Here is a 71,606-nt window from a genome sequence, read left to right as displayed (position 1 = left end):
AGTTGAAATAAGGAATAAAAACAATAAACTGTGACTTGTCTTTGTCAAATACATGAATCATGAACACATGAGGTACATATAACATAGTTTTAATGACAGCAGATTATTTATTGGTATTTATCCATTTGAGTGGTTAATCAATATTGCATGCATATAATATTAACACAGTAAATATGTAATATATATATATATATATATCTTCTTCAAAGGGGAAAGATTTACTAGTAGTCTCTTATTCCAGAGTACATGCTGTGTCATCCGGTAGCTCCCTGTTATTCTTTCATCTTTTAGCTGTTCTTGAGGGAAAATCAAGTGCCGCATAGTTTACTCCCACTTCTTCACCCTCCTGCAAGTAAGAGCAAACTGTAATTGAACAATCAATTTCAAGCCTGGTTACGATTTACATTATACGGTTAAAAACACACAGAACATAGTCACAGTTAACTGCAAATACCTCACAAACTCTGCTTCCTATAAGAATAACCATATAAATTAATAACCATAACCAAAGTACTTTTTTAGTGTTAAATTTTAAAAAATGGAAAATGAAAAAAAAAACAAACAGTACAGTTGAAAATTGAACATTAACGAGTGTCTCTCTGTGTCAAAGTTCAATTCTTGTTGACTCATCAGTCCAATCCAACCCCCTCTCTTACAGCTTTTGTTGGGATGCCAGTGGTGATCGATGACTACACTGTAATTTTACACTTCAGCTTCAGATTCATTTGACAATTTTCATGTATTTCACATGATAAAAGTGTTTTTCTTAACGAAATTTTTAAGCTTGCTGGTTCTGTGTTTGTCTGAAAATCTAATATTTTATATACCACATTATTCAGCTGATCCACAGTCGATCTCTCCTGTTGACTGACTGGAGATTGATTGGAGGCTGTAACTTTTCCTGTTAATAAAAAGAAGACATTACCATTGGCAGAAGACCTAAAATGGAGATGTTAACAGTGTTAAAAATATATGCTATTTGATGTAAATGTTTCCCAGGTCAGAACCAAGAATCTAATCATCAAGACTAAATTAATACTGCATAGGGACTCAGTTAGCTGTCATGTTAGCTTCAGTTCTTTTTACTATAAATATTATGATGGATACATTCAGTTCATAGTTTGATCTACTCTAGCTGTCACCAGAAGATTCATACTCTGAACACCCTGTTCTTTTACATCAAGAAATAAAGTCTGTCTACCACAATGGCTGCATTAGTCTATGGAGTCACTATCATGGTCATAGAACGAAACGTGATACGACTTCTGCTTCGCTTTCTGTATCCGTGACTCATCCAGGAAGTGGGCTTCTGAGGTTTGGTGTTTGAAAATGCGCAAGACAGATTTGATAGATCTCTAGTGTTTATGTCTAATTCTGACTGAAATCTATCACATCATGCATTATTAGTGAGGATTTCCCCAATGTCACCTCAATTTTTTGTCATTGCTATAAAAGGCTCAGCAGAAGCTCTTCTGTTTATGTACTCTATGGGAAGTTGGGACATAGTTCATTTCTGACATTCATAATTCGTAAAAAACTATGGTGGTGAAAGTACAAACAACATGTTTGGGATATACTGCCGAGAAAACTTGAACTAATATTACCTGATATGACATTTGAATTTCTACTAGTTCAGAAACTTTGCAGTTCATGAACTGGAAACTTTGTTCCCCTTCTTTTTTTTCCCTCAGAGGACCATCCACTAAATAAACCAAAGCTGGAACCTTTCACGCAAAGTGCTGAAAGATGTAATTTTGTAGACATGGCCAATCACGAGCATGACAGTAAACAGTAACTCAAAAAAACACTCATTATAATCAAGGGATCCGGAAGAGAATCTCTGAATTTTGAGCAGAACCTTGAAGCAGATGAGCAACAGCAGCAGAAGGCGACACCCGATGTTACTCGCGCGCTTGTGTGTGTGTGCACATGCGTACATATGTGTATGCACTAGGGGTGCAACGATACACAAAATTCACGGTTCGGTTCGGTTCGATACTTTGGTGTCACGGTTCGATATTTTTTCGATACAAAAAAAATGTTCATGCATTTTTTATTTGTCATTTATTAAAATTATAAATATATATTTTAACTCAAAAGTACAGTTTTTAAATTTAACTCTAACCCTTGTGCGTGTTTTTTATTTTGACAGCGAATGCGCACCTGCGGACCACTTATGTGTAGCCCTGGTTATTTAGCTCGTCATATTGCAGCCACAGAAATTCTTTTGTCCATGAAACCATAAAGCTGCACTTTCTTTTTGCCTTATAGTCTGATTTGTCATAACTTCTCCGTTTTGTGGTAAGCTTTTCTTTGGCTGTCACTTCTTCACCCTGACCTGTCTTATTTGGCTCAGCAGAACTGAAATGCTTTTACACACGCACTCACATAAGCTCAGCGATTCTCTGCGCGATCAACCTCTCACATGTTTAAGCTGCGGGAGATTTCACTTGTCATGTTTGCATAGTAAGCTAACGATTAATAAGACGATGTCAGAGGAATTGGTGCACAAATTATCATCACTCACAGATCAGTGCTGTCGCTCTCTATACACAGTTCGCACGATTGCAAAGTGAAAGCAAAAAAACAAGCGGAAATTCAAACGCGACTTCAATATGTCACATATTGACAGTGGCTCACCGATGCCAATGACATAATTACCCAGCTACATTTCTGAAAGAATGCAAAAGCATTGACATATATTTTTCCTACAATAGCCCGACGGGCAGGGCAGAGATAGATTTTGGTAGCCCGACTGAAAAAATCGCTAGCCCCGGGACGTCGGGCAGGCGATATTGCAAGCCCTGTATCTGATTGAGGAATCACTCATCTTTGGAAAAGAGAGTTTATTACAGAGAAATGGCTCTTTCCAAAATAAAAGCTATACTATCCGCTTCTTCTGGGCTATATTCTCAGCAGCATAAGGAGAATCATGTGCTAACAGCTGTCTAAATGACTCGGCTAAAGTTAGTAACATGCTTGTTGTTTTTGTCTTTGCACTAGGATGATGTCGGCGTAAATGTGCAGTCATATTCGTTGTGTTCCCACTAGTGCTTTCAGGTTAATCTCGTTGAAATGACCTTAACGCCACAACACGGCAAATCTCCGTTAACGAGCTACCGCCGATCACTCCGTGCATGGGGCTAGACGGCCAACACGTTAACGAGCTAACTGCGCTAACACACTAGTTCACACCAATGTAATTGAGCATTGCATGGCACATCCAACATACTGTTTTACTTTAGTCCATGACTCGCTTACCTTCAGGGTCATACGTCACATGAAAACCAAAATAATTCCAAACGCCAGATCTGAATGAGGTTCAATTTGCCTGTTGCAAGGAGAGCTTAACTTCTGTCTCGCTAGCTTGCCCTGCGCTCTTCCTTCTGACTATGCTGTCTGTGTTGAGCGCTCAGTGAATCTGCATTCGACTACTCCGCCTAGGCTGCACTGTCGAGCCTAGGCGGAGTAGTCGAATGCAGATTCACTGAGCGCTCAACACAGACAGCATCGTCAGAAGGAAAGTTGATAAAATAAATTACAAATGTTGTATTGTTCGATACATATGCGTACCGAACCGAAAGCACTGTATCGAACGGTTCAATATCGATACGAATATCGTTGCACCCCTAGTATGCATGTGTCAGTAACCTACCTCTGCTGTGTTTCCAATCTGGTTTTTGTTTTTGTTTTCTGGTGAGAATCAGTGCAATATTCACAACCACAGAGCAGGTCAGCAGTATCACAAGCACAGTAACCAGCGGGAACCCCTCTGGAATGAGAAAACATCCCAGACATTTAACATCTCATTTACAAGTCTGTGTAACAGTGCACGTCTACATACAGATCAGTTCTATGTTAAGTACGTATAATGATTGTTTTCATATTTAGGACTTTAAGACTCTTTTCACAAAAGCTAGAAACAAAAAACATTCTGGACTCCAACCACTTCATTGACTCATTTTCCTACATGTGCAGTAATAAATTATCATAAAAGTTCAGACATTCATTCATGATTTTTTATGTATACGTTCAACTTTTACTAAGCACTACTTCAGAACAATTATATTAAAAAGAACTTGGCCCACCCTGAAAATCATGACATGCCTGCAGACAACCTTTTTCTCCTCAACCTCAATAGCACTTTTTCTTCCCTACATTACACAGTAGCAGCTGTACAACAAAGCCAGATTAATGGGCTAGTGAACTATGTGTAGCTTAGTTCAATTTCCACTTTCACAAAGGTGACGCTCTTTGAATCTGGCAAAATGAATGTTGTACCTCGTGTTGAATGCATTCATTTACTCACCCATTGCATTTACTCACCATTGGATTGTACAATATAAATAAAAAATAATACAGATAAATTACTATTTCATGGAAATTTGTCAATATACGGGAAATAAAAGAGAGTGGTGCAGAAAGAGTTCCCAAATACAGTTGTAGCCTTTTTTAATATGAATAACCGTTTCCCTTAATTTCTTTGTACAGATATATTTATCTTACTCATCAGTGGGTTTGTCATGATCAAATCACAAGATTAATGATTTTCTGCAGCGAAAGATGATAATGAGACCAATCATCTCTTACTGCATTTTAGATTTTGTCACAAAGAGCCCAGCTATGTTGAACATGTGTCATAGTGCACCCCTCTGCTAAACATCAGCACGTTCATATTTGGGAGAGTTTAAACACAGTTGAAAAAATAAAACAAAACTAATTTATTAACATGCTTGTAAACTTCATGTGACATATTCTTATTATACAATTTTCCTATTGGATTGTGGTGTATTTTAAGTGTTCATATGAACAACACTGTCACAACAAAAATCATCATGTGAAGTACACAAGACAACATGAGCAGCTGAAACAGAGGGGCCTTTACGTGAACAATGCAGGAAATGGGGATAAAACACATACACAGAAAAGTACAGAGAAAAAAGAAGCAAAGGTCACAGAGGCAGCTAAATGCCACCTGTGAATTTATCAACTCATGTGGGCTGCAAACTGAAAAAATACTTCATAGGGCAAAGAAACCAGTGATGCTTAAGAACATTATAATGTTTATATAAGATCGATCAAACTTAAATTGCTCTCTTACATGCTCACAAAATCAACTAGTACAGATAAGCAAATATTAAAATAATACTTTAAAAACATACCTATCTCCACTTCAGTTCCTTCACCAAACAGGATCTGTCCACATGTCACCACGGCACAGTAGTACGTCCCAGCATCAGATGAGTTTGTTACAGTTTTGGACAGACTGTAGTCACATCTCCCGTCCTCTTTATTTCTGAGACTGCCGTGGTAAATGCTGCCTGGATGGGATTCTGATGCACCTTTAAACCAGTGCACTTTGTCTTCATCTGGACACTGATCTGTGTCATCTTTGTTCTCAGAGAGGAGCGAACACTGCAGAGTCATTGTATCACCCAGATGTACTGACTCCACGTCTGAAGTTTGTTTCACGGTGAAAGATTTCTGCAGCGTTTTTGTATCTGTGTGAATCATAAAAAGTCATGAAATAGCATTAACTGTAATTATTTGGGCTTAGAAGCAGATATGACAAAAACAGTCAAATTAAAATACGTTACCATCCACGACCAAAAGTGTGCTATTAAAAAATTCCATTATGTATGCCGTTCCTCCTTGGCATAAGTAAGTTGCTTCATCTTCTTTGGTTGCATTTGTTATGGTAAGAGAATAAATATCACCCACTTTTGTGGCATTGAATCTTGAGTTGTTAAATGGTCCCTTTAGTGATATTTTGTCAAAACTTCCTGAGGCAATTGTTTCAATCATGTTTCCAAAATTCAGCTTATACCAGTAAGACAACCCAACATCATCCCTAGGGATTTTACATGTCAGAGTCACATTATCTCCAAGTTTAGTCACAGTTATAGAGCTCTGGAAAGGATCCTCATCCCCTTCGGTCAAAGCTAAAATCAAAACAAAAATTGGTTAGAACATGACAGGACAAAGCACTTAAAAAGGTATCATCTATATATAAACATTACTCAACCTTACAGATTTTTGTTTTATATTGTTTACAATGTCAGATGTTTCAGTGAAGTCAACTTACACAATGTACTTAGAAGAATCAAAGGAACCAGTCTTCCGATCATTGTGGTACCTCAACCTTCTCTTGCACAACTGATGTCTTCCCACTCAAAGGAAGATTTAGTCACAAGCTGATCAAGGTTTACCAAGTGGAAATCACTGTGATTGGCTGAAGCACAGAAAATGTACTTCCTGTAAAATTCAAACCATTTACAGTGAATCTACACAGGTTGTTGTCGCTGCTGATTCTGCAGGAATAACTTTCATTGGTCATTGCTTTTATTAATCTTGTATAACTGAAGAATAACAATAACAACTAATTTCTACACTTATAACCAGGCAGCATAGGTCAAAGTATGAATTAAAAGAATAAAGTTTTCAGTGTTCACAGACTGCACACTTATTTATGTGATGGCCAGTATAATCTAGTGGCGCAAGACTCAAGTGCTGCAGTTTTGTTTTGACTGCACACAAACTGATTTGTGTCTTGTTTTTTCCAGTCAAAGTCATAATCAAGCTAGCAAGGAATCTGGAAGAAAAACATTCCGATATTTAGAAGAAAATCTTACAAACGTAGATGTATAGACAGTGTTGGGGAGTAACGGAATACATGTACCGCCGTTACGTATTTAAAATACAAAATATGAGTAACTGTATTCCGTTACAGTTACCGTTTAAAAAGGTGGTATTCAGAATACAGTTACTTTGTTGAAATAAATGGATTACACTGCGGTACTTTCCTGTTTCATATTGTCGCGGGTCAGGACTGTTTGGGTTTTGTTTGACAGCTACGTTCTGTTGTTCCAGGCGGCAGCGTTACGGTTGCCATGGTTACAGGGTGACGCTCTCGCTCTGCGTGTTTCCTGGGTGAGAGAGCGCCTTTTTGTTGTTGTCGTTGTTGTTGTTGTGCTAAGCTAATAGACAGAATGCTACTGCTTTAAAGAATGTAGCCTCATGGCCAGTGTAGTCCGTGTTGCAGGGAGAATGGACTGCCATACACGTTATGTGTCTGTGAGCGCGAGGAGGGAGAAAAAGGGGAGTGGAAAGGTACGAGTTGTCATCGAGGAAAAACGGGAGCTGGAAGCATGTAAATATAATAATAACCACTGCAGCCAAGAAGAGTGCCTGACGAGCCCAGTTGTAAGTAAGCTATTAAGACTCTACTCTACACCGTGTTCCTGTTTTCCTCTGAAACAACAAGTTCCCTTGGAGCAGCCTTTCAACGCCTCTCTCTGTCTCTCGCAAGAAAAGTTGACCCAGACAACAAAGTAAAGCTAGTTTTCAGCCCGACACGGAACCCGACATATTAGCCAGAGCCCCTTTACTACGGTTCGGACCTTCAGTAAAAGTAATAGATCACAGCAATAGTACATTCACGTAGTTGTAAAAAGCATGATAATATATTAAGTAATCCAAAGTATTCAGAATACGTTACTGTCATTGAGTAACGTAACGGAATACGTTACAGAATACATTTTGGGGCATGTAATCTGTAATCTGTACTGGAATACATTTTAAAAGTAACCTTCCCAACACTGTAGATAGATCAAAGTACATTTTAATACAACAGGGATCAGCTCTTAGCCCTTTCTTGTTTTTAATGGTGATTGACTGGTGGACAGATAAAACCAGGCAGGAGTCTCCATAGACTGTGATATTTAAACATTATTTACCGTGAAGGTAGGGAGGCAGTGGAAGACAGCCTGGAGAGTAAAGGTACTGGAGAGAAAAAAATGAAAGTCAAAAGAAGCAAAACAGAATTTCTTGGGATTGTACTTGTATCAGGATTTTACCGATTTACAAGTTACAGAACAATACTTTATGCATCTACATCCCAACATTTTGGTAAAAGGTTTCAAATAATTATTTTAAATGCAATGCATAGATCAATGCATGTTTAATCTGTTGGGTTTTTCTGGTTATCTTCAGTTATTAAAGAATGTGTGAGTTTAAAAAAAAACAATCATACTTTTACAGTGTGGTAAAATTTCAAATGTGATCAGAAAACTTTCAACATTGCTAAAAGCATGAAAATATTCTGATCACTGTTAAAAGTCTTGCTCATGATTCTAAAAACAAAACAGCAGCAACAACAAAAACCTGTATTCTGATTCTATTTCTGGTCAAAGTGAAAGTGTGAAAGTAAAACTATACAGCAAATTATATCAATACGGTGAACAGTTGTTTCAGAGGCTGATACCCTTAAACATCAGTGACCAAAAATGTTTTTTGTTAATCTGATATGATATAATAAGAAACTACTTACAGTTGAAGAAGCCACAGCACATTGAGCAATTCTCTGAGAGGTGAGAAATGATTGTGGGGGGGGGGGGAGTTTAAATGAGGTCACTACACAAGTACTTGACTGCAGCAAGTGCATGGTGCAACTCATATTTTCCATAATACAAGCAAAGCAATCCCCATTTCACATAGCTACAATGTATGTACTTAAAATTTGGTGTTGTGACTTTAAAACGATAATCTGAAGAACGTCACAGAAAACAAATAGATAATAAGTAAAAGTATTTTCAAACAAAGTTAATAATAATATGTTCATTGGTCATTGCCCAAAAAAGCAGAAAAAAGCAGAGTCTTATTTTTCTGTCTGTAAATAGTCTGCAAACTAACAAACCCTCTGTAACCTGTAAATCTGTGGTTCTTTGAATTCACTATACAAGCAGCTATCCACTCATCTGGATAGCTGCTTTCTGAGGCATCCAAAATACTACACAAAGTTGAACAAAACATTAAAGTAGCTCTTTATTAGGCAGTTTCTTCCCCCACTGAAGAATAAATTTGGTTTTAGTCTTTTTTTTAAATTTAATTTATTTTACATGCATACTTGAAACAGCCAAACAAGAGCTGAAACAGAAGGATATCAGTACTCCTTTTATACAATAATGCAATAAGAGGGCTTTTTAATGGTTACTTTTGTTTCTTTTGGGATCAAAAATGTATGTAAGCACTTTCTCAACTTATCTCTGTAGATCTACTGGATGCTTCCTGCAACTATGCGTCTCATTCACATGGTCCAGCCTAGTTTAGTGTGTCCCCTATATGTGTGAATTATTAATCTTTCTATCAACTGGACAGGAAAAATTTTATGTTCTAGCAAACCCTGATTTTATTTCCCTCCATGCTGCCTTAGTCTATTGGCAAACCATGAAATAGTAATTTATCTGTATATTTACATGGGCATAAATTGTCCTTTTGTTTCGCTCAAGTTAGAATGACTTTTACTTAGCTTAAGTCTCAAGAACACACATGACTTCTCATATATCACAAGTTATGATCTTTCTATAACACTAGCAAGTTATAGGGTTAGGTTATTCTTGCATAAACCCACCCAAACACTCGCCAAAAAAATAAGTATAAAAGTAGTATAAAAAGGCATTGCATGGTGTCTCCATAGTTAAGTTTAACTGCTGTTTCTGAATGAATTACATCTCTACCACCCCTCCAACCTATGGAATTTTTCTCTTTTAAAAACTGGAAGCACATGTATCACTGGATTCAAATTTGTTTACAATAACTATCTTGAGACTGTTGTCAGTGCAGATGCACTAAATTAGCTGCCTTGTGTCTGTGAAGGTTCTCAGTCATCCAGGTCATCGTAGTCAAAGGAGCTTGCAAAGAAAAGCGTCTGGACTTCTTTAAGTTGCTTGAAGACGTTTCACCTCTCATCCGAGAAGCTTCTTCAGTTCTAAGGTCAAATGGTGGAGAGTCATCAGGGGGTCCTTTTGTCCCTCTGTGGGGGGTCACTCCCACTAGGTTTATATCTGGGACTCTCCACCATTTGACCTTAGAACTGAAGAAGCTTCTCGGATGAAGGTGAAACGTCTTCAAGCAACTTAAAGAAGTCCAGACGCTTTTCTTTGCAAGCTCCTTTGACTAGCTGCCTTGTGCAACCAAAGTTTACTGGACTCCCACTAACAAATATGTAGTGAACTGAAACCTACTGAACAGGAGTCTTTGTTGTGGTGAGGGGTTCTGTTATGACATACTTTCAGTATTTTCAAGGCTTCTGTTTTAACTTAGTTGCAATTATGTACACTGTAAAGATTGAATTGAAATTGGTTTTTAAATATATTGGTTATTTTCTGCCATCACATTATTTGTTTTACACACATATCTCTGAAGGGTAAATGGTAAAATCCAATTGGTGGTTAAAAGACAGAAAGATATCCTTAAAACAGTGGCTGTATTTCTAAAGCTTATATTTTACAGTGTATGTATAATGACTGAATTTTGTTCTTTTGGTCAAAAACAAATAAATAAACAAACAAACAAACAAATAAGAATTGCTTCTACAAGCGTTTATAAAAGAACAGCTTGCTTTGAACAGCTCAGTGAACTCCAGCGTGGTATCCTGATAGGCAATGTTCCCTCTAAGCTGCGCACGTGCGCAATTGCGCACTGCTGGCACGGTGTCTGCGCAGAAAAAAAATATCTAACCTGAATTGAAATTAAAATTAATACTTTAACAATTCTGTTTTGCAGTGTGAGTCAGTCAGTGACTGGCTGATTACAACGAGGCCACCTTATCCCACAGTCCAGCCAATGATGCGATTCACATTCGTATATACGCAGCTGATCAGCGTCGGTGACAGGCTATGACAGCGTCCTTATGTGCGACACCGGTGTTTTAGCGAGCAAAGCGGCTGATGTGGAGTGAAGCCACGTTAATGACAACCTGTACAACCACTGGAGATGTGAGCAGGACAGACGGAACAACTGACGGACAAAGTGTGGACTTTATACCAGTTTTTAAATTGTGTTGATCGGCCACGTAAAACCAGAGTTATGATAAAATATCTGCAATGTTTGTTTTTCTTCCTGAATAATGTCGTTGTTTATATTTACTGCAGGAAGAAACGTTTTATAAGAAAAAAAGGCTCGAAAGCCTGTGAGAAAAAACAAAATTAAAAGAACCCACCCTTTCCTATTGGTCGAAAAATGTACCATGTCGACCAATCAAAACATGGCATTTGTTGTTTAGGGAGGGAGGAAGTTTTAGTAGTGGCATGTTTGAGATGTGAGAGATTTGCGACGTTTAGCGCAAATCTTGTGTAGTTAGTGTTTAGTTAGTGTGCAGTGTAGTCATAGAAGTAATAGTTTTGTTGTTGTGTGTCAGAACAATGAGGCGCCTGCTGAGTGTTACAGGTGTTACAGCAGTGACACATCTGCTGCTGTCAGGCCTGCAGGTATCAGGCTGTTGTTCTCCTTCATCTCATAGTGGACAGAAATTATTTTTGGAGCGACACAAATAATTTGTGTGGCATCAGATTTGATGCAGAACAGCTGATTGTTCTGTAAATAGTTTGAAATAGTTTGAAACGCCTTGGCTGCATTTTTAGGTAAACAGCTGCAAAATACTTTGTTTGCAAAACTCAGTTACTTTTTTGAAGAAGTAACTATATAATTAATTGCCCAACATTGGTCATTATATCCTGTATTTTGCAGACAGAGAGTTACAGACTCTCTCCCAGACCACAGACTCATAATACAAGTCAGAGCTTCATTTAAAAAAAAGAAAAAAAATAAAGTTGTGTTTTCAAAATTGGAGTTCAAGTTATTTTTACTTCCAATAGTGTTAACATGCTACACAGGTCAGGAACTAGATTTTTTTTTTCATTGTAAGTGGGCTAATTAAAAGTAGTCTAACATAGATGTAAATGCTGTAATTTGATTATTTTAATAAACATGTAACTTGGATGGATCCGATGCTGGCGTGACCACAGTGCACACGTCTGCTGTCGCTCACAGTGGTCCAAGGGAGTTTGTGCGTTCGCTCAGACACATGAAACATTAGAGGGAACATTGGTGATAGGACGTCACATTTGTTACTAAATGGTTCACAGTCAACTGTGAGTGGTATTATAACAAAGCGGAAGCAAATAGGAATGACAGCAACTCCACCATGAAGTGGTACGCCATGTAAGGGGGAGTTATGGTATGGCATTATTTTTCAGGAAGTGAGCCCGGCCCTTTAGTTCCAGTGGAAGAAATTCTTAATACTTCAGCATAAAAAGACATTTTGGGCAATTTCATGCTGCCAACTTTGTGAGAACAGTTTGGGGATGGCCCCTTTCCTGTTGCTATATGACAGAGCAAGGTCCATAAAGATAGATGAGTGAGTTTGGTGTGAAAGACGTTGACTGGCCTGCAAAGAGTCATGACTTCAACATCATGGAGTAACTTTAGCATGCAGGGCGGAGTCTAACGTAACATATGGAAGAATGGTCAAAAATTCCCATGAACACATTCCTAAACCTTGTGAAAACCCTTCCTGGAAGACCTGAAGCTGTGACAGAATTCATTTGGCTGCTTCTGCCCTGTGTCTCATCATCAATCCTGGGAGCCATGCACGCTCAAGCCATGTTTTATAAATGATGTGCTATGCTTTGGAACATTCTTCTGGATCAGCCCTATTCATACTTTTTCCTTACCAACATTCTGGTAGCTGATTGTGGTTTCAACTGTCCAAAGAATGTTTTTACAGAAGTAACTATCTTGAGACTATTGTCAGTGCAGATGCACCAAATTAGCTGTCCCGTGCAAAGTTTACTGGACTCCCACTCACAAATAACTATGTAGTGAACTGAAACCTACTGAACAAGAGTCTTTGTTGTGGTGCATAGACTTCTGTTTTAACTTAGATGCTTTTTTTAACACTAAAAATATAATTAAAAAATTAAAATAGGAAAAAGGAGATTAGTGGTCATTTTCTCCCATTAAATTAACTTTTTGTTTTGTTTGTTTTGTTTTTTGCACCTAAATTTCAGGAAATGGTAAGACTTTAAATTGTGTGGTAAAGTGTGGTTAAATATTTTTGTTTGTATTTTTGTTTGGGGGGTTTTCACCATATATATATAAAATATTTCAAATTCTTTTCTCTTTTGCAAGTGTGTTAATCTTTTTGTAGCCTGTAATTTGTAATCTGATCATTCAAAAGCTGCACCACATAGTGACTAAATACAAAATCAACAGATCAACACAATTACCATATGATACAGTAGTTCTTCCTTGGTGCAAAAAGCAGATCAGGTGCTTTGATGATTAAAGGTCACTGTACGTTTGCTGGTTGGTGAGCCTTGCCACTTCAGAGCAGATTGTAATCCTCTTATCTCATGAACTGTGATATGACACTTTCCCTGTGTGCTATGCAAACAGAGCTGGGCTAAACACTTTATTTGTTGTTGTATGTATTGTTATGTAAACCAAAACAAAATATACGACAAAATTATTCCCCCTGACTCTTTTACATTATCAAAGCAACATAATGTAAAATAAGATAAATATTAGGATTCCCTAATCCTAATATTAATATATTAGGATAATACTGCACAATTAGTGAGATAACTCCATTACATTTCAGAAATCCTGTTTTTCGTGGATGCCTGGATGTTAAACTTAATTGTAGAGCAGCCACACTGATCATGAAATAATTTAGACAGTTTTTAAACTCTCACTGACGCCGCAATGTGTCTTTGACTTTGCGACCTGAAGCGGAGTTTGGACCCGGACACAGCTAATGACGTATGGCAATAGCGCCAGGCGGCCCATGATGTAATTAGTATGCTACAAAAACCCCACAAAAAAGGAGGATGTGAAGTCAGTGATATACCTGCTGCTTGGTCTGTGGCTTTTTCTCAAGCTTGCAGTTGTTTGTAGCCTTTCTCCTCGTTGCCAAGTTTAAAATAAATAGCGGCTGATTGTCACAACTCATTGAGTGACATTGGGTGATCTGCCAGTCAGCTGCATGAAGTCTGTGGACGTTACATTATCGAATTGCTTGAAACCCCAGTGGGGTAGATACTAAAAAAAGTACCTGTTATAGCCACAATTGCCTTATGGACTGGGCAATACTAATGCTAATGCCGCTGCACTTTAACTGATGTTAAAACTAGCTATTTGCTGATTAGGAAAGCATGCTAGGTTAAAGACTATTACAGTTCAAAAGCAAATTAACACTACACTCTGCCAGATAACTAAATTATCTTTACTGTCTCTATGTCTGTCTCATTTCCCTCCCTGGGCATCAGACAGTTTTGGTTTTAATGTTTTTTGGGTTTTTTTTTTTGTTGTTTCTTTTTCCTGTCCTGCAGTATCACGGTCTGAAAGCTTTGTTGTGCCAAACACATTTTCTTTCCTAAGAGGAGCACCTTGGACTCTCTGTAGGATCAACTTTATATCTTTGATTGTATTATTCATATTATTATCTGTGTGGCTATTATGATGACGCAGACAGGGAGTGAACAGCATGAGAACAAAGCAGAGGACAAGAAAAGAAAGGGGGTGCGATGAAACAGGGAGGTATGCTGGGTCTCCAACTGATGCAGCAACTGTAACAGCTGTAACAAACTCAAACAATACACAGCACCTGAAAGACAAGACAAAGGAAGGGACACAAATAAACATTGCAATTGCTCTTTGTGTGTGTGTATGCGCATGTGTGTGTGCACATGTGTGCACGTGTGTGTGCACGTGTGTGTGTCCGTCCATGTGAAAGAGATGTTAGCACAGGTAGTGGGGGGGCAACAACCAGTGAGGAGCAGCAGGGAGGGGAATCCTAGTACTCTTACAATTTCCCAGAGGGACTAAGGCTCAGTAAGCCCCAGAACCAGGCCTAGCCACACACACACAAACACACAAACTACGCCACCCTCTGAAGTACTGACGGAGAGTCAGCCGTGTCCCCGGGATGTAGTTAAAATCCCTCCAAATCAACAGCCAACCCCAACCATACTTGCCAACCTTGACACTTCAGAATTAGGGGGACATTCAAATATACAAATACAAAAAAAACTTCAATTTCACATTGTTTAATTATTTAAAATTATTTATTTAAAGTAAGTAAATTGTCACCGTCATTACTGTCCCCCAGCCGGGGCTGTCGAAATTCAGACGCTGCATCCACCTGAGGACCTCTGAAAGCCAGGTAGGCCGGAAGTGAGTGATTGTACATCACGAGCTCTCTCGGTGGAGGGAAACTCTGCCGCCTGCTCCTTGCTATCTAAATATAACAGGACACTGGCGTAAATTCTCGACCATCTCACACTTCTGTTTAATCAGTTTTCTGTTTGACGTTTATTCAGCTGTGTGAAAACCCTCCCGAGGGATTAATGAAGTTTTATTTAATCTAATCTAATCTAATAACTTTGATCTCAGCCAAAACGATTTACTCAGGAACAAATAAAACACGGAAAAAAGTCAAACAATCACATTTTAGATGATCTAAGTTACTTATATATCAGGTTTAACCTGAGTAGAGAAAGACTGCGGGGCCGATGTGCCGGGAGTTCGCTGTTCTCGCCGGCTCAGATACTTGAAGTTTACACAGGTTCATTCTCGCCTGAAAATCTGCTAAAAGTTTATTTTGTGACACAGAAAGAGCAATAAGAGCAACATTAAAACGAAGTCGCTGCCGCCATTGTTGGAAGCTGGGATTGGCTGGCCACGCTATGAATTCTGGGATATAGTTTTTCAATTTTGTTGTCCGGGTGGAAAATCAGGAGAAATCTGGGAGAACGGTGGCTCCCAGAGATTTTCAGGAGGGGCACTGAAATTCGTGATTCTCCCGGAAAAATCGGGAGGGTTGGCATGTATGACCCCAGCCCCAGATAGGTGTAGGAAATTGGGGGTGTAAAAAAATCCGCCGGCCCCCCTCCCTACTTATCTGTGTGAAAAGTGGTCTGCTGGATGCATGTATGGGTGCAGCTCAGTGTATTAGGGGTAAATATGAGAGTGACTGTGTGAAAACTAAGCACTATTAAAATTGAGGGGACAGATGCAACACGAGATTGCTGCAGAGGAAAGTATTATTATAACAATTTAATAGGCTTTACTAGACAGTTAAATTAATATTTATGCACATTCTAATACCTTTACAGAGAAGTTCTTAAAAGTATTGCTGCATACTTCTGATAACTGAAAGATTATCAGAAGACCAAACCCAGAAATATTTATGTATGGAAACAATGAACATTGCACTCATTAGATGCACATGTTGTAGCACCAGTGCACCTGCACCTGTGCCAAATCACAGCAAACGTTTTGCATGTTTGTCTTTCAAAGAATGTTGCTACGTATTCGTCAGTGGCTGTGAAAGAACAAGCAAAGCCACATGTGGCAGGCGAACTGTGAGATGCAAGCTGCGGCTGGCTACTTCTCTGCTGCCGACACCCCGCCAATCCTGTTTACTCAGAACGCACATGATATTTGGTATCGACAGGATATGTAACTCGTTGACAAGAAGCCTCCCCAGGCTATTTTTAGCTTAAACCGTTAGACAGATTTCAGTTTTCAGCCTTCCTGGATATGGCCTTGATTATTATAAGGCCAAAACGAATTACTCTAAACCTGAACAACTACAAGTGTGCTTAAGTTAAAAAAAATTAATTTCGGTAAACTTCTGAGAGTTAAACTCTTTCACCATTTAATGAGGTTTGCGGACCTTGTTGTGACCTTTACTTGCGTAAAATTGTGGAGAGAGGAAAAAAGAAAAGACATATTAGAAACGAGGATGAATATTGTCTGGTTTCTTATGAGGCAGGTATGGGGGACTAAAAGCAATCTTAAGAGCCATCACATAACCCAGTCCACGTTGTGTAATGTTGCTTTGTCAGTATTATTTGCTGTATTCCTGCTGCATGTCTTTCAGTGCTAGTACATTGACTCTCCTGTCAGAGATTTGCTGGCCCCTGACAACACCCACGTTTAACAAATCTGTAGAGTCCTCATTAGAAGGCTGGAGGGGTGATAGTCAGGATTGGTTCAATTTGGACAGGGGTGGCTAACTCCAGGCCTGGAGAGTCAGTTAGATGTGTCATTGATCCATCACTAGATTAGCTTCTCAATATTTCTTGAAGTTCTCCCGAGGCCTGGTGATGAACTAATCATTTGATTAAGGTGTGGTGACCTAGAAGTTTGTGTTTTTCACTTTTTTCTTCTCCCTTTTCATCTTCATTTCTACTCTGCCTGACAAATATTCATTACAGCACGCACGTCAAAGGACACGTTGTATGTAAATTAGCCACATTAGTAGCTTCGAAAAAGTGATACTTATTGGATAGTCTGGGGATGAGAATGAGCTGCACTAAATGAAAACTCATATATGATACTAAGAAGGTGCAAAAGCATGGGGATGATATGACAGATGCACTGGAGAACAGCAGCAACGTTTTTCTATTTAAATGCTTCATTACATCAATTTTGATGTTATTAGCTTCGAAATAATGATGACAAGGGACACAGTTCCCTTTTTCAGCCATTGTGATGAGTTTACTATGAGCTCACTATTTATTGGCACAATGCATAAAGGTAAGAAAAAGAGGCATGTGAGGGGAAGATCAGCTTTCTCTGCCACTTTCACTTTGAACAAACATTAAAATGTACCGGGTGACTAAGTAGCACAGCTTTTCAAAACAAAAAATCATGATAACCACATTTCTGCAATAGAAATTCTCACAGCACAACTGTTGTATTTTACAGTACAAATGTGTAAATGCTATGTATATGAACTGCTGCCGTTAAAAAAACAAAGTGGGAAAAGTTCAGAAACTAAAAATAAAAAATGAGAAAAAAAAGCCTTCTGTGGATTCACACCACACAACCACATCACTGCTTAATTTTCCATTCATTTTTCATGCTGCTGCATGTGAAACATCAACTACAACCAAAGAATCCTGTATAAATGAATCATTTACAAGCTACTTATTTTTAAGTTTTGCGTAAGTTAAATCAACTCAGTGCAAACACGCAGGTCGATCATTGAAACTCTGATCATTAAAAATCTTGTTTGATGACCACAAAGTGAATGTGATGCTGTGTTGCATGAGCCCACCAATTTCCCAGTATGTTTATTTTTAAAATGAACACTAATTGCACATTTTTCTCTTGTAAATGGTTGACGTTACTATGGTCAAGCCCCTTTCATGACTACATTCCAGAGTAAAAAGTCAAACACAAAGTAAGGCCATATGTAGTCCTGCTATTACTACAAAAACTTTTGCTACAGTTTCAGTCTTGTTGTCTTTTGGAAGTAAACTGAAATCATTTAACTTCCTATTAAGAAGAAGAATTGTAGGCCCAAAAGATGCTCTGCTGCCACCTGCTGGTGAGTTGTGTAATTCTTTTCCAATGCCCTAGTGATTATAGAAGACAAAAATGTTACTACACTATGTTTTGTATAAAGTGGAAATGTTAATTATTACTTAAATCTACATTTTAAAAATATTGCATGAAATGCCATACAAATATTCATTTGTCACTTTATCAATTTAATTGAATGACAGACATTTTTGGTTGGTGATGTAAATCCTAAAAGCTTGTGTTTGACATTTAGAGGATTTAAGGTATTTATTGTTTGTTTATTCTAAGTTCTGTTAATAAAATTGTGAACATTTAAGATTTTTGTCATGACATTTGTTTCTCATTCTCCTCAAATGAAATTCAAGTGGGAAAATTTATAGTAGCTGGGTTGCCAGATGGCTTAAAATAACTGAAATTTACCGTCACCTAAATATTACTGAAATTTTTCATAATCAAAATACAGAAAATCTGTCTATTATTATATTTGGGTACTTGCAAAATTGCATTTCAATACATATTCACCTGACTACAGGTGCAGCTGAGATTCGAAGTATAATGCCCGAAAGGTGGTCAAAGACCATTGTTCTGTTTATCCCTCCTTTTGTTCTAGTTTTGGTCTTTGCTACTGTTTTGTCACTACTGATAACATGGGATGTGCCATTGCCAGAAGGCTTGCTGTATCTCTCAGCAGAGACTCAAGAGGGCAGGAGGAGAGGGCTGTAGAAGTGCATCATCCCGGCCACAGGATCAGTATCTGCATCAGTATCTGCATCTTTGGGCAAGAAAAAAGATCACAAACACTGCCAGTCACATAAAATGACCTCCAGCAGATCACATGTGTACATTTTTGGCCAAATTTTAAGAAACAGGCTGCATGGGCGTGGCATGAGATGCCAGCATCCATTAATATGAGCTGTGTTAATAACCCAATACCATGCAGATTGAAAAGAGTGGGTTAACACATTTTTTTAATCAGGGAAAGACTGACAGCAGGCAACCTGCTAGTTACTTGCTAGTTAAATACAAAAAAAATCATATTGCTCTATAAATGATCCCTGGGGGGAAAAAACACACACATGTGAGACTTGTAACATTGTAACAACAGGCACTTTGGTGCCTCATTTTGTATAGGCCTTGATGATGTTTAAATAACCTTTTAGGGTTTTCACAGAAACGCCACAGCTATGACAAGTGTAATATTTAAACATCCTTAACATGCTTATGTTGCAGACTCAATCCATTCATTTAAAACACCGTTATACACATGCAAGGTATATAATGAGTCTGCTGAGCACGAGATAAAGCCTGTGAGTGCATATTTAGGCACATAGTCCCTAAATGTGCCTAAATCCAATAAAGCATGTCTACTGAACTCTACCTATTACCCAGGAAATATGCCCCCTATGTGTTCATATCTAGGCGCTGCGGGCAGACCAACATGCCCCACTCATCTACTGTGGGCCCACATGGGGCCATCCACACAAGTCAGTAGGGCAGCCCACACCTAGATTTTGACCATTCTGTGGTATGGTGTGGGCCCAGAATGGGCATCACCACATGCCGGCATCATACCCACAGGATGCCCACAATGTAGATCTGGGGTTACCTACTGGTATCCATGTGACCCACATTTCATGCCAGTACAGTACAGGGCTGCCCACCCAGGTTCAAATGTGCAGTACCACTCACTTCACACTGGTACATGAGTCCATAATTTCAAAGAAACAGTGGACTGCCCAATACAGGTTGCACACAGGAAACCAACACGGAGGGCTCCGAGAGGTAAAACTACTGTGGTTTATTAGCAAGATAATGCTACTGAGCTTGAGTCTGGAATATTTACCTTGCAAGTATATTGTGTATTGTTGAGTTCTCTGCTCTGTGAAATGCCCTTTTTTCTCCTTTATTTAGCTTCTGTTGTTCTTACAATAAAAGTTGAGTGTGCCCTTTCGGAAGTACCAGCGCTATGTTTGGTGGAACTAGTGTAACAGACACACCGGTCCACTGTGTCCATTTCATGCTTTGCTTCTCCAAATCATGAAAAGTGCATGCAGCAGTTGCAGTAAGCAAAACTGTATTCTAGCCTTAAGTTAAGAATGAATATTGGGTTATGGTGATATTTCTGCTCATGTACTCTTCCAGAAGGCCATATGTCCATGTGATACTTCAGGTAGGGGAAAACATACATGATTGAGGTATTTTAGTGAGCAAAACTTAAATAAAGAATCACTTACTGCTAGGGATGGGTATCGTTTAGGTTTTAACCGATACCAGTACCATATCGGTACTTTTGAAACGGTGCCGGTGCTTAAACGGTGCTCAAACCGCTGCTTAAAGAATGGAGAACACAAAATTGGTCCAAAAACCTGGCTTCACTGGCTTCCAGTTCATTTATGAATCCATTTGTCTTTAAGTATCTTAATGGTTGTTCCCCATTTTACCTCTCTAATCCTGAATCCTGACAGAATATCTTCATAAAGGTGGTTAAAAGAATCCGTCTTACAAAAGAATCTGTCTTTTGTCATTGTAATTTCCTTTTTCATCTACCCAGAGGAATGGCATCTGCATCAGCCTTAAATCTGCCTTTTACTGGCCCTCTCTGATGCCAGAGTATATGGTGCTCTCTGATGACTCCTTCTTACTCTTCCATCTTGAAGATTTTCTTGAGGGGAAATCCAGAGCCACATAGTTCAGTCCTGCTTCTTCACCTTCCTGTAAATTATTAACAAAAATATAAAAAATTGAAAATAATAAATACACAAAGAGAGAACATCGCATAGTGTGTGTGTGTGTGTGTGTGTGTGTGTGTGTGTGTGTGTGTGTACCTCGTTACTCATTTGATCCCCAGGTGATTTTTCCTGTTTGACATCAGTAAAGACTTCTACTTTTCCTGTTCATAAAAAGAAAAGGTTAGCAGTGAATTTATTTATTTTAAGTGCTTGTCTGGCAGAATCAAGAACAAATCTTTTGAGATTGTAGAAATACGTTATAGGGCGATATCATCATTACTGCCAGGAAACCAACAAGGCACCATTTTTACAATATTTGAAGATATTCTTTTGTATAAATAATGCCTGGTATTTGTGTTAGCTTTTAATGTTGTACCATGGTAATGGTTCTGCATTTAATTGACTTTTTTACTGTTATCCTCTGGCCACGTGTGAGCACATGAATCAATAGTTAATGCAACAATTTTAAGTAATATTGACCACACTGAGTACCACGCCTGTCAGCTAAGAACAGGAAACAGGAAAATTTTTTACTGAGTTTAGTAAAAAATAAAATAAGGAAACTTTGTATTCATATAAATTATTAATAATTACTGATTATTAATAATTATTAATTATTAATATATATATTAATTATTGATATTAATTATATGTACACAGTATGTTATACATGTGATTAATTTACCTTCGCAGTGTTTACGAGGTTGGATTTTTTTTCTGGAGAGAATCAGTGCAAAATTCAGAAGCACAGAGCAGGTCAGCAGTGCCCCAAGCACAGTAACGAGCGGGAACTCCTCTGGAATGAGAAAACATCCCAGCAGACAATTAACGTTCGATTATATAATAGTATAATACTGTACATTACTCACTCAGTTAATCCACAGTAATAACATTTCATATAGATGGTTTAAATTAACTCAATCTCCAAGGTATGCAGTATCTCAGTAAAAAATTATCATAAAAGTTAGTTTGGATGTTAATTTTTATGCATCCAGTAACAGTTTGCTTACCAATGGTCAAAGTATAAAATTATTAAAGGCCTGAGAATATCTCTTGCTTATTCACACACAAATCATCAGGAATCAGGAACAACTAGTACAGATAAGCAAATATTAAAATAATACTTTAAAAACATACTTATCTCCACTTCAGTTCCTTTACCAAACAGGATCTGTCCACATGTCGCCACAGCACAGTAGTACGTCCCAGCATCAGATGAGTTTGTTACAGTTTTGGACAGACTGTAGTCACATCTCCCGTCCTCTTTATTTCTGAGACTGCCGTGGTAAATGACGCCTGGATGGGATTCTGATGCACCTTTAAACCAGTGCACTTTGTCTTCATCTGGACACTGATCTGTGTCATTTTCGTTCTCAGAGAGGAGCGAACACTGCAGAGTCATTGTATCACCCAGATGGACTGAATTCACATCTGGAGTTTGTTTTACTGTGAACAATCTATGCTGGGTTTTAGGATCTGTAGGAATTAGAAAAAGACAAGAAATTCACTGTAGTTGTTTAGGGTTCGACCCTCCCTTATCAAAGACAACCAAATGAATATACTTTACCATTCACTGCCACAATTGTGCCATTAATAAAGGTCAGACTGAATGATGATCCTGCTTGACAGAAGTATGTTGCTTCATCTTCTTTGCTTACATTTCTTATGGTAAGAGAATGCACATCACCCACTTTTGTGGCACTGAATCTTGAGTTGTTAATTTGAAATAATATTTTTTCAAAATTTCTATTATCAACTGTTTGAACCATATATCCATAATTCAGCTTATACCAGTAAGACAACCCAACATTATCCCTAGGGATTTTACATGTCAGAGTCACATTATCTCCAAGTTTAGCCACAGTTACAGAGATCTGCTGAGGAACCTCATTCATTTCAGTCACAGCTAAAGAAAAGAGACAAACAGTAACAGTTAGAATGTAGAATATTACAAAGCCTAATATATATCTTGTTTTATATTTTTTACAATGATACATTTGGCAGTGTAGAAGAAGTAAACTCACTCAGTGTACTTAGAAGAATCAAAGAAACCAGTCTTCCGATCATTGTGTTACCTCAGCCTTCTCTTGCACAACTGATGTCTACCCACTCAAAGGAAGATTTTGTGACAAGCTGATTACAGTTTGCAAAGTCGACATCATAGTGATTGGCTGACGCAAAAAAATAAACTTCCTGTAAAATTTCCCAAACCATTTACAGTGAATCTGGGCGCTAATCATCAAACAATTTTAGTTTGTTTGTAATTTCAAATTTGTCATTTTAAGCACATGATGCTAAATATGGTTCACGTTTAGCACGACTCCATCAGTATATGAAAGAAAAGTCAAATAGCCTTTAGCTGTAGTTGTTTTTTATTAATCTTGTATAATTAAAGTAAACCAATAATTAACTCATACTTTAATAGAAAGCTTTTTTATACTAAAAGCTGGTGATAGAACAAACAACATTATTCAGCACAGTGCTTTTAAAGTAAATTTTTTACTAAAATAACGTTGTTATATGTTGGTACATTTCATTTACCAACATATAACTGATATGTTGGAGGCAAATCGTGCAAAGAGAGTGAGGTGTGGAACCAAATGCAGACACAGAGGGAAATGGAGCAGAGGTGCGAACCAACAGCCAATCGTTTATTTAGCTCCTGAATGATTACAGGAACAAAACTGAACTGTGACTTGACTCGAACTGAGATATCAAACTATGATACTATACTACTGTGGCTATGACTAAGGGAGAGAGCATAAGCAGACCTCCAGACACAAGAGCTAAATACACTGGAGGGTAACTGGGAAAGTGAACACACATGTGGAAAAACAGCTGCCACAACAGGGAAGTGGAAACAAAACACATAGAAATGTGGCAACAAGGCCGGCAATAAACCGGAGCTAAACTTAAGAACTAGAATTTATAGAACAGAGAAAGTTTTGAGTGCTGGAAGTACAAAACAGAAACATTACACTAGAAGTCATAACAATATATAAACCCAGAATTAATAATAGTCATAATCAATGAGATGAGATGAACAAACACAATTTTTTTGGGGGGGGGGTTGTTTGTTTGTTTTATGACATGACATTGAAGGCAAGTACTCACAGCTGAAGAACATGCAGCTTTCTGAGTAATTTTCTGCAAGGTGAGAAATAATGAGGGGAAACATAAAAAGAGGCCACAACAGACACGTACTCATGGTCTTGATAAAAACTGACTGCAAGAAGTATATGCTGTGTGCAGCTTAACATCCTACAAATCAGATTTCTTTAATTAGTGCTACATATTTTCCAAGTTACCGTGACCTGTTATTGACAGATTTTTTTCAATACATAGCTGATATTGTGTGATTCTGACAGCAAAGCCTGGATTTTCTCTCTGTAATAGAAAAATATTGCATTCCTCTCACGAAGCAAAGCACTACAACAGATTTCTGAGGCTTTACTTCTTGTTTCCATGTCGATCAATATACGGATAAGAAACTGATAACCGATCTACATTTTTTTTTTCTCTGCTGGCCTTGTTTCATATAAAACATGAAATAGGGATTTATATTCCATTGCTCTTAAAATGACTTTTAATCAAAGTGTATAATTTGGATGATCCAAATTATATGCTGCTCCAGGTGCGATTGACGCACCTGAGCAGCATCTGCAATCACGCCTCGCCGGCTTAAAAGTTTTGAGTTTTTGGCGAATTTGGTTGCTATTATGTTGAACTGGCAGCGGGAGAGCTGTAGCTCTGTGTGTGTGTACGGCAACTGGTAAAATAAAGATGATCAAAATGCCACTGGGTCTGCCGTGTATGTTTACAGTATTATTGATACTGCTAAGTATAAGTGTATGAAAAAGTATATTATCCTCATATTACTAAATATATAAGGTATAAAGAAAATACTATTATTTCAATGTCGTACATTAGAAAGTTCTAAACAGCCCTGTGGGGAATTAAAGCTGTGTATTATGTGAACACAACTGAACTTGTGAACACAACTGTGTGGAAGCAGTGATCATTAAAAGCGATCACATTGGTGGTGCACAGGCAGCTGTGTAAAAATAGTTTGACTGAATCAGCAGGAGTCCTGTACTTTTTCATTTTCAAGTATTGCGGTATGTGCCAGTATCAGTGTTTGTGAAAAAACAAGCACAGCCACATGTGGACCACAAGATGCAAGCTGTGACTGGCTACTTCGGTGCTTCCCACACCCCAACAAGCCTGTTCACTCAGAATGCATATGCATCTGGGCATCAACAGGACATGAATCTAGTTCATAAGAACTCACCACAGGCTCTTTTTAGCTAAAGCTGTCGATAGTTCTAGACCTTCCTTCCTGAATATGGCCTCATTTTGTTTCAAGTAATATAACGTTGTACAAAAACACTTTTTAGGCACACAACTACAACTGTTTGAAAGTTAAAGATAATTCTCCATTGAGGGAAAGTTTTTATGATTCATGAGGTTAAATATGTTATATTTAGATTCGTGTGATTTAATCTTACTGTCGCTTTCTCTGAATGAGGTTTACAGACCACCAGATATTTGACTTGTGTGACTGAGGAGCTAAGAAAAAAGACGTGTCAAGTATTAGAAACCACGATGAATGTTGTTTGGTTTCCTTTAAGGTGAGTGTGGGGGACTAAAAAACAATATTCAGACCTAACAACCACACAGGTGGTTAAACTGTACAACCTTTGATTTCTACACACAATTTAAGTTAAACCAAGTCAGAGATGGCAAATTAAACTTACCACAAATGTCCTTGAGGTCCTTAGACTCTTGACTTTGATAAGCAAAAAACTTGACGACAATGTGGAGGATAGCACAATCACTCCGTGGTGAAAAAGGCCCGTCAGCGTCTCTACCACCTCAGATGCTTGAGAGACTTCCAACTGCCCTCCAAGGTGCTCAGGAACTTTTACTCGTGCACCATAGAGAGCATCCTGACGGGAAACATCTTAACCTGGTTCGGGAACAGCACCATGCAGGACAGACGAGCTCTACAGAGGGTTGTGCGGTCAGCTGAGCGCACCATCCGCTCCGAGCTCCCTGACCTGCACTCAATCTACAGCAGGCGGTGCTGGACCAAGGCCAGGAAGATGGTGAAGGACCTCAGCCATCCCAACAACAGACTGTTCTCTCTGCTGAGGTCAGGAAAGCGATTCCGCTCCCTGAAGACCAACACAGAGAGACTGAGGAGGAGCTTCTTCCCGCAGGCGATACGGTCTCTCAATCACAATCACACCACCACACAGTCCTGACCCACACATATAGTTCTTACACACACACTGGACATTCTGGACATTGTTTTCACTTCATCACTTAAATCACTGCTGCTGTTATTGTGTATATATTTATTTATACTTCTTGTGTATTTTGTTCATACATTCTTATATAGTTCTATATTGTGTATTGTGTATTTTGTTGTACAGTTATTTTATTTTCAATTTAATTTATATATTTTATCTTATTCTTTCCCAGTGTGTTGTACAGTTATTTCATTTTTAACCTTAATTTATATTTTATTCCTTCCTAGTTAAATTTACCCTTTTTAATTTTTCATATTTATTTCCTATCTTATTCATAGCCTTTTCCTTTTTTGTTTTCTTTAGGTCACGAGCAGTTGTCCAAGCATTTCACTACATATCGTACTGTGTATGACTGTGTACGTGACAAATAAAAATTTGAATTTGAATTTGAACATTTCTTTCCTTGTACAAACAATGAAGGAAACCACATTGCTACAATGGAAATTCTCATAGACCAACTTTTATTTCAGAAGTGAAATATTTCTGATACCTGCTACTGTTAAAAAAAAACGTAGACTCTGTGGGAGGGGTTCAAAATGTTAGCTCCCCACACAGAAACTAAAAATAAAAAGCAAACGTGAAAAAGATACCTCCTGTGGATTACATCTCATTTGGATTATACATACACATTACTCAATTTTCTGTGCATTTTTTAATTTGTAATTTATCATTTTACTTACAAAAATGTTGACTCAATTTAATGTATGTCAGAAGTGTTAGTCCACCAGTTACCCACAGTTTTTACATTTAAATTGAACACTATTATTTGTTTACAGCACTCTGGTACTGTCACGGACCCGGTTCCGGGGACTTGGGGTCCGTGAGCAGTGTGGACCTGTAGTATTACTATTGCTGTTATTATTATTATTGTTATTGTTATTATTGTATTGGATGTATGTTTGCTGCACTGTGCTCTTGTGTGTGAAGGCGCCAAAAAAAAGCTCCAGCCGATTCAAGAGAGAAGGACAACTGCTGACAAAGCAAAAACCTGTAGTGATCCCGCATGTGTCAGGAGTATCGGAACAGTTGAGACACATTTTTCTAAACACCGGGTCTCTGTGGCTTTTAAACGCCAAAAGACACTGCGCCAAAAATTGGTCCACCCCAAGGGTCGTGTCCCCCAACATAAACAGAGTAACATAATGTACACTGTTAAGTGCCAGGAGGATTGCCAGGATTTATACATCAGGGAAACCAAACAACCTCTGGCGAAGAGGATGGCACAACACAGAAGAGCTACCTCGTCAGGCCAGGACTCTGCAGTCTATTTACACCTACAGGCCAGCGGACACTCTTTCAATGATGAGGATGTAACATCCTGGACAGGGAGGAACGCTGGTTTGAGGGCGGAGTCAAGGAGGCCATTTACGTGAAAAGGGAAAGACCATCTCTGAATCGAGGAGGGGGCCTAAGGGTACATCTGTCACCATCTTACAATGCTGTGATTGCAGCCATTCCCCAACTCTGTGAATGGTATTTGTTCTGGCTCCTTAAGAGTCGCCCCACATGTTATGTGGTGTTATATAAGTTCATGCAATCTTTATTTGTTTCTGGGCCACTGTTCGTTTTATTTTGACATCCTACCAAAAGGGCTATCTCTCACTACTTCCTGTCTAATGGGAGAAGGACAGTTTGCTACTCCTGTGCCTGCCTATGCTACCTCTTAAGCCATCACAGTCTGTAAGTTGGCAGTAATGTTGTGTTTTACCAGTGTGTGTTTGGCACTAACTGCTGTGAGTTGCTTGTGATAGTTTGAGCAAGTGAATTCATCTAATGATGTGCTTCATTTGATATTAGGCTAGACGCTAAGTAGCACTATCTAACCTCAAATGTTAGCTTATTAAGTTCTGCTTTGCTTTGCATAGTAACAGGTCATATCATCTTCTGATTGTAAAAAACATCCTGCTCACACGGGATATTTTGTGTTTTGTTTACAGTTTTGCCATTCATCCTTTCATGTATTTCAAAAAGCCATGCTATGCATCCAATTGAATAAATCTGCCAGAAAGGAACAACAGTGTGTTTTTTTCTACATGAGATGATGGTTAAGTGAAAGGGCAGAATAGTACTAAAAATAAAAAATGTCTGTGCAGAATAGTACTCATGGCCATTAATCAGTGGTCTTTGATCAGTGGCTGTCGATGAATGGTCATGAGAATTTGCATAACTATGATGAAGGAATTGACTTTCCAGCCCATCGTTCCTTCAGTGGGCTGGTTTCGGTTATTATGCAAACGTACTGTTTATAAGATTGGGGAAACCTGCAGTCAGCTGAGAATGAAGAAGTCACCTGGATGAGTGATGAAACGTTTCCTCCACTGAAAACGCTACATCCAGATAAACAGAATCAACTTCTGGAGATTTACTTACCTGAATAATTGAGCATGCATCGAGACCTTTTTTTTATGTCGTTAAATATTTTGTATTTATCTGACCATGTCATTCAGTTTCAAGTTGTAAATATGTAATATACTACATTACTTTTAAGAAAAATAACCAGTAATGTGTAATGCATCACTTTTTTGAATAACAAACCCAATGGTGGATACAATCAATATTTTTTATTTCTATAATTTTTTTATAAATGTATTTCCACAGTGAGCAGATAAGCATGATGCTATTTAGCTTTAGGTATAACAAGCAAAGAAGTAAGAGGTTACAAGACCATAAAGTACAAACATGCTGTATAAAGACTAAAAAAACATCTTTTTGCACAGGCACCAGTCTGCCACACAATAAACATACATTGCATATATATGGTAACAACTCTACCTATTTAATCAGTCTAGAGTACCTGAATAAGAATCCTGGCAAAAAATCTTCATAAAGGCAATTAAAACAATTTGACTTACGGCAATAACACAACAAAAAAAAAAACCCACTCTGCCTTTTTCATGGGGACAGCCTTTTACTGGCCCTCTCCGATGCCAGAGTATATGGTGCACTCTGGTGACTCATTCTTACTCTTCCATCTTGAAGATTTTCTTGAGGGGAAATCCAGAGCCACGTAGTTTAATTCTACTTCTTCACCCTCCTGTAAATTATTAACAGAAATGAACAAACTTTTGAAAATATTTTTAAACACCTAGAACACATAAACACAAACAACACAGAGAACAATGCACAGACATTTTTTTTTTATTGTTTGTCTTTAGGCAACAGTCTTGTTTGACATGACTTCATGTTTCCATGCAATGGTAATTGCAGCTGTTTAGTTATGATCATGAAAACACACATCTAAAGTGATATTACACTAAAGTAAACATGTCATTGTTTACTTTAAAGGACTGGTGAGATGTCAGATGTGATTGATTACTAGACCATCATTTGACACCTACTTTTCAGATCAAACCTAGTTTTTCTAGGTTTTCTTTTTTTGCCCTTTCTTGTATTTCACAACATCAAACTGCTTTCTATTTCTTTTACAAAATCTTTAGCTTCCTCGTTCTGTGTGTTTCATCCTATCCAATATTATGATCAAAGTCAAGTCATGCATTTCAATATAGATAGATTGCTATAGGGGTGTGTGTGTGTGTACCTCATCATTTATTTGGTTGGCAGGTGATCTTTCTTGTCCAACATCATTGAAGACTGGTACTTTTCCTATTCATAGAAAGAAGACATTAAAAATGTTTTTTTAAAGGATTATTTTAAGTGCTTGTCACGTCAAAATCAAGAACCAATTGTTTGAGCATTTATCACTGCCAATTTTTGTTTTTGTTTATTTCTATGCAGAATTGTGGTGAAAATGCTAACAATAGTTTTACAAAATAAAAAATTAGTCTGGAAAATTTCCATGAACTGCTAGGAATTGATTTAAAATTAAAATCTGACAGAGGTGAATTTTAACAGTTCACCCCACACAATAGAGTCGAACAGAAACATCCTACAGAAATATGCTGAAAATCCACACATTTTATTTAACATGACTCATTGGTTTAAAATATCATTGGTCTCTTTTCCAGAAGCAAGAAACTTCCATCCATCCATCTTCTTCCACTTATCTGAAGCTGAGTCGCGGGGGCAGCAGCTTAAGCAGAGAAGCCCAGACCTCCCCAGCCACCTTCTCCAGTTTGTCCGGGGGAACACCCAGGCGTTCCAAGGCCAGCTGAGAGACATAATCTCTCCAGCATGTCCTGGGTCTGCCCCTGGGCCTCATCCCGGTGGGACATGCCCGGAACACCTTACCCAGGAGGCATCCTTGTCAATGCCACCTCAACTGGCTCCTTTCAATGTAGAGGAGCAGCTGTTCTAATCTGACCCCGTCCCAGATGGCTGAACTTTTCACCCCATCTCTATGGGAGAGGACAGCCACCCTTGGAGGGAAATTCATTTCTGCCGCTTGTATCTGCAATCTCATTCTTTCGGTCACTACCGAGATACTTAAACTGTTCCACTTGGGGCAGGAACTTGTCCCTGATCCGGAGTTGGCACTCCACCCTTTTCTGGTTGAGGAACATGACCTCAGATTTGGAGGTGCTGATTCTCATTCCAACCTCTTCATACTTGGTTCCATTATCCGCAAAAAGCAGAGATGAGATTCTGAGACCACCCAAGTGAAAGCCTTCCACCACTTGGCTAAGCCTAGAAATCCTGTCCATAAAACTTATGAACAGACTGACAAAGGATAGCCCTCAGTCCATCACCCACCGGAAATGAACTTTTTGCTGGCTATCCGGACCAAGCTCTTGCAACGGTTGTATAAGGATCAAATGGCACATTGCAATGGGCCAGACACCCCATACTCCCGAAGCACCTCCCACAGGATACTGCAAAGGACACAGTCAAATGCCTTCTCCAAGTCCACAAAACACATGTAGACTGGTAGGGCGAATTCCCATGCACCCTCGAGTATCCTTGAGAGGATAAAGAGCTGGTCCAGTGTTCCACAACCGAGACAAAAACCGCATTGTTCCTCCTGTATCCAAGGTTCAACTAACGGACGGACTCTCCAGCTGCCTGGCATAGACTTTCCCAGGGAGGCTGAGGAGTATGATGCCCCTATAGTTGGAACCCTCTGGTCCCCCTTCTTAAAAATGGGAACCACCACCCCCAGTCTGCCAATTCAGAAGTACCACCCTTGATCTCCACACAACATTGTAGAGACGTGTCAACCAAAATAGCTCTACAACAGGGGTCCCCAATCCCAGTCCACGAGGGCCGGTGTCCCTGCAGGTGTCCTTGATCCATCACAGCTGATTTAAATGGATAAATTACCTTCTCAACATGTCTTGAACTTCTCCAAAGGCCTGGTAATGAACTAATCATGTGATTCAGGTGTGTTGACCCAGGGTGAGATCTAAAACCTCTAGGGACACTGGCCCTCGTGGACTGGGATTGGGGACCCCTGCTCTACAACATCAAAAGCCTTCATGGAACTCAGGGCGAACCTCATCCACCCTAATAACTTCCCTTCCTAATGGGGATGGGACCATCAGTTGTGTTATGCAGAAGTCAGGTTGGTACACATCTGACAGCCGTATTTGACAGCTGTTAGAATTCATATTATGGTGAAAATCAATGAGCTAAGTAAAGAGAAACAACAGTCCATCATTACTTTAGGAACTGAAGGTCAGTCAGTCTAGAAAACCGCTAAAACTTTAAATGTGTCCCCAAGTTCAGTCGCAAAAACCATCAAACGCTACGACAAAATGGGCTCATGAGGACTGCCCCAGACCAAGAGTGTGCGAATCAGGCCTTTATGGTCAAACAGCTGCTAAGAAACCACTTCTAAGGAAAGGCAACAAGCAGAGAGATTTGTTTGGGCCAAGAAACACAGGGAATAGACATTAGACAAGTGGAAATCTGTGCTTTGGTCTGATGATTCCAAATTTGAGATCTGGTTCCACCCACTATGTCTTTGCAGTGCAGAAAAGGTGAACGGTCAGTCTCTACATGCGTGGCTCCCACCATGAAGCATGGAGGAGGAGGTGTGATGGTGTGAGGGCTGCTTTGTTCGTGACAATTGTGGGGATTTATTCAAAATTGAAAACAGCATCTCTGGGAACTCCTTCAAGACTGTTAGAAAACCATTTTAGGTAAGTATCTCACAAAGCTCACTGAAAGAATGCAAAGAGTGTGCAAAGCAGTACTCAAAGCAAAGGGCGAAGATTTGAAAGAATCTAAAATATAAAACATGTTTTGACTTATTTCACACTATTTTTGTTTACTACATAATTCCATATGTGTTGACTCATAGTTATTTATAGTTTTGATGCCTTCAGTGACAATCTACAATGTAAATAGTCATAAAAATAAATAACAACCATTAAATGAAAAGCTGTGTCCAAACCTTTGACTTGTAGTGTATATACTGTTTCTCATGCTGATTTTTTTTTCTCTCCTAGATGGCGTATTTGTTTATATGGGTATAGCTCATGTATATATATATTAAAATATATTTATACTGTATACTGGGTACCACTCCTGTCAGCTAAGAACAGGAAACTGACATTATGGCTCAGTAAATAGTAAAATAAGTAAATTGCCGGGGAATGTTTTCAGCATTGAGTGAATGCCTTTGCTAAATAAATATATGTTCAAGTGTGTGTGTGTGTACATATATATATATATATATATATATATATATATATATATATATATATATATATATATATATATATATATATATACACATATGAATTACCTTTGCACTGATTTTCACCAGACAATATTAACCTCGTGAACATGGCAAAATTCACAAGCACAGAGCAGGTCAACAGTGCCCCAAGCACAGTAACGACTGGGAACTCTGGAAGGAGAAAACATTGCAGCAGACACTTAACATCTCTGTATTTAGGAAGCAAAGACTTGTGTCAGAAAAAGCTAAAATCAAAGTATCTAAGGCTGCAACTACTTGATTGAATTTCCTAGTTATATGGTACTTTAATGATAAATTATCATAAGTTAAAATACATAACATTATGAAAGAATAAAGTTACATTGAAACCAAGCACACCGTTGTTTTTCTTGTGACATTACCAATAAGTCTGATGTGTCACATGACCCTCTTCCTTTTGAAAAAACAAAAGTTATATCCAAGATGGCCGACTTCTAAATGGCCACCATGGTCACCACCCATCTTGAGGAGTTTGCCCCCTCACATATACTAATGTGCCACAAACAGGACTTTAATATCACCAACCATTCCCATGTTATTACAGTGTATCCATATAAATGGCCCACCCTGTAGATGTTTATCATTTTTTATGCATCCAGCAATAGTTTACATATCACAAGTTCAATGGTAATTTTTAAAAACTGCAGTTAATGACAAAATGGGTGCAGACAACAGTTATTCTCAGCAACCTCAAATGCACTTTTTATTCTTTACACACAAGAATGAATTAAGATTAATGGGTTGGCATGCTATGTTAACCTTAAGTGAGTTTATTATGAACCTGGCAGTATAACCTTAGTAACATAAGCTGTATACATAACCACCTCAGTATCAGGTTATCTTCTGTTAAAGTAAATTGAGCTGTTAATACTTCTAGTCGATCTAACTCAAATTCATTTTAGAGGCCTGAGAATATATCTTGTTTATTCATGAACAAACTCACAGGAATTATAAATTATTAATAAAGATATTAATAATACTTTAAAACATACCTATCTCCACTTTAGTTCTTTTACCAAACAGGATCTCTCCACATGTGACCAGAGCACAGTAGTCCATCCCAGCATCAGGTGAATTTGTTATAGTTTTGGAGAAACTGTATTCACATCTCCCGTCCTCTTTATTTTTGATACTGCCGTGGTAAATGCTGCCTGGATGGGATTCTGATGCACCTTTAAACCAGTGCACTTTGTCTTCATTTGGGGACTGATGTTTTCCATTTTTGTCCTTAGACAGGAGCGAACACTGTAGAGTCTTTGGCTCACTCAGATGGACTGACTCCATATCTGGAGTTTGTTTCACAGTGATAGATTTCTGCTGGGTTTTAGGATCTGTGTGATTCACAAAAAGACATTTAATGGTATTAATTGTAATTGTTTGGGTTTAGACACAGTTATGACATAAACGATAAAATGAAAATGCTTTACCATTCACTGCCACAATTGTGCCATTAATAAAACTAAAATTGTCTGATGATCCTGTTTGACAGAAGTATGTTGCTTCATCTTCTTTGCTTACATTTCTTATGGTAAGAGAAAGCACATTACCCACTTTTGTGGCATTGAATCTTGAGTTGTTAAATTGTCCATTGAGTGATATTTTTTCATAAGTTCCTGTAGTAACTGTTTGAATCATATATCCAAAATTCAGCTTAAACCAATAAAACAACTTTGTATTACTTAGCGCACATGTCAGAGTCACATTATCTCCAGGTTTAGCCACAGTTACAGAGATCTGCTGAGGAATCTCATTCATTTCAGTCACAGCTAAAGAAAACAGACAAACAGTAACAGTTAGAACAAAAGAGAAAACCTTTTTTAAAAGGTATATTCATCATGTAATGTAGAATATTACAAAGCCTCAAATATTTTGTTTTATATTGTTTAAAATGATACATCTGACAGTGTAGAAGAAGTAAACTCACACAATGTACTTAGAAGAATCAAAGGAATTAATCTTCCGATCATTGTGATACTTCAGCCTTCTCTTGCACAACTGATGTCTTCCCACTCAAAAGATTTTGTGACAAGCTGATAGAGGTTTACAAAGTCGACACTGTAGTGATTGGCTGAAGCAAGGAAAATGCACTTCCTGTAAAATTTACCAAACCATTTACAGTAAATCTAGTTGCTTATCATCATTTTCTATTGATGATTCTGCAGAAACAAAAACGTAATATCGGCATGGAAATACAGGTAGACAATTACACATGAATACGACTAAATTTACATTTGAAAACAAATTTTGTTTGTTCGTAATGCCCAATTTGTCATTTTAAGCACATGATGCTTAATACGCTTTATGTTTAGCACAACTCAAAAAGGAAAAAGTCAAATAGTCATTAGCTGTAGTTGATATTATTAATCTTGTATCATTAAAGTAAACCAATAATTAACTCATATCATTATATAAACCCTTTTTTAATACTAAAAGAACTAAAAGCTAAATATATTTTCTGTTTACACTGGCCATCTTCTGGTCAAAGTCACTCGGCTAGACTCAAACCAAATTCAGTTTTGTTTAAAACCAAAAGACCCAAGTGGAAAAATTTACCCTCACTCTCAAACATCAGTGACCAAAAATGAATGTTTGTTTGTTTGTTTGTTTTCATGTCATGACGTTGAAGCCAAGTACAAACAGCAAGATGCAGTTTTTTGACTAACTCTCTGTGAGGTGAGAAATAATGAGGGAACATATGAAAAGAGGCCACAACTGACATGCTGCTGATTGTTCTGATAAAAACTGACTGCAGGAAGTGTATGCTGTGTGCAGTCAAAACTTTGTTTATATAGCACATTTAAAGACCAGAGGTACACCAAAGTGCTTCTCAATAGTAAAATATGAAATAAAATTCACTGTACATGGTTACGATTAGGGATGGGTATCGTTTAGGTTTTATCCGATACCGGTGCCAAACCGGTACCGGTGCTTAAACGGTGCTCAAACCGGTGCTTAAAGAATGGAGAACACAAAATTGGTCCAAAAACCTCTCATGTTCAGCTGGTTTTTTGTAAAAAGATAACAATGTTAGCCTTTTCTGCAACTATGGGGCATATATGGTATCACTCTTGGCTGGAAGCAGTGCTTAAACAATGGAAAAAACACAAACTTTGTCCAAAAACCTCTCATGTTTAGCCGTTTCCCTCTTTTTCTTTGGTCATTTTAGCCTTTTTGGCCAGGGTGAAGGGAGCATCTGCCATCAAACAAGAAGACAGCCGCATGTAGCTATGATGATGTTTGCTAGTTCACCTTACATGCATTAATGTAATAACGTGGTTAGCCTACTCAACGTAAATTACACACGAACAACATGAAGCTACTCACGCAGAGAAGAACGGCTGCTGCTGCATCATCATCATTTCTGCTACACTGGCAGGGCTAGGGGCCAGGACTCTCCTCTTCGGGTTTTTGGGGACATTGCTAACTCCGGGTCAGATAACAGGCACCACACCTGCAGTAGATGCGCTCGGTGTGAGGTCTCGCAGCAAGCTATCAAATACGGTGCATTTCTCGGCTTTTAAAAAAAAAGCCCGCTATGCGTCGCCAGGTATTTAATCGGATTTGAGGTGTTACCTCCTTTGACAGTATCACAGTATCAGCTTAAAGCACTTGTTGCAGGCTGCTGAGTTTGCATATTTTGCTGTGAAGTACAGCCAGACTTTGGCCGCTTCGCCTTGGGCATTTTTAATCTGTAGCTCTGCTCTAAAAGAACGTACGTACCTGGGCCCGCCTACTACGCTTGCAAAGGTAAAATGATTGGCTAGAAGTGTATCACAGCTCAGGAAAAAAAAGCACCGAAATAAAGCACCGAAATGTGCGCTGCTTTTCGGTCTGGTTACTATCGTTTATGTCAGAACAGCTGCCATCATGGCACCGGACACCGGTACCCATCCCTAGTTACGATAATAGAGTACAAATACATTTCCAGACAAAACAAAGCACTAAGTAACCTGGGAGCACTATGTTAAAAGAAATATTGCACTCCTAGTGTAAAAGTTAGGTAAAATCAACACAGAAATATCAACTGGGAACACCCAGTAACACAATAGGTTAAAATTTAGATTGGAGGCCCAGGTAAAGGGAGTTGCAGTAGTCTAATCTTGAAGTAACAAAGGCATAGATACGTTTTTCAAGATCCATTCACGGTAATGCGGTAATGTAATACTTAGCCTTAGAAATTTGTTGTAGTTGATAAAAGCTAGACTGTACTACAGAGGACACTTGTTTAACAAGTTTACAATCAAGAAAGCATTGTAGTGAAGATGTCCTGGAAAATCACAAAATAGTCCAAAACAAAAGTCCATGAAAGGCACTGGAGCAGAGGAAACAGTCTATAAACATTTCAGGGTGGCAACCATGACTCCAGGCGAAGAAAGTTCAAAAGCACCACTCAGGAGGCCGACCCGGAGGACAGCTGCACAGGAGATTATACAGTTCAGGGGGCCGACCAGGGGGCCGACCAGGGGGCCGACGGCTCAACAGCCCATGACTGAACAGATCAGGGCGCTGACCGCGGAGCCAGCAGTGGCGACGAAGCAGGTCAGGAGGCCTTGAAGGTGGCCGCTGACGCCCGAGGAGCCCGTCCAGCCTCATGCCTCGTCAGCTGGAGCAGATGCAGGACCAGTACGCGCAGAGACCACTGGCTGAACAGAAGGCTGAGCAGGTGGTGGAGCAGATGACTGAGCTGAACGCTGCGGAGATAGCTGAGCTGCCCAGTGGGCTAAGGGCTGAGCTAACGGTAACACAGGAAATTGAACTATAGACTGAGCTGCTAACAGAGCTAATTACTGAGCTATAGACTGAAATGCATGCAGTAGTGATGGTGGTGATGATGGTTGTGGACTTAAGTCTCCTGAGCCTCTGGAACACAGGCAGGACTGCTGGGCGGGCTTGCCTGAGCCTTCAGCAGAAACAAGAACGGCTGTAGGCACCTGCCGGACACTAGCCGCTCCCACCCGAGGAGTAGGTATGGGTGCGGAGACGGACTGTAGCCTGGCTGACCTCACCCTGGGGACCGGGACAGGCACTGGCAACGGCTGGGCAACTGCCGTTCTCACCCGAGGAGCTGGTACGGGTGCAGAAACTGACAGAGCCTCAGCCGGCCTGGAAACCAGAGCAAGGACCAACTGGGCCCCAGCCTCCCTCACCCGAGGAGCTGGTATGGGTGCAGGGATTCCTCAGGTGAGGAAGTAGACTAGACTGCATCTTTTGATCCATGGTCAATCATCCAGTTAAATAAATTTCCAAAAGTTGACTCTATTCATCTGGACGTAGCGTTTTCAGTGGGAGAAACGTTTCATCACTCATCCAAGTGACTAGACTGCATACATTAAAATAAAATAACCAACAAAATTATGCTTGCTGACTCTTTTACACAACATACAAGATAGATATGAGTATGTGTTGTCCTCTTTCTAAATGTATTTTAGATTTATGATTTTATAATAACAATAATAATTATTATTGTTATTATTATTGCTGTTGTTGTTGTTGCTGTTGTTAGAAAGTAAACATAAAACTAATGTCCTCGTGCATATCATAACCTTCAAGAGCATTTCCATCCAGCTTCAGTAATATTTACATTTAGACACCAAACTGTAGTTCTTCAGAGATCTTTACTGTTGAAGCCCAGTCAAACCTCTCATGGAAAAGGCACTCACTAACTTCAGCCACCTCCCCTAAGAAAGCAAAAGGTCCTACCATGCTACAAAGACACTTTAGGAAACATAATAGAGAATCCAAGGTGTTTGTCTGGTCTTCAAAAACACAAGAACCCTGCACTGCAAGCCCACACAAAACCCACAGAACCCAAAGTATCTCCTGTTAAGACTTCAGTGCCAGAAACAACAAGGCAACTCTAGAGGTCCCGTGTCAATTTCCCAGTAGTTCACAATGGTTTTGGTAGAAAGTGTACATTATTGTACTTTATTGAGCCCCGTGGGGAAATTGCTCTCTGCATTTAACCCATTCACTCAGTGAAGCAGTGGGCAGCCATTGGGCGCCCGAGGAGCAGTGTGTAGGGACGGTACCTTGCTCAGGGGTACCTCAGGGTAGCTGTTAAGGGGAATCGAACCCCCGACCTTCCGATCATGGGGCAACCACTCTACCTACTGAGCTATCCCTGCCCCCTGGTAGCAACAGAAGGTACGATACAATATTATTAAGGTGGTTTTAATGTAGATCAGAGATATATTTTTGTTTACTTAGAGTATTATAAAGTTATAAATCAGTGTTCCTTGTATACAGAACAAATAATAACCACGGGGTGAACTGTGTTATAGATATTTAAGAAACACATAAGTGCAATATCGATATTGGTAAGTAACAGTGTATAAAAAAGTACATTATACTCATGAACAATATTGTAGATTAGGAAATTCTTAACAGCCCTGTGGAGAATTAAAGCTGTGTATTATGTGATGCACATAACTGAGACCACTGCGGGCTGAGCTGGTGCAACGTACATACTGTTGATAGGACAGGAAGGGACATCGAGGGGCTACAAACAAGAGATGAAGACATGCCAAAAACTTTCCTGCATGTAATCCTGTGTCCAATTATTGGCAGAATTCTAGCATCAAAGTGTGTTTTTAAAGAGAAAAGTTCATTTTAAAGTATTCTGGTATGTGCCAGAATCAGTGCTTGTGAAAAACAAACAAAGCCACAAGTGGACTGCAAGATGCAAGCTGTGACTGGCTACTTCTATGCTTCCCACACCCACCAAGCCTGTTTACTCAGAATGCATATGCATCTGGGCATCAACAGGACATGAATCTAGTTCACAACAACTCACCGCAGGCTCTCTTTAGATGAAGCTGTGGATAGTTTTTAACCTTCCTCTCTGAATTTGACCTCAATTTGTTTAAATTAATGTAGTGTTGAACAAAAACACGTTTTTTAAACACACAAACTATCACTGTTTCAAAAAATTGTGAAATATTTCATGTTTAATTTGATTAAAAATTTAATATTTAGGTCTCTGTGATCGGAGACCTAATTTAAATTTACTGTCACTTTGTCAGAATGAGATTTGCAGACCACCAGATATTTGACTTATGTGTGGCTGAGGTACAAAAAACAGACCCCAAAGGAAGCAGGTATAATGAAAAAAGAAGAGGGCCAAGGATTGAACCCTGGGGCACCCCACAAGAAAGGGGGCTGAGGTGGACTCAAAATGTTCAACTTTAACACTAAACGTTCTACCACTCAAATATGTACGAAGCCAATCCAGTGCTGCACCTTTGATGCTAACCAGGTGTTCCAAACGAGAGATAAGAATATTGTGGTCAGCAGTATCAAATGCTGCAGTAAGGTCTGAAAGCACAAGGATCACAGGACTTCCTCAATCGCTAGCTAAAAAGATATCGTTAAAAACACGTAAAAGTGCTGTTTCAGTGGAGTGTAGATGTTTAAAATAGACTGAAAAACTTCCATGATACCATTAGTATCTAAAAATGTATTCAGCTGGGTAAAAACTATTTTTTCCAATAACTTTGGGAGGAATGGAAGTCTTGAAATGGGTCTAAAATTTGAGCAAGCTAAAGGGTTGAGGCCAGGTTTTTTTAATAAAGGGTTTACAATTGCATGTTTAAAACCATCAGGAACCACACTGGAAGTAATACTGCTATTTATAATTGCAAGGACTGAGGTTCCAATTGAAGGGAAAACATCTTTAAAGAGCCATGGAGGGATCACATCCACAGGAGAAACGGAAGGTTTAATTTGCCTAACCATCTCGTTAAGAATTGTAATTGAGATGGGTTCAAACTGGTATAAGGGAACAGGGACTAAATGTGGATGGGTCACATGTAGGAGGTACTATTGCTGAGCTGATGGACTCAACCCTGTTTACAAAAAAAGAAACTGATTCTGCCATTGGGGCAGATCAACAGGGGGAATGTTAAGATAAAATTATCTGAAGTGTCTCAGTGCTATGCTTTATATTAATAAGTGTCATATAATTATATAGTGTAGTATTAAGTGGACATAGCCCTGATAATAAGGGCGCTAATAGACAATAACCTATGAGTACGCTATGCAACGTGACTACTGAATGCCTGTGAAATGCTGTTGTTTGGTCTAGTGTGGGACAGCCGGTAATAAACCTGTTAGGGGCGCACCGCTATTTCGAGAGCCGCGGCAGAGTGTCATGCAGGACACATCTCTCTTCTTGAAGTGATTTTGTAAGAGAGTAAAAGTGTAAAATGGTCTACTAAGCAGTGTGTTGTCTTCCATCAGATACCTATGAGGAATCAAACGAACTCGGGGAAGTGTTGATATTTAACAGTGTTCATACATAATGTGCAACAGATTATAAGGCGCATTAACTAAAATAAAACAGATAAATTAAACTGTACTTACCTAATTCTTCTTACTTCCTCCATTTCCGTACAATTGATTCATTAATGTTGAATTCTCTCGGTGCTGCTCTATTCCCATCTTGCTGCAGTATATTGATGATTAACTTCGTATTGTGGATGGATTATTTCAGTTGTTCTCCTGACTGAAGTTTGGTCCGTTTACAGCATCCTGCCATACGATTGCATTTGTATCAGGAACCCTCAAGTTAACTTTTATCAAGTGGAAAAAAGTTAGCGTTCATCCTTCTGCTTCACTGTGTTTATGTTATGCTAACATAGCTGTGTCGCTAGCGATCCAGTAGCACATCATTATATACCAGCTAGTCCAACTTCAGTAACCCTACAAACGTCACTGCTGTTTAGTTTCCTGTCTTCATTTAAGTTGGAAGTGATAGCAGAGCAGCACATTTCAATTTGTTTCAGAAATCTCTGTCAGAACATGGTAAATCATGTGTAGGTGGTAACTAGAGAGCTAACTTCTAGCTAACTTCTAAGTCCGTTAAATTTAATAAATTGATTGGATTTTAAACTTAACCTGGTAAAGCAGCAATGCTGATCATTTTATTAAAGATGAAAGGATTTAGACTGTTTTTAACTCTCAGCGATGCCGCAGTGTTCGTTTGACTTTGGGACCTGAAGCAGACATAGTGTTGGACCCGGGTTACTCCGGGAGGCTCCTGACTACAGTAGCCATAATGCTCCGACAATCCATCAGGCGGTGCAGCTGTGTAGCTTACCAAAGTCCTACTAAAATATTTTTTTAAAGATTTTTCGAGCGCCGTGTACCAAATAAGGTCAGAAAGCACAACCAGAATTCATACATATGGCGCACCGGATTGTAAGGCGCATTGTCGATTCTTAAGAAAAGCAAAGGATTTTAAGTGTGCTTTATAATCCGGAAAATACGGTATTTGCAGAGGAATAGTTTATTTGAGGAGTTTCAGTCAGGTTTCAGAAGTCATCACTATACAGAAACAGTGCACTCATCTCTCTGTGCTTGTCCTGCTGGACCGCAGTGCAACGTTTGATGCTGTTGACCATAATATTTTATCACATCAATTACAGCATGCTGTAGATATTTATGGTACTGTGCACCAGTGGTTTGATTCATATCTATCTAATAGTCTCCAATTTGTTCATTTTAATAGAGAGTCCTGTTCACAAACTAAGGTTAATTATGGAGTTCCACAGGGTTGCATGCTAGGACCAGTTCTGTTTACATTATACATCTTGTACTTCTTCTTCTTTTAGCAAGTATTATTAGAAGGTACAGCATATATTTTCACAAGAGACATAAAGACCTCGATGAAGCCTGTTTTTCTGTTTCTAAATTCAGTCCCTGGCTGCTGTAGCCTGCATGCCAAATATTGCATGCTAGTATGTTAGTAGCTTGGGAAAGATACAGTACTAACCTCAAGTTGCCCTATGATGCATCCAGCGGAGTGTGAATGAGTATGAAAGGTGAGCATGGTGTATAAAGCGCTTTGAGTGCTCTTTTTGTGTTTTTAAAGAACATTTTAAGTAAATAAAAAAATTAAAAAAAAAACAGCAAACTGGACAAGTGGAGAACAAAGTAATGTCAGGCCTAAAAAAAGACTCGTCTATACCAGATGAACAGTGAAGGTAGCATGTTCAACACTATCAGTCATAAGGTTGGCCTCCAGAGTGTTGAAACAGAGTGGGATCATCTTGACAGACAAAGACAACTTGAAAATTACAAGAAATCTTGACTTTGTGCTGTTTTGTGTTGAAGAATCCCTTTCCCTTATATACTGTATGCTTGTTTCTGCATGTTTCCACATTTTAGTAAATCACCACACCTTTTTTCCCATTTTCTTAGTAAAGAAAAGGAAATGAGCAGCAGCTCAAGAAAATATGTTTTTATTTCCTCTCTAAGAATGTCAGCTGCCCTGATACTTGGACTTGGCCACCTGTGGTAAATGTTGAGGAGTAAAATGCGGATGCTAATGACAGTGTTGACCATGGCATGAATTTAAAACAAACCTTACATCCTGTTACAAATTCTGTTTTCTGTGATGTATGCAGTTTCTGTCATTTGTTCTTCTTTTAGGCTTAGGAAATACACATTTGGGTGTATTTATAGTTAGTTAATAGCCTCAGCTGAAAACAGTAAAATGACGTAGTCATATTAGACCTCATGCATTTATTTCACAGAATGGAAACAAGGACATATTAACAAGACATATTCACCTCCAACTACAAGCTGCCAAGCCTGGGAGCCATCGCCAGTCCCCTTCGAGAGCTTTCCCAAACTGCAGCTCAATTCATGTTTATCTATTCAGCCACAGAATTTCAAAGACAGACTCAGGACTGCTCCGAAATCGAATCCAAATGACTTTGCAAAATTATTTATTGATTCGCTTTTTTTAATCTACTAAAATGCTGTCAAACCTAAAATGAGGATGTGGGCCCAGCTAGTGAAATGCATTACAAGGGTTCTTTGGTTATCCACAAGCCAGGCAGAGAGAAAGAAAGAAAATCCTTCAAGGACACCTCCGTTGGCTGAAGGACTGTTGGTTAACTGGGTGATAGGACACTCTCTTAAGTTGAACACAGGATGCACAAACACACGTACACATACGCATGTACACTGACACAGATGCACACTCACTCCCCTCCCCATTCCAAATGCATCCGATGCTTGCCCCCCATCTGATGCAGACGGCGGATCAGCTGGACCTCGTGGAGATGCCGCGAACCGATGCTGCTGTCTAAATACGGTTGTTAAGTGATGACGTGACGAATCCTGCTTCCGGGCCTAAAGTAGTCTGCGTTTAATATGGCTTTTGTGTTGTTAACATGTTTAATGTTTTGTATTTTCTTCTATTTGATCTCAAAAAGCTCCTAAAACAGTCAGTGATCACTGTTGACCTCCCTCGGCTTTTATTACCGCTAAGCCCTGTTCAGCTCCACAGGAATCTCTCCCAGACCACAGACTCATAATACAAGTCAGAGCTTTATTTTAAAAAATAAATAAATAAAGTTGTGTTTTCAAAATTGGAGTTCAAGTTATTTTCATTTCCAATAGTGTTAACAAGATTATTTTCAAATTTTCATTGTAAGTGGGCTAAAGCAGTTAATTAAAAGTAGTCTAACATAAATGTAAATGCTGTAATTTGCTTATTTTAATAAACCATGTAACTTGGATGGATTCGATGCTGGCGTGACCACAGTGCTGTCACGGACCCGGCTCTGGAGGACTCAGGGGTCCGTGAGCAGTGGTTATTATTGTCATTATTATTATTACGACTATTATTTGGGGTCTGTGTCGTCTACTGTTCTGTCCACGTTTGTATGTAGAGTGCGTGTGTCTGCTTCTCTCTCTCTCCCCCCGTCCTTGGGGCTGTTGACGGAAGCGCGCGTTGTGGGAGAGGCGTGTCCGGGCGACTGTCGTCATCGGGAGTCCCTCTTTGCTGTTGCAGCTGATTACCTGACCAGCTGGTGGTAATCATCCCTCCCGGCTAGGAAGAGGTATTTAACCTGGACTCGCAGCGACAGTCGACGTGGGATTATTACTCTTGACCGGTATAGTCTGTGCTAGGCGTGTGGTCTTGGTAGTCGACTAGCGTGTGTGGCTAATTGTGGTTTTCCCTTCTTCCTCCAGGAAAGTCGAGCGAAGAAGCGAGTTGGGGAGCACACAAACTAAGGGGACTACAACACGGGACGCACTGGGAGCAAGGGATGAGCACCATTGGCAAATTACATCTCTGAGTTAATTGTTGGACTTACCTGTCTATTCACTGTAAATAAAGTGCACTGTGGCATCGCAGAGTCCTGCGTTTTGGGTCCTACTTTCCTCATCCCCACGGTCTGCCAGCCAGACCGTGACGAGTGCACACGTCTGCTGTTGTTCACAGTGGTCCAAGTGTCCGCTCAGAGAGCTTGTGTGTTCGCTCAGACACATGAAAAATTAGAGGGAACATTGGTTACGATGTGAAGATTTATGTGCTTTTTTGCTGAAGAGTTTTTTTCTGTTCTCATTGTTATCCCCTACCACTAGCTCAGTCTAAATAGAGTTGTCGTTTTTCTCCTCCAATGCCTTATTGTGTTGTACATTTGTTTCTCTTTACACTCCCTGTTCTGACCTGTCTCCCCAATGTGATGTTTGTGTAATGTATGTATGGTAAGCAGAGGTCCAATTTCGCTGCACGCAACTGCAAGCGACAAATAAAGGCTTCATCAGTCACTCAATTAATATGCAAGTCCTCATTACAGTATAGATTTGTTTCAGTGTGTGGTTCTTTAGTTTATGTAGTTAATAATAATATCTATGTGACCAGTTTCATGGTGTGAATAACTAACATACTGGATTACTTTTTGTGCCAGAGGCATGGTCCCTGGTCCCTCAGCTGCAGGGACGGAGTGGAGTGGTGCAGTGATCTCAGTAGGGAGAAAAAAACCAAACTAGTATGTGTAATGACGTACTTTTTTGAATAACAACCCCAACACTGGATGCAATAGTATTGTTTATTTCCAGTATCTTTTATAAAAGTATTCACAGATACTACAGTGGGCAGATAAGCAAGATGCTATTTAACTTTGAATATAAAAACTAAAAAGTTACAAGAACATAAGCAGCAAATAAATTGTTGCCCCTAAGACTTTTACTTAAAAAATGTATATCTTTTTGCACAGCTACCAATCTGCGTTGTACAGAGCCCTGCAAGGGACATGGGAGAAAAAAAAAGGAAGATGAACTTTTGCGAGATCTCGCAAAATAGGCCGCATCCTCCGGAGGCCACCAGCTCGAAGCTGACAAGCCAGACGACGAAGGCTGTCCCAATTCGAAGGCTGCTCCAAATGCGTCCTTTGTGTCCCAACCTATCCCAAATTTCATAGTGAGGCCCAGCCAACTCCAGTTTCCAACAACTGTGGCAGCAATATTACTTAGTTTTAATATTACGCTCTCTGGGTCACAAAATAAACGTTTAAGATATTTTCAGGCGAATGTAGCCGTGTAAACTTCAAATATCTGCTCAGTTTATCAACACATCAAATACTTGCAAAAGCGTTCTCATGTTTTCGGAGACATTTGTTACCCAGCAGTTCAAAGCTTACTGGGATGTTGAGACCTACAAGAGCCAGCGAGAATACTGCACTCCCAGCACATCGTGCCTCAACCACCCGGTCAGCTTCGAGCTAGCAGCCTCTGAAGCATGCTGCCTATTTTTGCAAGATCTTGCAAAAGTTTATCTGCATTTTTTTTCTCCCATGTCCCTTGCGGGGCTCCATAGCCTTGCAATAAACATACACAGCATATATATTAACTACTCCACCTTCTTCATCAAAACAAGAATCATAAAGGTAATAAAAAGAGTCTCTCTCACAGCAAAAAAAATGAAACAGAAGAAAAAAACAATCCCTCCTCACTGTAATTTTCTTTTTGATCGCAACACATTTTCTTTACCCCAGAGGAATCTGCATGCTTCATGGGGACAGCCTTTTACTGGCCCTCTCTAATGCCAGAGTATATGGTGCACTCTGGTGACTCCTTCTTACTCTTCCATCTTGAAGATTTTCTTGAGGGGAAATCCAGAGCCACATAGTTTAGTCCTGCTTCTTCACCCTCCTGTAAATTATTAACAGAAATGAACAAACATTTGAAAATATTTTTAAAAACATAGGACACGTAAACATAAACAACACAGAGAACAACACATAGCCTTGTCTGTTTGTTTCTCTTCAAACGATTATTATTTGAGACGACTTCATGTTTCCGTGCAATGGTAACTGCAGCTGTTTCATATTTGCTAGTTACGATCATGAAAACACACATCTAAAGTAGACATATTACACTAAAGTGTGACCTAACCAAACATGTCCTCGTTCACTTTAAAGGACTTGTTGGTGGGATGTCAGGTGTGATTCATTACTAAACTGTCATTGACACCTCAGCTTCAGATCAAAACAATTTCTTTTACCTTTGCTGTCTGCACTTTCCTGTATTTCACAACATCCAACTGCTTCCTATATCTTTTCCAGAATGTTTATCTTACTCGTTCTGTGTGTTTCAACCTTAAAAATTCAGTATTTAATTTGTCAATGAGAGCACCTATCAAGTGCAGTACCTATCCAATATTATGATCGAAGTCTAGTCATATATGTCATTATTAGATAGACATTATATGGATATTTGGATAGCTATAGATGGTGTGTGTGTGTGTGTGTGTTTACCTCATTGCTCATTTGATCCCCAGATGATTTTTCCTGTTCAACATCAGTAAAGACTTCTACTTTTCCTGTTCATTAAAAAAGACATTAACAGTGATTTTTTTTTTTTACCTTGTCAGGTCAGAATCCAGAATAAACTGTTTAAGGCTTTAGTAATGCTGTACAGAGCCTCCATTTACTCTCACGGCAGCTTCAGCTTCACATGATGATAGAAGCACATTTTAGCACCTGCAAATTCAAACCGTTAACCTCCTGTTTTATCACTTTGGTCGATTAAAATCTGACTACTGGAACAGCTGCTTAAGTCTGATGGAGTCATTTTTATGTTCATGAAATGCATTTGAAACAACTTCTCTTTAATTATCTGCAATTGTGACTTCATTTATTAAGTAACTATTTGAATTCTAGTAAACTAGGAATATTTTTGTTTGTGTTTACTTATATACACTATTGTAATGGAAATGTTGATAATAGTTTTAGGGGAAAAAATTGTTTTACAGAAAACTTGCATGAACCACGAGGAATTAATTTGAAATTCAAATTTCTGGCAGTTGTGAAGTTTGACAGTTCTCTCTATGGAGTAGAGCCGAACAGAAATATCACACAGAAAGTGCTGAATATGTCGAAAATTCACTAATTTTGTTAAACATGACTGTTTGCTTTAAAATAATCGTTGGCCCTTTTTCCAAAACTGAAGAACTTTAATAAGTAAAAGTTAACTATCCTCTGCCAATCTGGTGTGCAATCATCTTAAATGGCAAATGTATTTATACAGTAAAATACAATAAATTATAAAAAATATTCAAAGATGCAAATTATCAATAAATACATCGTCAGACAGATTGAGCTTTTTTTCATTCATCTGAGAGAACAGCGCAGTGGATTTACTATTGTCATGACTTTCCCTTACATTTGCCTACAGGTAGGCTCATCAGGTTGCGTTAGTGCACTGCTGTTGTTAAATTCATATCTTTTAGTTCAGCAGACTCCAACTTTGTCACATACTGCAACTGGTGATTGTAGTCTTTCTTCTGCTCTGGTCATGTTCTGTGAGCTGAAAGGCCTCTCTTATCAGAACCAATAGAATGTTTCATGACTTTCATGGCTGTGGTGAGCACAATTTAAATTTGCATAAATTATAATATATATATATATATATATATATTAAAATATTTATGCAAAAGTTCAAATAAATATCAGTTTGATGATTTTAAAGTTATAATAGAGTTGTTTAAGAGCTTAATTTAAAGGTTGAACACATTATATGGGACAACTCATGAGCCACAATTGAGAATTATTTATTTAAAGTTTAAAAAAAAAATAGCACTAAAAGGGTAGAAAAAACAAATGCCCTGAATTAATTAAAAGTGTATATCATAATAAATAAAAACATAATAAATTAAATGAAAGGCTCTGAGCTGTACAAATAACAGTCAGGATAGAAAAGAACTTCATCACTACTCCTAGTTATAAATTAGTGATGGGATTTCCGGCTCTTTCGGTTCGGCTCACTAAAAAGAGCCGGCTCTTTCGGCTCCGAACCGGCTCTTCAGGTTGTTTTGTTGCTTTAATTAATTTATTATTAACAATAATATAAAATTATGCACAAAAGGAATTACTAACGTAAAAAAAGTGGTTTTATTTATATATGTTTATATATAAATATATGCGGTGGCGCCTACAGACAAAACACGTACAAACTCCAAAACACATTTCTAGCATGAACTGAACTTCCAAAGCAGAGCTACTAGATCACTTAAATTACACAATTGAAAGCATGTGTGTATTGTTTGTGTATTTATACACAGGCACTCATATATATATTCAAATAATTTAAAAAAAAGTTCATTTACCTGTTATTACCACACACCAAATCCAGTCATTGGTACTTGCTGGCTTGTGTAGCCACAAGATAACAAAGGCTCAACACTGCGCCCAGCATCCTGGAGCACTTCTGTTGTTCTTTTGTACGTGTTTTGAGTTTTTATGTGCTTCTGAGTTTTTATATGCTTCTGAGTTTTTACGTGCTTCGGAGTTTGTACGTGTTTTTACGTGTTTTGGAGTTTGTACGTGTTTTTACGTGTTTTGGAGTTTGTACATGCTTCAGAGTTCGTACGTGATTTGAAGTTTGTATGTGCTTTGTCTCTAGGGGCCACCGTAAATATACTTTTATTTATTCACTCCACATAAAATGTAATAAATAAATCATATAATACAAAAATCAACTATTCACATTTCAAGTTTTAACTATTTACATTTTCAGCTTTTTCCTTTCACAAATTTAAAGTGAAAAGAACACAAAACACTGCAAACCACAACACAATTAAATATAAATTATAATATGAAAACTAAAAGAACATGCATATTCTCTGTCATATGGACCTGCATGAATAAACTTTCTCAATCCTTTATCATCTGCAACCGAAAATAGTTGTGGATGATTACTATACCTTTCTAATGTTGTTGTCCCTGCCTCTCTTTCTCTCTCTCTGGCTCTGTTCCTGTGCTACTGAGTGTAACTACCGCCCCTCCCCCCTCTGCCCAGCGTAAAGCACAAGGCTCGCGTGCAGAGTGAAACGGAAAAAAAGTGCGAGAGAGAGGCTGAGAGAAAGAAAAAAAAAAAACCCACGTGACGGCTCGCGATAAGGAGCCGGCTCGCGTCGTTCACGTCAAAGAGCCGGCTCTAAGAGCCATTTCGTTCGCGAATGACCCATCACTATTATAAATGTCATAAGAAACCTACAAGATACTCTCTTGTAGAAAGAATGATTGATATTAGTATTAGCTTTTAATATTTTAACATGTTTTAATACGGGTGCTACTCCTGTCAGCTAAGAACAAACTGAGGTTACAGTTCAGTAAATAGTAAATATATATATCCATCCATCTTCATCCGCTTTATCCGAGGCCGGGTCGCGGGGGTAGCAGCCTAAGCAAAGAGGCCCAGACCTCCCTCTCCCCAGCCACCTCCTCCAGCTTGTCCGGGGGAATACCAAGGCGTTCCCAGGCCAGCCGAGAGATATAATCTCTCCAGCGTGCCCTGGGTCTGCCCCGGGGCCTCCTCCCGGTGGGACATGCCTGGAACACCTCACCCAGGAGGCGCCCAGGGTATATATGTATATATATATATATATATATATATATATATATATATATATATATATATACGCACACTACGTTATATTAGATGTGAATAACTTACCTTTGCAGTGCTCGCGAGGTTGTTTTTTCTTTTTTCTTTCTTTTTTCTTTTTGGTGAGAATCAGTGCAAAGTTCACAAACACAGCGCAGGCCAGCAGTGCTCCAAGCACAGTAACGAGCAGGAACTCCTCTGGAATAAGAAAACATTACAGCAGACTGTTAACATTCTAATTATATAATGGCACAATAATGTACATATCTCACTGTGAGTGAGGTCACAGTATTAAAGTTTCATTTAAATAGTTTTCATTCACTGCATGAATTTTGAGTTTCAGAAGTAGAAACTCAGGAAAAGCTAAAAACAAAAAACATTCAGGATTCCAACCACTTTTTGGCTCAATTTCCAAGATGTACAGTGTCTCAGTAATAAATCTTCATAAACATTAGTTCATACATTTGTGATTTTTATGCCAAGACGAAGAAGAAAAAGCACAAGTAGCAAAGGCAGCCAAAAGGAACCTGCAATAATTCTTGTAAGCTTTAAACTGCAAATCTGATTTATAGATTTCCAACCACTGTGGACTGTGAGACGTAAGAACATTATAATGTTTATATTAAGTATTTTGAGCTGTCAGCAGCTAATGATACATCATATTGCATATCCACACAATGATCACCTAATTATCTAACTCACATCAATTTTAGAGGGCTCAAAACTACCATGCGAAGCCCTCTAGTATATATTCATGGAAACCAAGACAGCAATAACAAGCAAAATAACTAAAGACGTAAATAAGACTTTACAAACATACTGGTCTCCACTTTAGCTCCTTCCCCAAACAGGATCTGTCCACATGTTACCAGAGTACAGTAGTAGGTCCCACTATCAGATGTTTCACCATATGGACACTGATCTGTCTCAGTTTTGTTCTTGGAGAGGAGCGAACACTGCAGAGTGACTGCATTACCCACATGGACTGGCTCCACTTCTCGACTTTTCTTCATGGTGACAAATGTATTTTGCGTTTTAGGATCTGTGGGAGTCACAGAGAGACATAAAATAGCATTAACTAGAATTGTTTGGCTTTAGCCGCAGATATGATATAAACAATCAAATTAACATACTTTACCATTCACTGCCACAATTGTGCCATTTTTAAATCTCATACTGAATGATGATCCTGCTTGACAGAAGTACGTTGCTTCATCTTTTTTGCTTACATTTCTTATGATAAGAGAATGCACATTACCCACTTTTGTGGCACTGAATCTTGAGTTGTTCTTTTGAAATATTTTGTCAAAACTTCCTTCAGCAACTGTTTGAACCATATATCCAAAATTCAGCTTATACCAGTAAAACAACCCTTTATCACTTCCAGAGAGCGCACATGTCAGAGTCACATTATCTCCGGGTTTAGCCACAGTTAAAGAGATCTGCTGAGGAACCTCATTCGTTTCAGTCAAAGCTGAAGCAAAGAGACAAACAGTAACAGTTAGAACAAAACAGAAAAAAGCACTCAAAAGTATATTCATCATGTTATGCCAAATATTACAAAACCTCATGTTTTACATTGTTTACAATGATAAACTCACACAATGTACTTAGAAGCATCAAAGAAACCAGTCTTCCAACCATTGTGGTACCTCAGCCTTCTCTTTCATAACTAATATCTTTACACTCAAAGGAAGATTTAGTCATGAGCTGATTAAGGTTTACAAAGTGGAAATCACAGTGATTGGCTGAAGCACAAAATGCACTTCCTGTAAAAATTTGCAAACCATTTACATATTTAGAGGCAAACACATTATTGCAAGCTGATGACAGAACAATATAGCACTCTGCTTTCGCTAACATAAGTTATGTCGTGTTACACTTTTGCTTTTTTGAGAATTGTAATGTAATTCCATAATTTTTATTATACTCTACTTGATCTGCTAGTCTTTATCGACCTTTGAGCTTCAAATTGTTACATTTAATTGTTTTGTAAATGTAAATGTTAAAAAAAATTGTGAAGTTCATTTAGGTCAGCCTGTTAAAAAATAAATGATGATAGACAAACCTGACATGGATCACCTGTTAGCTCTACTTTTACAGAGTGATAATACAACGTAACGTAAACTTTATTCTGAACTCTATTTTCTGTTTACACAAAAAATAGAGTTTAAAAACTGAAAGTTTTACCAACCGTTTGAAAAAAATGTAAGTGCCAAAAATTAACCTGACACTTTGAAACATGAATGACCAACAAACAGGGTTTTTTTCCTTTGTCATGACATGATATTGTAGGCAAGTACTTACAGTAAAAGATGTTTATTGAGTAATTCTCTGTGAGGTGAGAAATAATGAGGGAAAATATGAAAAGAGGCCACCACAGACGTACGTTTTGATTAAAGCTGACTGCAGGAAGTGTGTGCTGTGTGCAGCTTAGTGTGCTACAAATCCATCCATTCATCTTTTTCTTTTTTAATTATCTGCTATTAAGTTATTTCTTTTTCAAGTTATTGTACCCTAAATAATAAGTCACATTTTACATGACATTAAGTGAAACCAGCCCCAGTCGCATTTCCACACACTTTATCTCCCTGCACACAAAATGTTAATTCCATGTTACATAATTAGTTTCATATCTGAGTAGACAAACTTAGATCATTTTTTAACCATAACCAAGTATTTTTGTTGCACAAGCCAACAGAGTAGTTTTGGTTGCTACAACTACACCTTCACTGGCTTCACTGATACTGTGCTGCCAGTGGTGATGCACTGAATTAGTTTTCTGTATATCAGAGCTGAGCAGACACCTACTCATAATCAAACATGCAATGACCTGAAAAATACTGAACAAAAGTCTTTATTGTGGTGTCCTGTCTGCCTGTTTGTCTGTCTGTTTTGTGCTTTTGCTATTAGGTTTAATTTACTATCAAAGTAGTTCTTGAGTCGGTTCATTTGCAAATAAGGACTTGAAGTCACCTGCAGTCTTTTATTTCTATCATACTTTCAGTATTTTCAAGATCTCTGTTGTAACGTATGTAATTTTGTCTATAAGATGAATGAAAATTGTTCTTATTTAATTTTTTGTAAGCTGTTACCTTGTTTTTTTATAATTTGCAGACTGTTGACATGCTGATTAAATACAAAATCATATAAATCATTCACTTTACATTCAAAGGACAGGGAAGGTGAAACCCGTCACAGAGGTGTGACACGATGAAGGAAAAATTCAAAAGTCATCAAAACAGAAGCACGCTGGTTCACTGCATGCTGTGAACCAGCGTGCAGCAAAAAATCCCCTGTTGCCCCTTCAGGCGGTTTGCCCTTCAAGCTCGGGTCCTCTACCAGAGGCCTGGGAACTTGAGGGTCCTGCGCAGTATCTTAGCTGTTCCTAGTACTGCGCTCTTCTGGACAAAGATCTACAGTGTTGTTGCTGGGATCTGCTGGAGCCACTGGCCTAGCTTGGGAGTCACTGCACCTAGTGCTCCAATTACCACTGGGACCACTGTTACCTTCTCCCTCCACATCTTCTCGAGCTCTTCTCAGAGTCCTTGGTGCTCCTCCAGATTCTCGTGTTCCTACTTCCTGATATTTAGATTTAGATCTCATTTCTAAGAGAAGTCCCACTATGCGACAAAAACAGTTCAGGAAACAGAATACAAAGTGCAAGGTGTTGATCTGGCCTTCAAACTCAAGCATCCTGCACTGGAACAAGCCCACACATAACCCAATACACAACCCACAGAACCCAAAATGGTTGTTCATTCATTATTTAAATTATATAAAGAGATTTTATTGTAGATTAGAAAGTTCTTATCAACCCTGTGGTGAATTACAGCTTCATATATGATGTGCTCTGCATAACTGAGACTACTGGTTGTGTCTGAGCTGTGGATAGGACATGAAGGGAAACCACAAATGACTAGAGACATGGAGGTGAAGAGACATGTCAAGAACTGATCATTTTGTAAGTCAGTCATCCTGCCAACACACTTATTTATATAGCAATTTAAAAACAGCAAGTGCTGACCAAAGTGTTTAACGAGGACATAATAAAAATGAAAAAAGAAAATAAAGTAAAAATATATTTTAGTATATTGATATGTAACACCCTTATTCACATGCTAAACCGGGGGGTAGAAATGGGCACATACACATGCTAACACTCTTACAGGGGAAAGTGCGGAGCTTCTTGCACAGATAAAGGAAATCACTAAATCCTGGGGCTTATTCACTTATTGTTCCATGTGTTTTCTTTTTGTTTGTTTGTTTTTTCATTGCTTAATCAAGATTCTCCAAAACTTCTCAGACCTTATGTATGTTTATAGGTGGAAACACTGACCTTTACAAGCTAACAGCAGTGACGAGGCAACTATCTAAAAATAGTTTGACTGAATCAGCAAAAGTCTTGTACTTTTTCACTTTCCAGTATTGTGGTATGTCCCAGTATCAGTGCTTGTGAAAGAACAAGCAAAGCCACATGCAAGATGCAAACTATGGCTGGCTACTTTTCTGCTTTCAACGCCCTACCAACCCTGTTTACTCAGAATGCATATGCATTTGGGCATCAACAGGACGTGTAACTAGTTCAAAACAAGCTGCCGCAGACTATTTTTAGCTGAAGCTGTCGATAGTTTTTAGACCTTCCTTCCTGAATGTGGACTCATTTTGTTACGATAAACTTTAAAATATACAACTACAACTTTTAAAACTAAATGCTAAATACTTCTTTTTAAAGTAGAAGCTTTTTAAACACATCATTGTGAGCAAATACCACAATGTGCAGGACGAAACATGAATGATTCGAGCAGGCACGATCAATTACAGAAGAAAACCACACTGCTACAATGGAAATTCTCATAAAACTATTTTTATATCACACGTGAAGCATATGCATATACTATTTATGCAAACTGCCAGAAAAAGATGCCTCTCAGTGGATTCACACCTCGTTTGGATCACACAAACTGCTGCTGAATTTTTCATGCATTTTTTGTGTGTTGCGGGTTGTTAAATGAACAAAACATTACAGTGCAGTCTAGCCTAGAAACAATCCGGTCGTTAAGTGATGACGTGACGAATCCTACTTCCGGGCCTAAAGTAGTCTGCGTTTATGGCTTTTGTGTTGTTAACATGTTTAATGTTTTGTATTTTCTTCTATTTAATCTCAAAAAGCTCCTAAAACAGTCAGTGATCACTGTTGACCTCCCTCGGCTTTTATTACCGCTAATCATTTATTTAAGCTCAGTTTTTAAAACCTTAGGATGTAACTACAGCCCAGACCATGCAGCAGTATATGAATGACTAACCTCGTATTGTGGATGGATTATCTCAGTTGTTCTCCTGGCTGAAGTTTGGTCCTTTTACAGCATCCTGCCATGCGATTACATTTGTTCCTGACCACCGAGAACACTCACGTTAACTTTTATCGAGTGGAAAAAAAGTTAGCTTGTTTATATTATGCTAACATAGCTGTGTCGCTAGCGGTCACGTAGCACATCATTATATACCAGCTAGCCCAACTTCAGTAACCCTACAAATGTCACTGCTGTTTAGTTTCCTGTCTTCATTTATGTTGGAAGTGATAACAGAGCTGTACGTTTGAATTTGTTTCCAAACCCCCGCAGTCAGGACATGCTATATTGTATTTAGATAGAAGCTAGCGAGCTAACTTCCTGCTAACTTCTAACTCCGTTAAATATCACAAATTCCGTTTTCATGGATGCCTGGATGATAAACTCAATTGTTACACCTGGTAGAGTAGAACGCTGATCATTTTATTAAAGATGAAAGACTTTAGACAGTTTTTCAACTCTCAGTAATGCCATAGGGATCGTTTGATATATGGACCTGCAGCGGAGTTTAGGCACAGACACGGCTAGTGACGTCAGACTTAACGACCGGATAAATGCATGAACTAGTTTTTCAGCAATAGTCTGAGACAGGATATTTATACGTAATTTTAGAGATACAACGCAAATGGAATAAAATAGTCTTGTATATGCATTGAAGGACATATCCTGGTCCTAAATGAAAGGTGTTCTCACAGTGTTACTGGAGGCCAAGGTAATGCAGAGTGAGAATCCTGTTAGATATCATATTTCTAAGATTTTCAGTTTTATCTGAATTTAGAAGCAAAAATTAGAGGCCTTCCAGGTCTTTATTAAGATATTCCTGCAGTTTAACTAATTGGTGTGTTTTATCTGACTTCATGCATTGAGGTTTAGCAGGACAAGCATAGAGATGACTCCACTGTCAAAGGCCAGAAGAAGATCATTTGTAACCTTCACGAAAGCTGTTTCTGTGCTGTGATGAGCTCTGAAACCTGAATAGTACTTTGTCAGAAGTATTAGCCCAGCAGTTCGATGCAGTTTTTATTTTTAAATTAAATAATAATTTCTTTATAGCACTTTGTTTCATTATGATTAGTTTAAGTCAATGTAGAATAAATGCAGCATTGCAGCCCCAGCATGTTGATCAAGTGATGACAGACACTCTGCTTCCACCTGCTGGTGAGTTGATAAATTCTTGTAATAACTCAAACCTTTAGCTCAGGCTTTCCCGTGCCACTCCCATCTCCATGAACCTTGTACACTGTCTTCTATTGTGTGCCTTCTTCCTGTTTGGCATATATTTCTCTAGTTTGTATATATTCCTCTTGTCATATACAGTCCTCTTGTCTGTTATTTATTCTTGCTGACCAACAAGTTATATGTTTACACGATGCACAGTTGGTGTGGACTGCCCACAATTTTGTTGTACTGAACAACAACAACAACAACTATTCACAAAAAAGGACAGCATTTTTGGAGTGTTTATCACCCTGCATATATGTTGCATACTGCCTATGGCTGTTGCAGGTGGTGAGAGCTTTTATTAAGCTAAATCAGATTAAAACCAATTTGAGTTACACTAGGTCTCAGTACAAAACATGTTTTAGTTGGTTACTTTGTTTGAAATTTTTATGAGAATTTTAATTTACGTCTGTCTTCTAGTCCTAGGTACATTCCTCAAAAGGTTTGCTACGGTATACTTTGCTAAATCCTTTAATAACGCAATTTGTAAAAAATATTTAAAAATATGTCGTAACAGGAGTTTTACTAATAATGTATGGATTGCATAATTTTAAATTGCCTGCTGTGAACAAATCTCCTCCAGTGCTCTGCACATCTCTGGTAAATCGCTGCAGTAATGTGAAGACCAAACTCAATTTTTACAGACACGTAAGACAAAGCAGACTGTCATTTGCATCACAGCAGATTCTTTTGTCTCACATTAGCATCTAAATCTGAGACTAATGAATATATGTACACTATATATAATAGTATATGCATTACTGGATGTGTATACTAAATATGTGTTTCTACACGTGTGTGTACATATTTTACAAATTAAATAGCGTAAACAATAAAATAAAATATATAAAAATATACAGAGTTGGTTGAGACATGTGCAAAACAGAGGCATTTATATACAGTGTGGTGCCTCCACCCCAGGGAAGAAGGTAACACTACCTGGGTGGAGTTTCCCCCTCCATGGGCAAGGGTACCTAGACCTGGGGTATAGAGTACGCTTGGGGAGTGTGATTGTGTATACAGTTTCTATTTATGTCTGCCTCTACGTTGGGTGAGTGCTGAGTAATTACATATGAGAGCATGAGGGTGGGAATGGATGTTTGTATCTGTGTGTGCCTGTTTGTTTGTGTCTATATGTCAGGTTGGGTATCAGACGCCACCTCTCTGGGGACATCTCAGGCCCTCCAAGGTATGGAGGCCTATCTCCCCCCACCACTCCCCCTGCCAGTGGCAGACCCCCTCAGACATCGGTGCGTTGGTGGTTCTTTGTGTCCGGGGATGGGCGTCCAGGTACACACCGGCTCACTCCTGGTGGTTGCTTGTAAGGGCCTGGAGCCTGGGGCTTGCTCGGGCCCCTTCGGGGGTGGGGTGCCCTCGGCCTCTTGGCCTGGGGCTCGGTCACTCTGGCACAGCTGGCTGTCAGCGGAGCTCATGGGCACGTCACTGCAACTTCAGATATGTGAAGCTGGCAACCTTTTAAGTTCATTCATTTCTCTTTTTGAAATTTTTGACTGACCGGGGAAGCCGCACAAAAGCTAGCAAGCCACCGCTTTTCCCACTTATGTACAAATACCTTTCTGCTCTTATGCATGTCGTCATATCGAAATATATGTTATTGTTTATTAATAAACAGCACACAGTGGTCCCGCTGTTCATCCGTCACTGTCTCGCTTTTTCGCTGATTTTTTTATGGCACAGTTCAACTGTCAACAATGTGCATTGCATTCTGCAGCCTGATTGACAAATCTCCTCCATGTCGTGTCTCCTGCGCTTGCCAAATTTGTCATGTTTGGTTTTGATAACCATCACGTCCAATAAAAAAAACAGCACAAAAACACCCATAACTATGACCCTCATTCGGAAATAGGCACCTCATCCACACCAGGGGCTCTGCCACCAAGGAGTTGTTTAAGTGCCTCAGTGACCTTGCCCCCAGAAATTGGCGGGTCATCCCCCTCATCCCCAGACTCTGCTTCCTCCTTGGAAGACATGTCAGTGGGATTAAGGAGGTCCTCGAAGTATTCCTTCCCACAGGCTAACCAAGCCCGATAGGACTCCTTCTTCAGCCTGGTGACTCCCTTCTAGTGATGGGTCGGTCTCGAACGAAAGGGCTCTTAGAGCCGGCTCTTTGACGTGAACGACGCGAGCCGGCTCCTTATCGCGAGCCATGGGGTTTTTTTCTCTTTCTCTCACCCTCTCTTGCACTTTTTTTCCGCTTCACTCCGCATGCGAGCCTTGTGCTTTACGCTGGGAAGAGGGGGGAGGGGCGGTAGTTACACTCAGTGTTGCCAATTTGGCGACTTTGTCGCTATATTTAGAGAGTTTTCAGACCCCCTTAGCGACTTTTTTTTCTAAAAAGCAACTAGCGACAAATCTGGCGACTTTTTCTGGTATTATTGGAGACTTATTTATGACCACCTTTTGACGTGAAAACGTGTATCGCTCTTACTCTCAACAAGCAGCGATGCTGCCTTGGGCACCTCACCCGTGCTAAAGCGCTCACAGGCGGAGGATAGCCCTCCCCCAGCTGCTATCAGGGCAGGAGGCTAGTGATGGGTCGGTCGTGAACGAAATGGCTCTTAGAGCCGGATCTTTGACGTGAACGACGCGAGCCGGCTCCTTATCGCGAGCCGTGAGGTTTTCCACTTCGCTCAGCAGAAGCGAGCCTTGTGCTTTACGGTGGGAAGAGGGGGGAGGGGCGGTAGTTACACTCAGTAGCACAGGAACAGAGCGGGAGGGAGAGAGAGAGAAAGAGCCAGGGACAACAACGCCACATTAGAAAATCATCCACAACTATTTTCAGTTGCAGATGATAAAGGATTCAGAAAGTTTATTCATGCAGGTCCATATGACAGAGAATATGCATGTTCTTTTTGTTTTCATATTATAATTTATATTTAATTGTGTTGTGGTTTGCAGTGTTTTGTGTTGTTGCACTTTAAATTTATTTAAAAGGAAAAAGCTGAAAATTTAAATAGTTGAAATGTGAATAGTTGATTTTTGTATTATATGATTTATTTATTACATTTTATGTGGAGTGAATAAATAAAAGTAAAAGCAAATTTACGGTGGCCCCTACAGACAAAACACGTACAAACTCCAAAACACGTACAAACTCTACGTACACTGAGCTTTTGTTACCTAGTGGCTACACAAGCCAGCAAGTACCAACGACCGGATTTAGTGTGTGGTAGTAACAGGTAAATGAACTTTTAATTATTTGACTATATATTAATGCTTGTGTATAAATACACAAACAATACACATATGCTTTGATGCTTTCAATTGTGTAATTTAAGTGATCTAGGTAGCTCTGTTTTGGAAGTTCAGTTCATGCTAGAAATGTGTTTTGGAGTTTGCGCGTGCTTTGTCTCTAGGGGCCACCGCATATATTTATACATAAACATATATAAATAAAACCTTTTTTTTTTTACATTAGTAATTCCTTTTGTGCATAATTTTATATTATCGTAATAATAAATTAATTAAAGCAACAAAACAACCTGAAGAGCCGGTTCGGAGCCGAAAGAGCCGGTTCTCTAAAAAGAGCAGGAAATCCCATCACTACAGGAGACGTTCACACCTGTGCGTCCAAACGGCAAATGAATTGCGCATGAGCGAAGCCGCTACTCCCGCACTGACTGTAATGCAGTCAATTCTTCTTTTACTGTTATGCTGTTTTGTGGATCACAAGGTTTAAAACTACTTATAAACACGCACTCTCACACACAAAGTAACTCCACCAGAGCGCCAATTTCGGGTCACTTTTGCCGGTCCAGGTCTGGATAAAGGAGCAGGGTTGGAATTGTGACATTAAAAAACAATAACTGCTAAAAGAAATTTAATTTGTAGTTCTAAATAAATTCGAAATGCATTTAGGACGTTTTTTACTCACTTTATGTCTCTTCCATGATGTTATTTCTCTCTCCAACATCGTAGGTCTTCTTTTTGTTTTCATATTATAATTTATATTTAATTGTGTTGTGGTTTGCAGTGTTTTGTGTTGTTTCACTTTAAATTTGTAAAAGGAAAAAGCTGAAAAATTAAATCACGTATGAACTCTGAAGCGCGTACAAACCCTGAAGCACGTACAAACTCCAAAACACGTAAAAACTCCAAAACACGTAAAAACGCGTATAAACTCCGAAGCATGTACAAACTCCAAAACTCGTAAAAACTCAGAAGCACATAAAAACTCAAAACACGTACAAAAGACAACAGAAGTGCTCCTGGATGCTAGGCACAGTGTTGAGCTTGTGTTACCTAGTGGCTACACAAGCCGGCAAGTACCAACGATGTGGTAGTAACAGGTAAATGAACTTTTTTTTTTTAATTATTTGACTATATATGAATGCTTGTGTATAAATACACAAACAATACACATATGCTTTCATGCTTTCAATTGTGTAATTTAAGTGATCTAGGTAGCTGTTTTGGAAGTTCAGTTCATGCTAGAAATGCTTTTTGGAGTTTGTACGTGTTTTGTCTCTAGGGGCCACCGCATATATTTATTAGGGGTGCAACAATACTCGTATCGATATTGAACCGTTCGATACAGTGCTTTTGGTTCGGTACGCATATGTATCGAACAATACAACATTTTTTATTTATTTTATCAACTTTCCTTCTGACGATGCTGTCTGTGTTGAGCGCTCAGTGGCTCTGCACTCGACAGTGCAGCCTAGGCGGAGTAGTCGAAGGCAGATTCACTGAGCGCAGGGCAAGCTAGCGAGACAGAAGTTAAGCTCTCGTTGCAACATGGCAAATTGAACCTCCCCCACCCTCATTCAGATCTGGCCTTTAGAACTATTTTGGTTTTCATGTGACGTATGACCCTGAAGGTAAGCGCGTCATGGACTAAAGTAAAACAGTATGTTGGATGTGCCACGCAATGCTCAATTACATTGGTGGGAACTAGTGCGTTAGCGCAGTTAGCTCGTTAACGTGTTGGCCGTCCAGCCCCACGCACGGGGCGATCCGCGGTAGCTCGTTAACCGAGATTTGCCGTGTTGTGGCATTAACGTTATTTCAACGAGATTAACGCTGACAACACTAGTGGGAACACAACGAATATGACTGCAAATTTATTCCGACATCATCCTAGTGCAAAGACAAGTGGAAGCAGACAAAAACAACAAGCACGCATGCTACAAACTTTACCCGAGTCATTTAGACAGCCGTTAGCACATGATTCTCCTTATGGGGACCTGATATGTTTAATATGCTGCTGAGAATATAGCCCAGAAGAAGAGTATAGTATAGCTTTTATTTTGGAAAGAGCCATTTCTCTGTAATAAACTCTCTTTTCCAAAGATGAGGGATTTCTCGATCAGATAGATTAATTTTTTTATTACTTTGGTGTTTCAGCAACATTAAATTTGAAAACTGTACTTTTGAGTTAAAATATATATTTATAATTTTAATAAATGACAAATTAAAAAGGCATGAACATTTTTTTTTGTATTGAAAGAATATCAAACCGTGTATCGAAAGTATCGAACCGAACCGTGAATTTTGTGTATCGTTGCACCCCTAATATTTATATATAAACATATATAAATAAAACCACTTTTTTACATTAGTAATTCCTTTTGTGCATAATTTTATATTATTGTTAATAATAAATTAATTAAAGCAACAAAACAACCTGAAGAGCCAGTTCGGAGCCGAAAGAGCCGGTTCTCTTTAGTGAGCCGAACCGAAAGAGCCCGTTTTCTAAAAAGAGCCGGAAATCCCATCACTACTCCCTTCACCTCTGGTGTCCACCATTTGGTTCAGAGATTAGAACCACGTCAGGCACCAACCACCTTGCGGCCACAGCTCAATGCAGTAGCTTCAGCAATGGTGCTGAACATGGTCCGTTCGGACTCAATGTCCCCAGTCTCCCTCGGAATGCTGTTGAAGCCCTGCCGGAGGTGTGCGTTAAAGATCTCACGTACTGGGGCCTCTGCTAGATGTTCCCAGCACACCCTCACTACGCGTTTAGGTGCACCGGGTCTGTCCAGCGTCCTCCCCCGCCACCTGATCCAAGTGATCAGTTGACAGCTCAGCCCCTCTCTTTACCCAAGTGTTCAGAACATATAGTCGCAGGTCTGGTGATACAATTACAAAATCGATCATCGACCTGCGGCCTAGAGCGTCCTGATTTATAATCAGCTCACAATAAAATCTATGTCTTCTGTGTGACTCTGTGGACAGTAATGTAATTATAGGTATCCTTGGACTGTAAACATTTACTGTATATTACTGTAGGAATCACTGTTTATACAAACATCTGTGTAATACTAGACAGAACACACAGATCAACGATCAATTTTTTGTGGTGTAATTGGTTTCACTGCTGGAAACATGTCTATCGTAGTTGGTTCGAGAACACAAGGTCTGTGATATAAAGGTTTTAAGTCCTCGAGTTTTTATTACAATGTTATTAAGGTGGGGTGTACGGTGGCCTTGATAGGTCAAATGCACTGCAACTCAAGAAAAAAAAGACAAGCAAATAGAAAAAGCAGAAAAACAAAAAGGAAGTTGAATAAAACAACGGTAACCGAAAAGTTACAACAGAAAACAGCACTTGTATATGAATTTAAGAGTTTAATCATGTATTTTAATCAAGTGTTTTTTGTCTTTTTAATATTTTATGCTTTACAAATAGGCTTTTAACATTTTCAGTGTGGTCATTGTGGAAATGCCGGTACAGCTTCATGGTCAGCATTGACAGGATTCTCTGGTGTGTGGGTACGGTAATGCTTCTTTAAATGCGCTGACTGTCTAAAGGACTTCCCACACTGGTCACAGAGGTATGGTCTTTCTCCAGTGTGGATCCGCTTGAGGACCTTCAAATTAGATGAAGATCTAAACTTTTTACCGCACTGGTCACAGAGGTATTCTCTTTCGCCGGTGTGGGTATGCTGGTGAACCTTCCAAAGAAAAAATTGGAAATGTCAACACTGAGTGTCCAGGAGCAAATTTCAGTGTTTGGATTGTTTTCTGGGTTTCCCATCTTCCTCTTCATCATCCTCCTCCTCCCTTGGCTCCATCATCATCACTGTCGTTGTCGTCAGTGTCACTGTGATCGGCGTCACTGTCAGGACCACTCTCAGGGACACTGTCACTCTCAGCCTCCTCGTTATCCCAGAACCACCTCATTTCTTCAGCTATGGAATCTTCTGCTTGCTGGGCCGCGTTTATTTCCATTTCTCCTGCTGGGATCTCTGCTCTGTTATTGACCCAGGGTCCTTCAACTTGAGGAGGATTTATTTCTGTGCCTGCTGCTAGAACAGCAGCCTCTTCCTCATCATTCTGAAGATTGTCCTCCTCAACATCGTGTTGTTGCTGTTGATTAATAACTTGGCCCAGAACACAGGAGATTTTCTTAAGTCAAGAGGCCGCGCAGCAGACCGATTTGAAGCCAGTGGACCATCAGGGGAACTGCTTCAAAATCTTCACTGTACTTGTACTCTGGATATTGTTCCATCTCATTTACTAAAAGATGTTATGACACTGTGGGTATGAGTTTGCTGTCTATTGTCAATAGCAGTCTTCAGTCTGGGTGTGTCCCTGCTGACTTTAAACATGCTGTGGTCCAGACCTTTCTAGATAAAAATGGCATTAGTGAAGCATTTCAGTCTGGTTTTAAAGCCCACCACAGCCCCGAAACTGCTTTTTTAAAAGGTTTTAATGACCTTTTCACTTTTACTGACTTGGGAGATTCTGCCATTTTAATACTATCAGACCTCAGTGCTGCCTTTGATACCGTAGATCATAGGATTCTTATCTCTCAGCTTGAACACTGTCGGAGTCAAAGGGACTGCATTGGAGTGGTTTAAATCTTATCTCTCCAACCAAAGCTTTTCTGTTAGATTGGGGATACATCATCCTCAAAAACCTCACTCACTTGTGGGGTCCCCTAGGGGTCCATTCTTGGCCCAGTTCTCTTTTCAATTTATATGCTCTCTATGCGTTCACTTTTTAAAAAACATGGCATCTCATTTCATTGTTATGCAGACGACTCACAGATTTAGCTGCAACTGAAACGTACATCTTTGAATCCTCTGATTAGTTTGCTAGATGTCCAGGTGCCCCATCTTCTTTTTCATCATCCTCCTCCTCCCTTGGTCTCCTCCTTGAACCTCCCAGTACTGGGCTGGAGGCCAGTGGCACAGGGCCATCCTGAACATTGTCTCCACCATCATCATTGTCATTCTCATCAGTGTCATTGTTATCACTGTTGTTGTTATCAGTGTCGTCGTCAGTGTCACTGTGATCGGTGTCACTGTCAGGACCACTCTCAAGGACACTTTCAATGTCACTCTCAGCCGGGCCTGGGCCGGGTTCATTTCAATTTCTCCTGCTGGGATTTCAGCTCTGTTATTGACCCAGGGTCCTTCTACTTCCTTTTTTTTTTTTTTTTTTTTTTTTAACAGAACAAAAATGCGGGGAAAAAAAGCGAAAAGCAAAGTGGCCACAAATGGCCAGTATAGAGCCCTGAGGGATATTACAATCAAGTGGGCCGTTGGGGTAATGCAACATGGGGTAGAAGGACCGGGCGAAGTTATTGGTAAGGGTGGAGTCACTTTCCGACATTGGAATCAGGCAGGGCAGGAGCAGGAGGAGCAGCAGCAGGAGCTGAAGAGGGAAGGCGGCACGCAGGGCCCGGTAGAAGAAGGATCGAGGGGGAGACGATTCCCGCTTCTCTCTTTGAGTGGAGGAGCCTTTCTTTGAATTTGCAGCCTCCTGAGAAACACTTTGACACTGGGCGGCTGTAGCAGATTCACAGTCCAGACGTTGCCGCAGGTTGCTGAGGTCGCCGTCCACCTGCTTCAGGAGCAGCTTCAGCTTGCTCCCCGTCACGTGGAGTTTCTCCCGGGCCTCGTTGCTCTCCTCTGTGCCGTCTTCAGGCTGGAGCTGAGACCACAGAGTCTGAAGGGAGGCCTGATGAGCCTGCCTGTCCTGCAGCTCCTTTTGCAGAGCAGTGAGGGTGTTGCTGTGCTGTTGCAGCGCTGTGAGAGTCGTGTCTGGGTGGCCGATGTCCACTGCGTAGCGTCCGCTCTCTGCGTGAGCGAGCCACAGCAGCAAAGAGTGGAGGCTTTCATGAAAGTCCTGAGTCGGTGATGTCAGGATGGACGTCTCATTTGGGCTTTGTACCGTCACCACCTCCCACATCTCTCCTGTCGTTCTTCTCCTCAGCTTCACCATAAGACAAATACAGTTCTTGATGGATATCTGTGCGTCGGGTTACCCGACAGACGGGCGACTGTTATCCGACGGACGGGCGACTGTTACCAGGTCCTTCTACTTCCTGAGGTGGATTTATTTCTATGCCCGCTGCTGGAACATCAGCCTCTTCCTCCTCTTCATTATCAGCCTCTTCTTCCTTGTCCTGAACTCTGTCCTCCTCATCATCATTTTGTTGCATTTGAATTTCTTCAAAATCCAGACGCTGCTGTTGTTCAAAAACCAGTTCTTCGACTGGTACCCCTACAACAACAAACAGAGAAATATATTATTGTTATCATTCATATGATGCCAAAACTGTCCACAAATCCATCTAATCTGACTGAGCTGGAGCTGTTTTGCAAAGAAGAATGGGCAAGGATTTCAGTCTGTAGATGTGCAAAGCTGGTAGAGACAGACCCTAAAAGACTGGCAGCTGTAATTGCAGCAAAAGGTGGTTCTACAAAGCATTGACTCAGGGGGCTGACTAATTACGCACACCCCACTTTGCAGTTATTTATTTGTAAAAAATGTTTGGAATCATGTCTGATTTTCATTCCACTTCTCACGTGTGCACCACTTTGTGTTGGTCTTTCACGTGGAATTCCAATAACATTGATTCATGTTTGTGGCTGTAATGTGACAAAATGTGGAAAAGTTCAAGGGGGCCGAATACTTTTGCAAGCCCCTGTATATTTGTTATTACCTGAAATAAAGATGGAGAAAAGAAGCAAAAAACAAAAAAGCTGAACTCAGACCTGACGGGCCAGGCCGCAGCTTCAGCTTTAGCCGACTTCCTCCTGATAAGGTCCTCACACAAAGGGGGCAGGGCAAGATGGCGGGCTGAGCAGTCACATCCATCTGAACTCCTCACTAATGTTATAATCTCTTATATTTCTATTGTTCAGCACTTTGGTCAGCCTTGTGTGTTTTTAAAGTGCTATATAAATAAACTGTGATGATGATGATGATAATCTTAAAGTTATATATTTCACTCCTTTGAGTTATATTGACGATGTTTCAGCCCGAACATGAAGAAAAACAACAACACGAAACCTCCGGCAGTGAAAGACCTCCCTTTCACAACAAGAGGGACAGACTGTTAACAACCCCTGATAATACTCCTGAAAAACCACATATGGAGAAAAAAGCAAAAGGTACGGCTGTTGATAACGACCCCAACACATCCAAAGACAGTATACTAAAAGCTACTGAGAATCTTGGAAAACGTGTTGATGACCGCATGGACGAAGTTAGCAAACAAATTCAACAACATAGCGCCATGCTGGCTTCCATCGCTAAATCGGTGCAGTTTGATTCAGAGGAGCTACAAGAATGCAAAAAGAAAATACAACACCTGGAAAAAGAGATTGAATCACTCAAAAAAGATAATGACGACATTAAAGAGCGTGTGTTGAGCCAGGAAATATAGAAAAGAAGATGGTGTCTCCGTATCAAAGGGAAAAAGGAGAAAATAAATGAAAATATCAGAGAAGAAGTGGTGGAACTTCTAGGAAGGATTGCTCCGGACCTAAAGAAGATGTTGTCCACAGAGTGGGAAGAGCGGCATCGACAAATCATTATTCTGTTTGTGAGACATGCTGTGAGAGATGACATCTGGAGGTGAACGAAGGCTTCTCCCGTGTGCAAAGAAGAAGGCATCCGCTTTGCTGAAGACCTGACCCCCGGAGGACTGGAGATCCAGACAAGCATTGTGGCCAGAAATCGACCAGGCTCGGAAGGAAGGCAAGGCTGCGGGCTTCAGGGGCCCTTTTGGTTTCATAGAAGGCAAACGCATCAGGGAAGAGACCCCAGGTACGGGCTGACATCTGACTATGAAAGGAATATAGTGGAACATTTCAGATGATGGGACTTTTACCTCAAGACTTTCCTACTCAACCTCCTAAACTTCATCTTTAAAGCTGTTCATGTGTTCTGTGTTCCAATTGAAAACTTACATTTCTTTATTTTCCTTTAACACAAGGGGACTTAAAGACTCAATTAAGCGCAAAGCTGTTTTTCAGTTCTGCAAGGGGCAACAGGCAAATTGTTTTTTTCTCCAGGAAACTCATTTTGAGGAACATGATGTGAAGTTTTGGTCACAACAATGGGGAGATAGTTATTTTTAGTCATGGTACAAACAGGTCGGCTGGGGTTCCTATTTGTTTCAACTAGTAATGTGTGATACCACTGATTTCCTTTCCAATCCGATACCAAGTAAAATTCAGGGTGGTATCGACGATACTGATCTGTTACTGATACTTTGTACAAAAACGTATTTTATTTATTGTATCTCAAATTATAGCGTCATAATGATTACAGGTCATCAGATTACTTATTCTTATCACTTAATAATGCAGGGTTCATCATATAGAAATAAAAAAACTGAAGTTGTGCGCTATTTGAACACCTTGCCTGCCTGCCGCACTAAAGGACTCTGTGAGAGACGTCTGTCTCGCCCTAGCAGCACCTGTCCCTGTCCTCCTCTTCAGTTCGCCTCAACATACGCTCGTCATATTCTGTGATATGATTTGGTGGTGTTGCCACAACACCTCACTTTCTTGCCACATGTATCACAAACCACGTTTGTGGATGTAAAATGCGTCCGCACATGACTCCAGTTACGCTCAGCCACGAGGAAACCATCATCTAAGAACCAACAGAGCCCTTAACAGGCCATGACAGGAGGGAGGTTGAACGTCTGGTGTCCTGGTGCAGCCACAACAACCTGGTGCTGAATGCCCAGAAGACAGTGGAGATTATTGTGGACTTCAGGAAGCACACAGCCCCACTCCCCCCCATCATCCTGACTGACACCCCCATCACCTCTGTGGACTCATTCCGCTTCCTGGGTACCACCATCACCCAGGACCTGAAGTGGGAGCCCACCATCACCTCCGTCATCAAGAAAGCCCAGCAGAGGATGTACTTCCTGAGGCAGCTGAAGAAATTCAACCTGCCAACACGGACGATGATGCAGTTCTACACTGCAATCATCGAGTCCATCCTCACCTCCTCCATCACCGTGTGGTACGCTGGAGCCACTATCAGGGACAAACAGAGACTGCAGCGTGTTGTGCGCTCTGCTGAGAAGGTGATTGGCTGCAGACTCCCATCTCTGCAGGACCTGTGCACCTCCAGGACATTGCGGCGTGCAGCTCGGATCTCAGCTGACCCTTCTCACCCTGGACACAGTCTGTTTGACCTGCTCCCCTCAGGCAGGAGGCTCCGGTCCACTCGCACCAGAACCTCTCGCCATAAGAACAGTTTCTTCCCCTCTGCTGTTGGACACATGAACAATAACCATATGACTGTCCCCGCCACTAACACATGACCCTACGCTGTGTTCACTGCATCATTCCATGTTTGGCACTGATCACCACCTGCACTCATGTATATATCTTTCAACGTAGCACTCTTAATTCTTATTCTCATGTATATATCTCATGTATATCTCATGCACATATCTTTCCACGTAGCACTTTTAATTCTTATCCCTACTTTTATTTTTTTCCATGTCTATTTAAGTGCTATTTATGACAGTATGTTTGCACTGAAGCACCGCAGCAATTTCCTAATGTTGTAAACCTGCTCAACATTTGGCAATAAAACCCTTTCTGATTCTGATTCTGATGACCGCAACCCCGGGCTGAGCCTTCCAAAGAAGACGCTCCTGGGGAATCCCCAAGCCTGTCCCTACCCCCACACCAATCACAACAGTGAAGGCGGGACCAAACTATGACCCCCCACCCCCACTAGGTGATGGAGCTGATCAAAGGAGCCCAGAGCAATTGATCTGATGTGGTGGCAGAGGCTGTATCGAGACTAATGTAATCTATTAGATAATTTCTATATTGGTTAGAATTAAGATTATTTTTATTTTTCCAGTTCATGAGGACTGTTTTCTTGGCTATGCATAGGGCAGTGAAAACCAAATGGGCTATATTCTTATCTGTAGTGACATTATCTAAGCCCAACAAACACACTAAGGGGGAAGTTGGAATGTTACATTTCAGACACTTCGATAAGTCTTCACATATCTCGCGCCAAAACTTCTGAACTGGTGGACAGAACCAAAGAGCGTGGATATAATTGTCCGGTGAATTGGTTTGGCAGTGTGAGCAGTTGTTGCCTGTTGCTCCTGCTGCACCAGGCTGTTCTTCTTCTCCTTTCTTTTCCTCCTCATCTTTAAGATCCACAGTGGTCTGAGCCTGACCAGCAGGTGGCGCTGACTTTTCAGGTTCTGTTGCTGTTGTTTGTTACTGTGGCCTAGGGCGGCGCTGCTCTTCATATTCACAGTTAGTCTGCCCTCCAGTTAGGCGCAGCACCTTTCCATCCCAGGTATTTAATGAATGGATAAATAATCAGATGCTATCTCCAACTATGAAACGAGAAATAATTTCTTTACTTCCTAAACCAAACAAGGGCTCTATCCTTTTAGATAATTGGAGACCAATCACACTTCTTTGCTGTGATTATAAATTGTTAGCTCATGTCTATGCCAACAGATTAAAAACAGGAATAACTCAAATAATAGATGAGACACAGTCAGCCTTTATAAAAGGACATCACATTCATCATCATACCCGTTTAGTATTAGATATGTTGGATTACAATTATTTAATCGATGATAGCCTTATTTTATTTCTTGATTTCTTTAAAGCTTTTGATTCTTTGAAGCATATTTTTTATTTAAAGCTCTGGAGGCTGTGGGTTTTGGCCCCAGATTTGTTAGTGTAGTGAAAATGTTGTACAGAGATATAAAAAGTAGTATTGCACTCAATCACGGATTTTCTAATAGTTTTAAAATTAATCGTGGCATTCGACGGGGATGCCCTATTAGCCCGTTATTGTTTATTGTTGCAACAGAAATGCTTGCCATTTATGTCAAACTCTCTTCAGATCTGGAAGGCATAAACATTCTTGATAAAGAATTTGAAATTAGTCAATTTGCTGATGACACTACCTTATTTCTAAAGAATATAAATTTGGTCTCTATTGCAATTAATAAAATCCTTTCATTCTCAAAAGCATCCGGCTTAACACTAAGTCTTAAAAAATGTGAAATCTTAGCTGTACACAGCTGTAATCAAAGTATTATTAACAATATTCCAGTAAAAGAGGAGGTAAAATACCTTGGTTTAATAATCAGTAAAAATACTAATGATCGAGAGATTAATAACATAACTGCTGGATTAAATGCAGTTAAAAAAATATTTAATCATTGCCTAACACATGATTTATCCATATTAGGTCATATCTTACTGTCTAAAGCAGAAGAACTTTCAAGACTCATATACCCCCTGTTATTCAATTT

General features: G+C 39.5%; 5 protein-coding genes and 1 long non-coding RNA gene across 6 annotated transcripts; all 6 read right to left on the bottom strand.

Annotated features, from left to right (window-relative positions):
• Positions 1-68: 68 nt before the first annotated feature.
• Positions 69-6,370, bottom strand: LOC113030076 (uncharacterized). The gene is made up of 6 exons (XM_026181151.2): positions 6,086-6,370; positions 5,598-5,942; positions 5,163-5,501; positions 3,656-3,772; positions 828-901; positions 69-346 (listed from the first exon to the last, which is right to left on the bottom strand). The coding sequence occupies exons 1-6, from the start codon at positions 6,126-6,128 to the stop codon at positions 281-283; spliced, it is 984 nt and encodes a 327-aa protein (XP_026036936.2). The 5' UTR covers positions 6,129-6,370; the 3' UTR covers positions 69-280.
• An 8,564-nt stretch (positions 6,371-14,934) lies between these two features.
• On the bottom strand, positions 14,935-21,780 carry LOC113009404 (uncharacterized). Its single transcript, XR_013912660.1, has 3 exons — positions 21,571-21,780; positions 20,982-21,046; positions 14,935-20,868 (listed from the first exon to the last, which is right to left on the bottom strand). It is a non-coding gene; the product is annotated as an uncharacterized LOC113009404 (long non-coding RNA).
• A 180-nt stretch (positions 21,781-21,960) lies between these two features.
• On the bottom strand, positions 21,961-22,882 carry LOC145419347 (signal-regulatory protein beta-2-like). Its single transcript, XM_080289919.1, has 3 exons — positions 22,453-22,882; positions 22,023-22,361; positions 21,961-21,977 (listed from the first exon to the last, which is right to left on the bottom strand). The coding sequence occupies exons 1-3, from the start codon at positions 22,880-22,882 to the stop codon at positions 21,961-21,963; spliced, it is 786 nt and encodes a 261-aa protein (XP_080146045.1).
• Positions 22,883-28,740: 5,858 nt separating this feature from the next.
• On the bottom strand, positions 28,741-34,843 carry LOC145432375 (uncharacterized). The gene is made up of 6 exons (XM_080309184.1): positions 34,744-34,843; positions 34,247-34,585; positions 33,812-34,150; positions 32,847-32,951; positions 29,739-29,803; positions 28,741-29,234 (listed from the first exon to the last, which is right to left on the bottom strand). The coding sequence occupies exons 1-6, from the start codon at positions 34,784-34,786 to the stop codon at positions 29,109-29,111; spliced, it is 1,017 nt and encodes a 338-aa protein (XP_080165310.1). The 5' UTR covers positions 34,787-34,843; the 3' UTR covers positions 28,741-29,108.
• Positions 34,844-51,292: 16,449 nt separating this feature from the next.
• Positions 51,293-52,197, bottom strand: LOC113030082 (immunoglobulin lambda-1 light chain-like). The gene is made up of 2 exons (XM_080289916.1): positions 51,643-52,197; positions 51,293-51,546 (listed from the first exon to the last, which is right to left on the bottom strand). Exons 1-2 carry the CDS (start codon positions 52,073-52,075, stop codon positions 51,293-51,295), a joined length of 687 nt encoding a protein of 228 aa, XP_080146042.1. The 5' UTR covers positions 52,076-52,197.
• An 11,752-nt stretch (positions 52,198-63,949) lies between these two features.
• Positions 63,950-68,055, bottom strand: LOC113030091 (uncharacterized). The gene is made up of 4 exons (XM_026181193.2): positions 65,503-68,055; positions 65,206-65,397; positions 64,123-64,422; positions 63,950-63,993 (listed from the first exon to the last, which is right to left on the bottom strand). The coding sequence occupies exons 1-4, from the start codon at positions 66,269-66,271 to the stop codon at positions 63,950-63,952; spliced, it is 1,305 nt and encodes a 434-aa protein (XP_026036978.2). The 5' UTR covers positions 66,272-68,055.
• Between the last annotated feature and the right edge of the window lie 3,551 nt (positions 68,056-71,606).

This window comes from Astatotilapia calliptera, chromosome 2, assembly GCF_964374335.1.
Source record: "Astatotilapia calliptera chromosome 2, fAstCal68.1, whole genome shotgun sequence".
Taxonomy (NCBI): domain Eukaryota; kingdom Metazoa; phylum Chordata; class Actinopteri; order Cichliformes; family Cichlidae; genus Astatotilapia; species Astatotilapia calliptera.
Note: the sequence above shows the minus strand (reverse complement) of the source record. Positions and strands in the feature narration are given on the sequence as shown.

Coding starts and splice junctions, on each gene's coding strand:
- LOC113030091 (XM_026181193.2), bottom strand. CDS start 66,271: ATGGTGAAGCTGAGGAGAAGAACGACAGGAGAGATGTGGGAGGTGGTG. Junction 65,398..65,502: donor CTTTTTTTCCCCGCATTTTT/GTTCTGTTAAAA, acceptor AACCCGGCCCAG/GCCCGGCTGAGAGTGACATT. Junction 64,423..65,205: donor CTCCAGCCCAGTACTGGGAG/GTTCAAGGAGGA, acceptor TTCTGGGCCAAG/TTATTAATCAACAGCAACAA.
- LOC145419347 (XM_080289919.1), bottom strand. CDS start 22,882: ATGTATCATTGTAAAAAATATAAAACAAGATATATATTAGGCTTTGTA. Junction 22,362..22,452: donor CACAATTGTGGCAGTGAATG/GTAAAGTATATT, acceptor TAATTCCTACAG/ATCCTAAAACCCAGCATAGA.
- LOC113030076 (XM_026181151.2), bottom strand. CDS start 6,128: ATGATCGGAAGACTGGTTCCTTTGATTCTTCTAAGTACATTGT. Junction 3,773..5,162: donor AGGAACTGAAGTGGAGATAG/GTATGTTTTTAA, acceptor TTCTCATTCCAG/AGGGGTTCCCGCTGGTTACT. Junction 902..3,655: donor AGATTGGAAACACAGCAGAG/GTAGGTTACTGA, acceptor TTTTATTAACAG/GAAAAGTTACAGCCTCCAAT.
- LOC145432375 (XM_080309184.1), bottom strand. CDS start 34,786: ATGATCGGAAGATTAATTCCTTTGATTCTTCTAAGTACATTGT. Junction 34,586..34,743: donor GATTCTTCTAAGTACATTGT/GTGAGTTTACTT, acceptor TGTTTTCTTTAG/CTGTGACTGAAATGAATGAG. Junction 34,151..34,246: donor CACAATTGTGGCAGTGAATG/GTAAAGCATTTT, acceptor TGAATCACACAG/ATCCTAAAACCCAGCAGAAA.
- LOC113030082 (XM_080289916.1), bottom strand. CDS start 52,075: ATGAGGTTTTGTAATATTTGGCATAACATGATGAATATACTTTTGAGT. Junction 51,547..51,642: donor CACAATTGTGGCAGTGAATG/GTAAAGTATGTT, acceptor TGACTCCCACAG/ATCCTAAAACGCAAAATACA.